Source organism: Miscanthus floridulus, chromosome 8 (genome assembly GCF_019320115.1).
Source record: "Miscanthus floridulus cultivar M001 chromosome 8, ASM1932011v1, whole genome shotgun sequence".
NCBI lineage: Eukaryota > Viridiplantae > Streptophyta > Magnoliopsida > Poales > Poaceae > Miscanthus > Miscanthus floridulus.
The window spans coordinates 96,732,114-96,804,202 of NC_089587.1; the positions used below are offsets into that span (position 1 = coordinate 96,732,114).

The 72,089-nt window shown below is 46.3% G+C and overlaps 2 protein-coding genes and 3 pseudogenes across 2 annotated transcripts; 3 read left to right on the top strand and 2 right to left on the bottom strand.

The window, feature by feature from the left end:
* Positions 1 to 916: 916 nt before the first annotated feature.
* On the top strand, positions 917 to 4,172 carry LOC136469610 (uncharacterized; annotated as a pseudogene).
* A 1,641-nt stretch (positions 4,173 to 5,813) lies between these two features.
* Positions 5,814 to 6,530, top strand: LOC136473016 (uncharacterized). The gene has a single exon (XM_066470713.1). It carries the CDS (start codon positions 5,814 to 5,816, stop codon positions 6,528 to 6,530), a length of 717 nt encoding a protein of 238 aa, XP_066326810.1.
* Positions 6,531 to 32,034: 25,504 nt separating this feature from the next.
* On the top strand, positions 32,035 to 32,337 carry LOC136469611 (uncharacterized). Its single transcript, XM_066467736.1, has one exon. The coding sequence runs from the start codon at positions 32,035 to 32,037 to the stop codon at positions 32,335 to 32,337; it is 303 nt and encodes a 100-aa protein (XP_066323833.1).
* A 19,361-nt stretch (positions 32,338 to 51,698) lies between these two features.
* On the bottom strand, positions 51,699 to 52,400 carry LOC136469612 (uncharacterized; annotated as a pseudogene).
* Positions 52,401 to 63,441: 11,041 nt separating this feature from the next.
* Positions 63,442 to 64,143, bottom strand: LOC136469613 (uncharacterized; annotated as a pseudogene).
* Positions 64,144 to 72,089: the final 7,946 nt, after the last annotated feature.

The following is a 72,089-nucleotide window of genomic DNA, read 5'->3' on the forward strand; positions in this document are numbered from 1 at the left end:
GTAGAGATGGACAGCAAACTCACAAGCAACTGGACTGGCATGATTCTTCTTGTCTGCTGATTCAAGTTTGTTGTGCTTCTACTTCTTTCATTATATATAGAGAGAACCCCAAGGAGAGTAGACACCATTAGAGCACCATTCCTCTCCCCTCCTCTACAAAGAAGACAACACTGCATTTTTCGCTCCAAGCACGGCTTGCCATATAAGATCTGCAAGTGCGCCTTCTAGCCCTCGCTCCAAGGAAACCAGCGTTGAGGATCAGTCGCAGATCATTAAGAAAACCATCCCTTTAGCCACCGCGGCCATTTGAACATTGCTTGATGTTTTGAGGAGGCTTGGAAGTGTGTACAATAACATTTAGGAAAGCAATGGAGGACTAGCTTGAGCGCTCTGTCCTGCTGCTTGATCTCTTTAGTGCCATGCAAGAGAGCGAGCTCGAGCAGGAGGTGCAATTGATTATGAAAGGCGAAATAGCCAAATTCATCCTCAAACTTTCATCCAAAGTTCAAATTGGTCCCTCAACTATCAAAACAGTCACTTTAGTCCTTGAATTTGTAATTTCCGTTCAATCTCGTCCTCTGTCCGACGTCGTTAGCTCACACCGTTAAAATCTGAGACGATATTTCCATTAGGTCGACCAGAGAGAAGCACAACTCAACTTATCCTATTCCATGGCGGCTACACGCGGAGGCTAGGGTTTGAAGCGTGGAGACGACGTCGAGGAGGGTGCGAACGGAGCCGCGCTGCTGGTTGGGTGCTGCTCGTGGACCGGCTGTGAAGGAGAGCAGAGACGGAGTTGGAAGTACAGGTGAGTCCATGTTTGCCCACATGAATCTTTGTCTCCTGTTGGTGGATTTGGTTTTGCTTTGAGGTGGAACCTGACCATGTAGTAGATCTGTAGGGCTGCAGTAAAGTGTCAGATTCTGAGGTATTGGAAGTTAGATTTCATTTCAATGGGGATTTTGTTATTGATGGGTCAAAGGTGAAGTATTGCAATGGGGATTGGGGACTGTCACACATTGATAAGAACAAGCAATCTATCCCAGAACTTGAAGGCCATCTTTTAGATCATACAACTTTCCAAAGATGTATTAGGATGTACTGGTTGCCATTTGGTGCAGAAGTGAGTAGTGAAATGAAGCTATTGGTAGATGATAAGTCATGCCTGGACATGGTTAATGAGCTAGGTGCTGCAAGGGCTGTGGACATATATACTGAGCCCATTGAAATTGATGCCAATGAAGAAATCAAGACACAGTATGAAAATGAAGATGTTTTTGCCTTGTTTAGGGATGATAACATCATGGATTTGGATGCCCCAACCCATCTTGTGGCGAAACCTAATGAACAGATAGGTGAAAAAAATTTGGTAGATACTAAAATCATGTATTTGGAGGCTCCAACCAGTGTTGAGGATGTTCAGAATGAACAAGAGGGAGAGACACATGAAGAATCAGATAGCGCTTGTGATGTGACAGGATTTACATCTGATGAAGATGATGAAATTAGAGAGATAAGAGCCAAGTACGAAGACATTATGTCAAAAATGAAGAAGAGTGTAGAGATTCCAGTGGACACCCCAGCCGAACTTGATGTTCTCCAAAGAACAGAACAGGACGATACTCATTGTCTTCAAATAACCCAAGGTGGATATGACCTTGATTCAGATCAGGATGTGTCATATGATGAGGAGAGTGATGGTCTTCAACTAGAAGAAAGTGCAGATATCAAATATTTGATAGTTGTGTTGAGACTCCTCAGTTTGCTGTGGACATGTGCTTTAGAAGAAAGGATCAATTAAAGGATGCCATAGAAAGGTACGCACTGAAGATGAAGGTAAATCTCAGATATGTCAAGAATGACAAAGAAGGATTAGGGTTGTATATAGGTGGAAAGGTTGTCCTTGGCTTCTGTATGCTTCATACAACTCAAGGTCTGGTTTGGTTTTAGATTATCACATATAATCCCAACCATGCTTGCTGCCCAGAATTGAAAAATAAAAGATTATCAACAAGCAGAATCTGTGACAAGTATGAGAGTACTATCAAGGCTAATCCATCCTAGAAGGCTAGAGCAATGAAGGAGACAATACAAGAAGATATGGGTGTAGATGTATCAATCACAATGATTAAGAGAGTGGAGGCAAAGGTAATGAAGAAGATAATGGATTCTCAGAGTGGTGAATACTCAAAATTATTTGACTATGCTCTTGAGCTGAAGAGAAATAATCCTGGAACTAGTGTACACATTGCTTTTGATCCAGAAGAAGAGGATCATGTTTTCCAGAGAATTTACATATGTTTCGATGCATGTCGAAGGGGTTTCTTAGATATGCAGGAGAGTCCTTGGGCTAGATGGTTGCTTTCTTAAGGGACTTATGAAAGGTGAGTTACTATCAGCAGTTGGAAGGGACGCGAATAATCAGATTTACCCAATAGCATGGGCTGTTGTGGAATATGAGAATAAAGATTCGTGGGGTTGGTTTCTTGGACATCTTCAAAAAGATATCAATATACCTATTGCTGCTGCGGGATGGGTGTTCATTACAGACCAACAAAAAGTAAGGGAACAAATTTATTTATGTAGCTTTTAACATGCATGCATCAGTTAGCTTATAAATTGTGGACTGACATCCACTTCATTTATTTATGTAGGGCCTACTAAGTATTATTCAGCAGCTATTTCCATTTGCTGAGCACAGAATGTGTGCTCGTCATATCTATGCTAATTGGAGGAAAAAGCATAGGCTACAGGAGTATCAAAGAAGGTTTTGGAAGATTGCAAAGGCACCAAATGAGATATTATTTAATCGTTACAGGAACAAGCTTGTCGTGAAAAATCCTACAGGATGGGTAGATTTGGAGAGAACAGACCCTATACATTGGTGTAGAGCTTGATTCAGGCTTGGATCAAACTGTGAATCAGTTGATAACAACATGAGTGAATTATTCAATAGTTGGATTATTGAAGCATGATTTAAACCTATCATAACTATGTTAGATGACATAAGGGTCCTAGTAACTAGAAGAATTCAAGAGAATAGGAGCAATAGTGAGAGGTGGATTTCAACAATATGTCCCAATATCTTAAGAAAGTTCAGAAAGATCAGACATAGGACCCAATTTTGTTATGTGTTATGGAATGGTGAAGTTGGATTTGAAGTGAGAGACAAGAAATGGAGGTTCACTGTGGATCTGAAAAACAAGACATGTTCTTGCAGATTTTGGCAAGTCTCTGGGATTCCATGTCAATATGCTTGTGCTGCTCTATTCAAAATGGCTGAAGAGCCTAACAATTACGTACATTTGTGTTTCTAGATTGAGCAATACAAGAGGACATATCAGCATGTCCTGCAACCCGTGGAGCATGAGTCAGCCTAGCCTGTATCTCCAAATCCAAAGCCATTGCCTCCTAGAGTGAAGAAATGCCAGGGCGCCCACCCAAAAATAGAAAGAAAGATCCTTCAGAAGTGAAATCAGGCACCAAGTCATCGAAATTCAGTACTAAAATTAGATGCAGTCGATGCAAAAATACAGGTCACAACTCCAGGACATGCTCTGTGAAAATGGTGTTTATGTATTTTTGAATTTTTCCTTATTATTGTAATGTATTGTTTCACATGAGATGAATCTAACTTCTACTATATAACAGCAGGAGGACACGGGGTCGCATAATCCATCACAACAAGCTGGCACTGAACCTGAACAATCCAAGCAATAAAAAAGAAAGCGTCTCGCCACATCTTCAACTCAAAGCAAGAGGTCTCATGGTTATGGATTATACTATAATGAAAGGATAGATTCTTCCTTTACCCAGGTTACTAAGCTCTACCAATCATTTCATATTAGTTACATATACTATTACAGCAAAGTAAATTGAAATATCTTTTTCTATTGTAGTCTGGCCAAAACAAAAGGCTGGCTTCTTTTTCAAGATGCAAGTCAACTGCTGAAGCATCAGTAAAGGCATCTGCTGGTGAGAGTGCCTCTGTTGTCATTGAGACAAATGCTGGAAAAGGTGCCGCAAAGGAAACCATCAGTGTAACAAGCGGCCGTGCATCTGCAAACATTCAGTCCACTTCACTTGGACGTGGATCAGCAGCAGGACAACGCAGCTCCTCTCTGAAAAAAATAGGAAAACAACTTGAGGCCTCAAAAAAGAGCATCGTGTAATTTCAGTAGGCATTGACTGTCAGGGTCAATCCTTTATGAACAACATTTTCTATGTCAGCTGATATTAAGACAGGAGACATTTTATTTTCTCGCAAAATCATTTGATTTCAAAAATCCTTACATGATTATCTACGGTCCTACAGCCACTTACAACAACTGTGCTGGCAGAGTATATGGGCTGTGCTGACGGAGTGAGCTACTATAGCAGATGACGTCGGACAGAGGACGAGATTGAACGGAAATTGCAAATTTAAGGACTAAAGTGGCCATTTTGATAGTTGAGGGACCAATTTGAGCTTTGGATGAAAGTTTGAGGACGAATATGGCTATTTTGCCATTATGAAAAGGGGAGACACTGCAGCTAGGCAAGATTCAGTTTCAATCCTATATCTGCATTGCAAAGAAGACGCAGAAGCAGTTCAAGAAGATTAACAATAAGTCTACTTTAGCTAACCAGGAGAGCTGCAGGGTGGTCACGCTGTTGGGTGAAGCCAGATTGCTGTCTCAAGTCTCGAGTCGTTGTCACATTTCCAGTCAAAGCAGATTACAGCATAGGACCCTAGCAAGTGGTCTCTCATCCACAAGACATTCCTAAAGAGAAGAGTTCTATGTGAAGTAGATCAATTACAAGCCTAAAGCCTTGGAGTTGGACCTTGTTTATCTAGAAGGTACATTTGGGACTTTGTTCAAAAAATTGATACAAAGCAGAGTTTCCCTTCTCAACACTCTCAGCTTGTACATAGATGTACCAACTCTGAGACCCTTTGGCATCCGCCTTTTAGATGATCAGATGATCACTGTATATGAGAAGTAATGTACAGAAAAACAGTCACTTGAAAACAGAAACATAATTTGAACTACTTCTTGTTTTACTGTTATAAATCATATGATACAATGACCCAAGTTTGTAGCATCCGTCCAGAAAATTCTTTATTAAGAAAAAATGGTGCTCCAAACATGCTCAATACCAGTGACTGTTATTAAAGTAGTTAGGGCACGTTGTTCAAGTTGATCTTTACATGGCTTTATTATGAGATGGCCACGTTGCTAAGATGCAATATGTTGCCTCAGCAACAAGCAGCAGATCCTTGTCCAATGGATCTTGCTAACTACTACCAAAGCAAGCCAGCTCCAACACACGAGGTAGAGCGTGTAAGCAGCATGAGTTGTGTAGAATAAAATACCTTCTGGCATTTATGACTGCGCAACACCTACATAAGACGTACTTCACCAATAATACTTGGTTAGTTATCACTAAACTAATCTCTCGAGCATGCAATTGGGTCAAGATTGGCCAGTAGAGTAACTAACCTGTTGATTCTTGTTGCCAATAGTTGGAGCATGACAATGTGATCGATCAACGGGAAAGTAGCTGGCGCACTAAAAAACATATAAACACACGTGTGATGAAGGAAACAGATTCCTTATGCTGCTGCCAGATCTCAAACCTTGACAGACAGCATTGAGGAGATTAAATGACAGGATTCTCTTTGTCTACCATTCAAAAGATGCCGCCTCATAACCTCTCTCTATAAAAAGGTCTCCACAGAGACCCGACTCATCAGGCAAAAATTCTCGCTTCTCATTTCTTCCACCTCATTACAATACGGCAAAAATTTCAGCCAGAGACTACAGATCGATATGGCTTGCCATCTTAGGTCAATAAGCTTGCCGTCTAGGCTTCACTCAAGCGAAACTGCAGTGCAACAAGAGTTGTGCATTCTAGAGGCAATCATCTCCTCACCATCCACATGTATCGTCATGATGTGTGACGGTTTGAGGAGGCTTGGAGACATCTACATCAGTGTTGAGGAGATGACTCACTTGCCAAGCAACAAAGTTTGCTCTTCCCAGCAAAGGAAAATGCTTGATGGAGAAATTGAGTCTTCTCTCGAGCTGCTGGATCTCTGCAACACCATGCAAGAGATCTTTGTTGAGTTGAAGGCCATTATGCAAGAGCTGCAAGTGGCTCTAAGAAAAGGAGATGGTGCAACCGTTCAAGCCAAGATCCAGTCATACAGCCGCTTGGTGAAGAAGGCTAAACAGTCTTTCAAGAAGTCAAGCAAGAAGGCCACTTCTGACAAGACAGATTGTGCAATGATCAGGGTACTGACCAAGGCCAGGGAGATCGCCATCTCTCTACTTGAGTCCACGGTGCAGCTCTTGTCAAAGCAAATTGAAGTGCCCAAGCAGTCACTTGTCTCGAAGGCATTTTCCAAGAGAAAAGCAGTTGTCTGCGAGGAGGACCAATTACGGGCGTTAGAGTGCAGCATTGGAGATCTTGAGAGCGGAGCAGGACACCTGTTCAGGATATTGGTCCAGAGCAGGGTTTCTCTCCTAAACATCCTTAGCTCATAGATACTCCTTGTTGCTTTTGACATCCTGTGATTGGCATCCGAGTTTTTGAGGATTAGCTAATCTCGATGCAGTTTTCTAAGATGTATAGAGTATAAATGTACAGAAAAAATCAGAAAGGAAAAAAGGACACAGTTTTGATCCAATTCATGTTTGTTGATGTGATTTTGTGCATTCAGTATGGATTGCTTTGTTTTCAGATCCTTATTTAGTGGATCTTGCCCTGCATACAAGAAGCATGCCAGATCACAGCTACAATGGTTAAGCTGAGATAGCAGAATAAATTAGTCATCCAGATTCCCCCTACCACGTTTGCGCACTATAGCACTGCCATTGTATGGATGTAAATTTCGAATCCACATATTGAAAAAATAATGGCCTCAAGATCCAGATCATTTTGTAAGTATGTTATTGTGTACTCCATGTATGTATTCCTTTCGAGAATACACTCTGGGCTGTGTGCGTTCCATCGTGACAGTTGAGTCTAAATATATATATCTAGATCACTGGATGATTGATAAATTTCGCAAATCCATCAGCCCAGCCCCAAAGATAACCAAAATTATCGAAAAAGTGGTGTGGCTTGCAAACTTGTTTGGGGCCTTTTGGGCTGCAATCTCCAAACAACTATCAACTGAATCATTTCACATCCTAACACAAGCAATTAACTCAATCGGTCAAATTGAATGCAAATCGAAGGTGCGTGTAGCCCTTACGGATCGGTAGAAGCCGTATGGCATGGTCCGTACCAGACGGAGTTGTGCAGGGAGCTTTGGGGTCAGTGACAGACTCCAACTTCCCGTCCCCTGACTTGACTCCGCAGCGGCTTTCGAATTGTAGAACGCTCCTCGCAGTCCTCCCATCCGCTGCAACGCACTTCCTCCATTTCACCCTCCTCCTCATCGTCGGCGACCCCGCCGTCTTGTCGTCCTCGAGGCCACCGACACGGCTACTCAGCATTGCATTGGCGGCGCCGTGGCGGGGTGCAGCGGACTTTGTTTCGGAGCACGGAGCTCTATCTCCTTCCGCCCGAGTTGAGACACGCCGCCGCCGGACGCCCACCGGACAGTCGGACATGATGGTCCAACTCTGAATGAAGGGATTTTCGGAAAATGAGTAGGGCTTCCATGTTCACAGTAGACATGACGAGGGCACTCCTAACCCAGATGAATTCTATGTTCATGGATTAACATATCAACCAAGCAGAAAAGATGATACGGTACTGTAAAAGATGAGAGGAAAGGAAATGATTTTTAAGGCTGGAAATGGTTTTTTAAGGCTAGACTCATTGAGCCAGAGTTTCATTTTTGTATTTAATAATCTACCACATAAACGCTGCTGATGATTTGGCAATATTTTTAAGAAGGGAGAGAATAAGTGATTTTCATGCGTGAAACTCTATTGGCACCGCTCTCTAGAATGAAAACTTTTCATTGAGAATGAGTGTTTTATCTTTTAATTTCATTCTATATGACACGGTGGTTTTAGAAACAACGTCATTAAATTTTTCACCAAGACTGACCTAATAAGAAACCATATCTCCATAGGAACTAAGACATAAAGAGATGTGATAGTGATAGACAGATGAATGAGAGAATTCATATAATTGGACAAAAGATCATTTTAGAAACTATCCATTAGGAGTATAGTTTCTACGCGCAGTGTCTACACAAATTAAATAGACATAGAAACTACAATGTAGTTTCTAGTATTGGACTATCCTCGTGGACCACTCCACTCAACCTGATATAAAAAATAAAAAATAAAAACCCTCTAAACTAGTCTGGTCTGCTGGTGAGTTGGTTAGGTCATGACTTTTTAACATGACACAACCAAATCAAAAAAGATTGGGCTCTAAGCCAAAAAAGTAATAATAATAACCCGCCATTTTTTCTGGCTTCGTCCTACGTAGCGTTTGATTAGGTTTACTTCAAACTTCAAAGGCGTGGATCACGATTAGTTTTTCTTACAGTAAAGCAAATAAACAAAGTTCATAAGATACGCAATACACACAATGGAGAAACCAGCTAACTATACATCATCAACGGGCAAACACAACTAAAAGTATGAAACTCCAAAAGAGCAGCACAGCTTCAACCTTTCGCCAAAGCGTGTTTTTCCTGCTGCAGGCTAGAGGCCGCGGTCCCAAACACGTTCTTAGAGAAGTCTCTCCACCTTCAGATCCTTAGTTTCTTTCGAGAAATCCTTCCATGAATTGAAACCAATATCTAGTAAGTGATTTTGATTTTATTGTTAGTTACTTTTCAATTCCTCTTAATTCCTGAGGACCAAACAGAACCTACGAGAATTTGAGATTTCAGGTCAGTCGTCTCTTTGAGGTATGAATGAACTCTGTGATGTGATCGGATTGTTTTCATAAAACACCCCCAATTGTGGCCCACATCTTTGAAAGTACACTTGATCAAATATCAAGTCGAGTCAGGTTTTAAGGAGCCAGAAAAGACTGTCGCGCCGGATGTCCGGATGATGTTTGGATCCCCGCGCCTACTGTCCGCCCACGCGCCTTACGCGTGTTCCCTCTGCATGCGGCAGGAAACGGCGACGACGACGCACTTCTCTGGATGCATGCGGCCAATGGAGGGACACGTGCACCGCGCCTCTGCCTCCCACTTTGCCTGGGCAAGCCCCACAACGCATGCATGCAACTCCTGCCCCCTCCCCGTCGGCACGCTGCTGCCACACATGTCCACGCGCAGCTGCTGTTGTCGCTGCGCGCCTACTGGCCCGGACTCGACTGCTGTCGCGGTACCCATGCGCCTGTGCGTGCATGTGGGTGCCGGCGTGTCCGAGGGGACCACCTCTGTCTACGCCCACTCCCCGTGCCTGTTCATGCAACACTTGCAGCATAATACATTTGCTTAAACATACGTCCGAAACAGATAAAATATTTACGAACATACGCCTTGCAACATATTTGTATGGCCATGGTAACACATGCAATATCTAGGTAAACAAATTTACAATATACATTTGAAACAACTAAAATATTTGAAACATACATATCGGGTACCATAAAAAGGGGTCTCCTAAGCAAGAGCCGAAAAAATCGCTTAGACCCTTTAAAAATCAAAGCCAAGAAACAACTACTGGCTAACCCCCACCTTGTCCGAGGCTACCGATTCTCCACCCCGCTCGAGGCTTCGCACGTAAAGCCTCGGGCAGGGAACCGATTCTCCGCCTCGCTCGAGGCCCCGCACGTAAGGCCTCAGACGAGGAACCGATTCTCCGTCTCGCTCGAGGCCCCGCCTGGAAGGCCTCGGACGAGTTACCGATTCTCCGCCTCGTTCGAGGCCGGCTCGGCAAACAACCCCGTCGCCTCCGCCTCGACCGATTTCTCTGACAAGACGTCACGTCCAACTAACGTGCCCAACCGCTCCCGCGACATCAGCCGAACGACGGCTCGACACAGTGGAATGGCCGACGCGACGTGGGTCACATCGACGCCATGCCATCTGGGACAGGATGGGGCAGGGGTTACCGACCGCTGTGCTCGGCACTGTGCCCACGACGGACACCCATGCGGCGCTGTGCTACCTAAACCCTGCTCCGAGGACAGCGCAGTGTGGGGAGTCAAGTTTGGGTCCCTGTAGCCTCGGAATCAGTGTACAAGACCAACCGCTCCCTCCGAGCCTCGGCAATCCACTTCAAGGTCTCGGTAGCCTCGGGATTCGCGCCCGCCGAGCCTCCCACGATGGCTCGGCCTCGGCACCAAATGGGCCTCGACTTTTTACACTATCAGCACACAGCGACCGGCACGTCGTCCGCCATACCCTGCTTCAAGCTATCACTGGAGCTCCCACATCGCACAGGATCGAATACGACCAGCGCGTTGCTTCAGCACATCAAGGATAGGACCGCACCGTCGACCATGCCGCCACAGTAGCAAACTATAGGGCTCGGACACGCCACCTCTGCTTACAGGACGCTGCGTAGTGAACACATGTATCACCCATGTCCCCCCCTTCAACTATAAAAGGGAGAGACCGGGGCTGTTTCTAGAGACGACGGGCACAGACGGCTTCAGGCTCACGTTCTCACGAACAGACGAACACAGCCAGACTCACTCACTCACGCAAGCGACACTCTATAACACGCACGCTTCCCCGCTTCCTGAGATCAACATCTCAAGCAAACCACACCACCCCACATAGAGACCTGGGGCTAGCTCCCTCTCTCGCCCAGCTTGTAACCCCCTACTACGAGCACCTCAGTGCAAGTAATACAAGATCAATCTCTCAGACTGGATGTAGGACACCTATTGCATAAACTAGTATAAACCTTGTATCTCTTTGCATCACCATATGAGATTAGGAACATGTAGTACAAAATCACTAGTTGGTTGAGGGCTCGCCGGTCCAAAACACTGACAGTTGGCACGCCAGGTAGGGGGATCTACTGCGTGTCGGCTTCGTCATCCCAACAAGTTCCGGATGGCAGACCCCATACGACCAATGCGTCTCAGCATGGTGATCTGGTTCGGGAGCCTAGAGTTTATGTCTCTAGGATCTGAGTACGACATGGTACTCCTCACATCCCGAGCCCCACCGACCGATGACGACGTCACACACCAGCAGCCCAGGCATAGACGACGCCCGGGCGGCCACTCTCATCACGCTCGCTAAGCATGACATGAGCGGGGCCACCCCAACACCGCTCGAGCTTGGGGCGATGCACCGTGTTCCGCCGGTATCCCATGCCCGGCTATTGGTATGGAGTCCCTGGTTGGGGACCTGTCCAGCTTAAGCCTGGGCAAGGGAAAGGCATTGGTGGCATGCAGCGACGCCCTGTCATCAAGCTCTACCCCACCACCTCCTGAGGTGTCGGCTACGGCGGAGCAAGACCTGGCGATGGCACCATCCCCGTACCCTTTCAGGTTACGTAATGCCGCCGCCGCCTATGCTTCTGCCTACGCTTTCGCTCACGCAGAGCCCTCAGGACGCCACCAACGCTTCACCCTCGACCTCGACGCCACTACCTCAACCCACACCCACGCTGACTCCTCGGTGGAGGATGAGGCATGGGCCGGAGCGAACTTCTCCGGGCTGCGTAACCCTGAAGCCATGCGCCGCTTCCTGGCCACAAGCAACTACTGCTTTGGCTACTGTGACTCTGATGACGAAGGCACTTACGACCCCACTCGCGAGTGTTTCCACATCGAGCTCGGGATGCCAAGAGCGGGCGATGAGGACGAGGGGGTAGGCAACCGTTCCCCGCTTCGCCAGGGAGCAGGCGACGCCACACCTCCATGCGTTATCCCACCGGCAGCGCGGAACGAGAACCTTGCCCCTGGACAACTTCAACGCCCGGACCTAGAGCAGCTCTATGAGCTTCAGGCCAAGGTCGAACAAGACCGACTCCTTCTACAGTAGCTCTGAGACACTCTCGAGCAGGAGCAGCAAGGTCGCGGTGATGGCGGAGGAGCTCGGTGGAGGGCCCATGACGTCCACCACCGCATCAACGACGACGAAGGGGGTGAGCAACTGTGGCAGAACCTCCTAAATTATAGGACCCACATGCACTTGTCACTGTCCAACGACCTTTGACAACTATGCATATGTTCCTGGTAACTTAAGAAGTCTGTCGGGTGTCCTCGGGGAACCCTGAATCATCCATGATTTCTGAGCAGGATCATATTACAGAGTCATTGCAGTATTACAACATTTATTCAAATATATACATCAGAGTAAAATAGCGAAAGTCTTACGATAACTTAGTTTACAAACCAGTTGTTTCAAACCTTATAAACTAAGTTCGATAATTATTACAAACCATAATAGTAGTGGAGTGGCATAATTAACATAAACAAAACACACAAAATAAAACTATCCTGCCCAAGGACCACACATTTACTTCTCATCGTCAGATCGAACAATAGTCATGCAGCATGATCCAAAATAGATCTGCTCATGAGGCTCACCTACAACAAGGGTCAATGAACCCTGAGTACAAAAGTACTCAACAAGACTTAACCGAAATAAGAACTGATAAACTCAGGAATGCAGGCTCAGGGATTCAAGGTATGGCTTTAGCAATAATCAAAGTTATTTTGCGTAAAATCTCTTTAATAAAATTCTTTAATTCGACATTTAAAACTTCATAAAATCATATACAAAGCTGACACGATCCGTATGGAGATCATGAAACTTCATATCCAACACTTTCTCAAACCAGCCTCAAGTTCCAATTATTAATACTACGATGATGAACAGTGAGTTGAGTCTCCATAACCGAGGAGCAACGATGATTCGAACCGATTATAACCCAGCTGGGAATTCTAGACCACACGACATAAGCAGGTCCCCAACCTACATATACCAACCTACCCTCGAATCCTCTAAAACAAGAACGGGTCCGCGCCACCCGAGAATACAGTACTCCACCATTCTAGCCCAATGCCACATGGGTACATGCTATTCTCGCCATCTCTCCACTCCTAGTGCACGAGTAGCCATTCTCGTAATAGAACAGCCGAGTTAAGGCTTACCAGAGTATGTGGTTAGTACTACAAAGTCTCAACTCATATAATTCAACAACGGACGGACCTTAATCGACATAGGTGGAAAGAACCCACTCACAAGACCTTCATGTCCTGTGGCTCTCACACACCGAGTCCGCCCGGTCCAGATTTATTTCTTCCCATGCTCATATCTCATGATAACATAAGTAACCAAAGATCCATTTAAAATTCTCAGGTGACAGGTAATCACCCGGCTAAGCATGACTAAGCATAACTAGTCATTTATGAAATAAATCTGGTAACAAGGTAGATATGGAAAAACAATGTTGGTAATGCACCAATTAGGCTTTTACTTAACTCCTAATCACTTAATGCAATAAAGAAAAGTAAAAGCGAAATTAATTTGTAAAACACAAGGTAGGGTTGTATGCATCCGGGGCATGCCTTCGTTGACGGAAAAGTCCGGTTCCTACGACGTTTCACAAGTATTCAATCCGACCTCAACAGATGGATTAACCTCCTCCGCAACTTGATTAACTACCACGTGTTCACCTTCGTTCACTACACGTAGTAACAATGCCATGTTTAATATGATGCGGAATATGAAACATGATGCTCGATGATGGATGCAAAAATTAACAATTTGAATACAACTTTCCTTCGCGGTACAGTTACAAGTCAAACTAACCAAATCTTTTTCATACTACTTACATCAATTGCCAAAGATCATTACCAAGTAATGACCCAAGGACATCACTCAATTAAAAATTCAATCAAAACTTTAATCATTAAAAGTTACTATTTGCTTTTATGAATTAATTATTTAATTAAGAATTATGAAATAAATCAACTTGTTCCAATTGACCTCAAAATTTTTATAAATGTTCATTACATGATAACTAAGTCGCAAAACAATTTCATAATTTTTTTAATAATTAAATAAGCCTAGAAAAATCATGGAAATCCATTTATTAATTATTTGAGCAATTTTCATCACATTCAAAAAGTACTGAAAAACATTATTTCATATTTTTCTTAAATACTATACATCACAGAGAAGTCACACAAAACTTTTTATAATTTTTGGAGCCCTAAATAAATCTACACAAAAATAACAAAAATAGACACTATTCATTCATTCCTGAAAATAGAAAAATCTATTTATGAACTACACAGTCACTGACAACCCGACCCCACATGTAATCTTCAACCTCAGGCTTTGACCACGGCGGCGACGGCTCTGACCGGCGATAACTCGCCAACGACGAGGTTACCGGCGAAGGCAAATGCACCAACGTGCTCCCCACGACTATGCGCACCTACAGATGTCCTAAGTCACACCGATTACGGCTCTACACTAACTCAACGCCGGCCATGGCGAACGTGGTGGCACGGCTGGGCTATGCCAGCGACAGGAGCCTGGTAGCGATTGAACAAAGTGCACGAGAAGTATCAGCAGCTCACCCCGAACACGTTGGAGCCAAGATCAAGACTGGAGGAGCAACGGAGAGGTGGGTCGACGTGTACAGCACCCACGGCGGCACAAACGACGGTGATGGTGATGCTCCGGTGACTGCAGTGGACAAAAGGACCAATCAATCGGTGATAAAGTATCACGGGCACAAGGTGAAGCTGACGGTACGCTCAGCAATGACAAAGACGCACCGTGAAGCTCCAGCCACGGCGAATCGTGCTCGACGGAGACGCTCCCGGCCACGAGTAAGAAGAGCGTGCACTATGAGTTTCTGGCGAAGACAAGCGACAAAAGTAGGTTGGTCGGGTGCGCAAGTAGCAGGCAGAGCTATGACAAGCTTTGCAGTGGCTGGAGTGCGCTAAAGCGACGATGAGAGCTCGCCGGAGTTATGGCCGTGGCGACGACAAAAGCAAAGGAGAAGAAAGAGCGACGACGACTGCGACTCAGGCTAAATAGCGCGGCTAAGAAGCAAAAGGAAGCTGTGCTGTAGCCTTCACCGTGCCAGCACGATGCCAAAGACGGCCACGACCGCGCCTGGAAGCAAACCGAAGGTCGCTGGCGGTGTAGCAAGAGCGGCGGCCACTGTTCACCTTAATTATAGATTTGCCATTCATTTTAAATTCCAAATTACTCCCAATTTTGTATAACAACTCAAAAATCTCCAAAAATAAAAGTTGTTCAAAATCAAAAGTTCTACAACTTTGCTTTCATAACCACCCCCTAATTCGGTCTATATTTTGAAATGAACTTTTGAATTCAAATAGGGAATATTTAACGATTTACGCCTTTTCGAATTACTTCAAATTTTTCATAACAACTTTGAAAACTCCAAAAACAAACTTTGTATAACTTGACAAGCTCTACACTTTTGCTTTTGGGCTCACCCCCAAAATATGCTTAGATTTTGAAATGAGTTTTCAGGGTAGGATTTAAATGCTGAAAATCAGGGTTTTCTCAAAAATTCAAAATCCAAACAAACTTTGAACTTGAGTCAAACAATACAATTCAACACATACCACATAAATATAAACTTGTTTTAGTGTATGCATCTCAAAGTTTTCACCAAATGCCAAATGCTTTGCAATGCATATGATGACATGTCAGGTTTTAGCATTTAAACACCCGAGGTGTTACAATCCTTCCCCCTAAAAGAAATCTCGCCCCGAGATTCAAAGCCATAGGGTAAGTAATGGAAAAGGAAATGTGTCGCGAGAACACATACAAGATCTGTCCATAAAACAGTTGAGGTCCCTTTACAAAACACAATTTGTATCAACCTAGCTTAACTAACATTATTCTATATTGATGCAAGAAACTCTGGAAATTTTTCTAATAAGTAATCTTCTAATTCCCAAGTAGCTTCTTCTTCTAAATGTTGATTCCATTGTATCTTGTAGAACTTGATTGTCCTTCTTCGAGTAACACGATCTTTCTGATCCAAAACTCGGATAGGATATTCGGAATAAGTCAAATCTGGTTCAAGTTTCACTCCTTCAACCTCAACATTCTGCTCAGGCACTTGGAGACACTTCTTCAATTGAGAAACATGGAACACATCATGCACAGCTGCAAGATTTTCTGGTAATTTCAAGTGATATGCCACTTTTCCATACCTCTCCAAAATTTGATATGGTCCAATATATCAAGGTGTCAACTTGCCTTTAACACCAAAACAGGTAACTCCCTTCATTGGTGATACTTTCAGATATACAAAATCTCCTTTGTTAAATACCAATGGTCTACGTCGTCTATCCGCATAACTCTTTTATCGGGATTGAGCTATCTTCAAATTACTTTGTATTTGCTTAACCTTGTCTTCTGTTTCTTTCACAAGATCAACCCCAAAGAATCTTCTTTCTCCAGGCTCAGACCAACTCAGCGATGTTCTGCACCTATGACCATAGAGTGCTTCAAATGGAGCCATTCTAATGCTTTCCTAATAACTATTGTTGTATGAGAACTTGGCCAAAGGCAGACATTCATCCCACTTTTTGGAATAGTTAAGAACACAATATCTTAACATATCTTCAAGTACTTGATTGATCCTTTCAGTCTGACCATCAGTCTGGGGATGATAAGCTGTACTATATAGAAGTTTGGTACCTAACAAAGCATGTAAGTGTTTCCAAAAGCTAGAGACAAACTGTGTACCCCTATCTAACACTATGGTCTTTGGTACTCCATGTAAGCTCATGATTCTTGCTACATACATCTTGGCATATTGGATCGTAGGATATATAGTCTTGATAGGAAGAAAATGTGCTGACTTAGTGAGTCGATCTACAATAACCCATACTGAGTCAAATCCTTTGGATTTCTTGGGTAGACCAACAATAAAGTCCATACTTATGTCCTCCCACTTCTAAGATGGAATAGGTAATGGTTGTAATTCACCAGCAGACTTCAAATGTATAGCTTTCACCTTTTGACAAGTATCACACTTTGCTATATATCTAGCAATCTCTATTTTCATTTTAGTCCACCAGAATCTTTGCTTCAAGTCATGGTACATCTTGTTGCTTCCTAGATGGATAGATAACCTAGTAGCATGTGCCTCTTCTAGAATTGACTGCTGCAACTCAAGAACTTTTGGTACTACCAGGCGATCCTTGAACCATAGCACACCTTCATCATCTATGCTAAAGCATTCCGCTTTTTCATTCTTGACTCTTTCCTTGATATGGGCTATACCCTTGTTTTCCTTCTGAGCAGCAATGACTTGATCTCAAATAGTGGCTTCAACAATTATGTTGGTCAAACTTCCTTGTTGAATTACTTCTACATTCAACTTTTCCATCTCTTGGCATAAAGTCAATCCTGTTGTCCTTACTATCAGACAGTTGCAATTACTCTTTCGACTGAGAGCATCTGCAACTACATTTGCTTTACCAGGATGGTAATGTACTTCCAAGTCATAATCCTTAATCAGTTCTAACCATCTTCTTTATCGCATGTTCAACTCTGACTGAGTAAAGATATACTTTAAGCTCTTGTAGTCTGTATAAATATGGCACGTATTACCAAGTAGGTAATGCCGCCAAATCTTTAGAGCATAAACCATAGCTGCTAACTCCAGATCATGAGTCAGATAGTGTTCTTCATGTTGCTTAAGTTGCCTGGATGCATAAGTAATGACTCGGCCTTCTTGCATCAACACACATCCAATACCAATACCTGAAGCATCACAATAAACATCAAACAACTTTTTGATATCAGGTTGGGCTAATACTGGTGCAGTAGTCAACAGTCTTTTCAAAATCTGGAAAGCCTCTTCACAATCAGATGACCAGACAAACTTGACTTGGTTCTTCAACAATTCAGTTATGGACTTTGATACTTTAGAGAAATCTGGAATAAACTGACGGTAATACCCTACCAAACCCAGAAAACTCCGAACTTGATGAACTATGGTTGGCGGTTTCCAATCAAGCACATCCTTCACTTTGCTTGGATCAACTACAACTCCTTCAGCTGACAAGACATGTCCAAGAAATTGTACTTCCTTAAGCCAAAAATCACACTTGCTGAACTTGGCATATAGTTGATGTTCTCTCAAGCAGGTCAGAACAATTCTGAGATGTTCCACATGTTCTTTCTTATTCTTGGAATATACTAGGATATCATCAATAAACACCACCACAAACTTGTCTAGCTCAGGCATAAATACTGAATTCATCAGATACATGAAATGAGCTGGAGCATTTGTCAAACCAAAAGACATTACCAAGTATTCATATAATCCATATCTTGTGGTAAATGCTGTTTTGGGAATATCTTCAGGCTTTATCTTGATTTGGTGATATCCTGACCTCAAATCTATCTTGGAGAAAATTTTAGCTCCGGCCAATTGTTCAAAAAGCAAATCTATCCGAGGTAAGGGATACTTATTCTTGATGGTCACTTCATTCAACGAATGATAGTCGACACATAACCTCAGGGTCTCATCTTTCTTTTTCACAAAAATTGCCGGACATCCCCAAGGTGATAAACTAGGTTGAATAAACCCCTTCTCAATCAATTCTTGTAACTGAGTCTTCAACTCGGCCAATTCCTTAGGTGGCATCCTATAAGCTCTCTGAGAAATTGGAGCTGTTTCAGGTTGCAATTCTATGTTAAACTGGACATCCCTATCAGGTGGTAAACCGGGTAAATCTTTAGGAAACACATCTAGAAATTCACACACTACCGGAATATCTCTAATCTCTTTGACAGCAGTTGCACAAACCTTGCCCACTGATCTTCTTAAGGTTGGAAGTTGGATGAGAAGTTGAGAATTACTATCAGGCAAACTCACCCTTAATGTCCTATTCAATGCATCTATAACAACCTTATGCTGATACATCTAATTCATTCCCAAGATTACATCTATATCCTGATCCTTAAGGATAATCATGGTAGTGGAAAAAATATGCCCACCCAAGTTTATGGGTACCTGGTATACCATTTTCTTAGTACATAGACATCCCCCGGGCGACTGTATAAAGAAGCTTTCCTTTGTTGCCCCAATTGAAATTTCATACTTCACGACAAATGTTCTATTGATGAATGAATGCGATGCGCCAGAATAAAAAAGTATAACTGCAGGATGATTGGCAACAGGAAACATACCCATCATCACTGGCTCCCCTTCTGGAATTTCTCCAGCTTGAGTATAGAACACCCGTCCTGTCTTCTTCTCATCTTTGCCCTTCTGAGCATTCTGATTGGGGTTCTTGTTTGGTGCCTGACCCTGTTGTTGATTGGCAGGGGCCTTCTGATAATTTTGATTAGCCTGCCTAGGATATGGATATTCCCTAGAGAAATGACCAGTCCTTCCACAATTGTAATACGGATATTTGTGACCCTAGGATGTTGGAGCATTGCCACCAGGAGCATTGGTCGACTGTTAATTCGGGTAGGTTATAGCAGGATGGACATTTGACTATTGCCCAGCTTGAGACTGCGGCGGACGATAAGGAGGACGATTATGATGTACTGGATGATAAATCACCCTCTGCCTCTTCTGATTTCCCCCAAAAGATCCAGACGGCATACTCTTTTTCTTTTTGAGCTCCTTATGCTGCCGATACTTTGACTCTGAAGCAATTGCAATATTTACTGCCTCATGATAAGTAACATTAGTACAAGTTGTCATCATTATCTGCAGCTTGGTATTCAGACCTCTCATAAACCACCTCTTCTTCTTGGCATTAGTATTGACATGTTCAGATGCATATTGTGATAGGTGATTGAATCTTCCCACATACTGCATCACTGTTTGATCTCCTTGCTTCAAAGCAAGGAATTCATCCAGCTTCATAGCCATAACTCCTTCAGGGATATAATGGGCTCTGAAGGTAGTACAGAACTCAGCCCAAGTTATTGGAATGCCAGCTGGTTGCATAGCCACTAAGTTTGCCCACCAAGCACTTGCTGCTCCTCTAAGTTGCTGAGCAACAAATGCAGGTTTCTGATACTCCGTGCATGAAATAAGATCAAATTTCTGCTCCATGGTTCGAAGCCAGTCATCAGCCTCCAATGGTTCATCTGCCTTGGTGAACACCGATGGTCTTGTGTCTGTAAAATCAACATATGTAGCCTCCTGTCTGTTATGGTGGCAACCACGGTTTCCATGCATCTGATTCTGATTACTCTGAGCTATCTCATGAAGCAAATGAGAATTTTTGGCCATCACATTGACAAGTGTGGTTATAGCATCAGCCAGATTTATTGGAACTAGTGGCGGATCTGGAATACCGTCCTCATCTTGTGAAGTTCCAGGAATATACAAACCCCGCGTACGATGCATCTGCTCATAACAAACCAAACTTTATTACAAGTCTTTATTGAATTGCACCAAAGCTTACTCCAGACACATTACATAGAGTTTACTAATAAACACAAACCCGCAAGTACTAAAACAAGACTACATAACTTAACTAGAACTAACTATTATGCAACTCTACTCCTTTCCTTGATTACTTCAAACTTCAGGCTCGGTATCCATTCCAGAAATATTACCGCCTTCATTATCACTTTCATCGATCATTACTAATTCTTTAGGATCTTCTTCTTCCTCTTCCGATTCATCATCATCGGCAAAGATGACACCGGGGTCCATTACATCAGCTTGGGGTTCATGATTTGGATCTAGGAGATTGCTTCGTCTATGAACTTCCTCATGTAGATAAGTATTATGTTCTTCTAAATCTTCTACATAGAATTCTAGCTCATGAGTTCTAGCTCTAGCTACATTTTCTCTATGCCAGGCTTCATTCCTTACTTCCACCGTATGAACTAACATACGTTCATAGTTCCTATGTGCGGTGGTGAGACGCCTCAATTGATCCTATAGTTCTCCTACTTGGATAGCATCCACAGCCCTATCTCTAGTAGCTTATGCTAAATTTGCATAAATCCTCTGTATCTCTGCCTGGGGATCAGGCCTAGAGCTGCTACTGCTAGCACCATCATTCCTAGGGGCAAGTTGGTGACGAGGAACTCCTTTGGGTCCAGTGGACTTACGGGGCATCATCTTGGTTAGTACTACAAAGTCTCACCTCATGCAATTCAACAATGGATGGACCTTAATCGACATAGGCGGAAAGAACCCGCTCACAAGACCTCCATGTCTTGTGGCTCTCACACACCGAGTCCGCCTGGTCCAGATTTATTTCTTCCCATGCTCATATCTCATGATAACATAAGTAACCAAAGATCCATTTAAAATTCTCAGGTGACAGGCAATCACCCGGCTAAGCATGACTAAGCATAACTAGTCATTTATGAAATAAATCTGGTAACAAGGTAGATATGGAAAAACAATGTTGGTAATGCACCAATTAGGCCTTTACTTAACTCCTAATCACTTAATGCAATAAAGAAAAGCAAAAGCAAAATTAATTTATAAAACACAAGGTAGGGTTGTATGCATCCGGGGCTTGCCTTCGTTGACGGAAAAGTTCGGTTCCTACGACGTTTCACAAGTATTCGATCTGACCTCAACAGATGGATTAACCTCCTCCGCAACTTGATTAACTACCACGTGTTCACCTTCGTTCACTACACGTAGTAACAATGCCATGTTTAATATGATGCGGAATATGAAACATGATGCTCGATGATGGATGCAAAAATTAACAATTTGAATACAACTTTCCTTCGCGGTACAGTTACAAGTCAAACTAACCAAATCTTTTTCGTACTACTTACATCAATTGCCAAAGATCATTACCAAGTAATGACCCAAGGACATCACTCAATTAAAAATTCAATCAAAACTTAAATCATTAAAAGTTACTATTTGCTTTTATTAATTAATTATTTAATTAAGAATTATGAAATAAATCAACTTGTTCCAATTGACCTCAAAATTTTTGTAAATGTTCATTACATGATAAGTAAGTTGCAAAATAATTTTCATAATTTTTTTAATAATTAAATAAGCCTAGAAAAATCATGGAAATCCATTTATTAATTATTTGAGCAATTTTCATCACATTCAAAAAGTACTAAAAAACATTATTTCATATTTTTCTTAAATACTATACATCACAGAGAAGTCACACAAAAATTTTCATAATTTTTGGAGCTCTAAATAAATCTACACAAAAATAACAAAAACAGACACTATTCATTCATTCCTGAAAATAGAAAAATCCATTTATGAACTACAGAGTCACTGACAACCCGACCCCACATGTCATCTTCAACCTCAGGCTTTGACCACGGCGGCGATGGCTCTGACCGGCGATAACTCACCGACGACGAGGTTACCGACGAAGGCAAACGTACCAACGTGCTCCCCACGACTATGCGCACCTATAGACGTCCTAAGTCACACCGATTACGGCTCTACACTAACTCAACCCCGGCCATGGCAGACATGGTGGCATGGCTGGGCTACGCTGGCGATAGGAGCCCGGCAGCGATTGAACAAAGTGCACGAGAAGTATCAGCAGCTCACCCCGAACACGTTGGAGCCAAGATCGAGACTGGAGGAGCAACGAAGAGGTGGGTCGACGTGTACAGCACCCACGACAGCACAAACGACGGTGATGGTGATGCTCCGGCGACTGCAGTGGACAAAAGGACCAATCAACCAGTGATAAAGTATCACGGGCACAAGACGAAGCTAACGGTACGCTCAGCAATGACAAAGACGCACCGTGAAGCTCCAGCCACGACGAATCATGCTCGACAGAGACGCTCCCGGCCGCGAGGAAGAAGAGCGCACACCACGAGTTTCCAGTGAAGACAAGCGACAAAAGCAGGTTGGTTGGGTGTGCAAGTAGCAGGCAGAGCTATGACAAGCTTTGTAGAGGCTAGAGTGCGCTAAAGCGACGGTGAGAGCTCGCCGGAGTTATGGCCGTGGCGACGGCAAAAGCAGAGGAGAAGAAAGAGCGACGGCGATTGTGACTCAGGCTAAATAGCACGGCTAAGAAGCAAAAGGAAGCTGCGCTGTGGCCTTCACCGCACCAGCGCAATGCCAAAGACGGCCACGACTGTGCCTAGAAGCAAACCAAAGGTCGCCGGCGGTGTAGCAAGAGCGGCGGCCATTGTTCACCTTAATTATAGATTTGCCATTCATTTTAAATTCTAAATTACTCCCAATTTTGTATAAGAACTCAAAAATCTCCAAAAACAAAAGTTGTTCAAAATCAAAAGTTCTACAACTTTTCTTTTATAACCACCCCCTAATTCGGTCTATATTTTGAAATGAACTTTTGAATTCAAATAGGGAATATTTAACGATTTACGCCTTTTCGAATTACTTCAAATTTTTCATAACAACTTTGAAAACTCCAAAAAACAAACTTTGGATAACTTGACAAGCTCTACACTTTTGCTTTTGGGCTCAACCCCAAAATATGCTTAGATTTTGAAATGAGTTTTTAGGGTAGGATTTAAATGCTGAAAATCAGGGTTTTCTCGAAAATTCAAAATCCAAACAAACTTTGAACTTGAGTCAAACAATACAATTCAACACATACCACATAAATATAAACTTGTTTTAGTGTATGCATCTCAAAGTTTTCACCAAATGCCAAATGCTTTGCAATGCATATGATGACATGTCAGGTTTTAGTATTTAAACACCCGAGGTGTTACAGCAACCCCCAATCTTCAATCGTGCTAGCCAGAACATCGTGGCAGTAGCAATGCTAGTTCGAACAATGCCTGAGCCCTCTACCATGGAGGGGCGATGGGTCCACGGTGAGCTCTGGGATCTCCTCAAGACCGCCGCGATGCAGCAGGCCGAGAGCTCCGCCTCTCGATGGCGTGGGGGCGCCTCGGAACTACCCATGGCATCACTTCGGCATGATAGAGAGGCCTTGGTTCATCCTAAGCCTACTCAAGCACCAACAACCAATAGGCCCCCCTCAGTGCACGACCGCCTCAGCGGCCGATGCAAGGCGCAAGCCGACCATAATGTGGTCAGCAGGCGACGGCGCCACGACAACGAGGGGCCTGCTCGAGGCTACCACCCGCACCGTGGCGGTCGCTACAACAGTGGGGAGGACCACAGTCCTTCTCCTAGGCCACCTAGCCCTTGGGTCTTCAGCAGAGCCATCCGCAACACTCACTTCCCAGCCCAGTTTCACCAACCGTCCAACCTCACAAAATACAGTGGTGAGACCAACCCCGAGCTGTGGCTGGCCAATTATCGCCTGGCCTATTAGCTAGGCAGTGCGGATGATGACCTACTCATCATCCGCAACCTCCCATTGTTCCTATCAGACTTGGCACGAGCCTGGCTCGAACACCTCCCTCCCTCATAGATCCACGACTGGTGTGACTTGGTAAGGGTCTTCGTCGGGAACTTTCAGGGCACATACATGCACCCTGGGAACTCCTAGGACCTCAAGAGTTGTCGCCAGGGGTCGAACGAGTCTCTCCGAGACTTCATCCGGTGCTTCTCCAAGAAATGCACCGAGTTGCCAAGTGTCGGTGACTTGGAAATTGTCCAAGCTTTCCTTTCCGGCACCACCTGCTGAGACCTGGTCTGAGAGTTGGGCTAGAATGTGCCAACCTCGGTGGCCGCGCTCCTCGACATCGCCACCAACTTTGCCTTGGGTGAAGAGGCTATTGGAGCCATCTTCCCCGACAACGACACCAAGGGGAAGCGAAGGGACGAGGCCCCCGAGGCCTCAGCTCCCCACCTCCCCAAGAAAAAGAAAAAGGGTCACTAGGCGAAACAGGAGGTCCTCGAGGCCAGTCTAGTCATGACCGCAGAGTGCAAGAATCCCTGAGGCCCTAGAGGCCCCAGGCTCTTCGATGACATGCTTAGGAAGCCCTGCCCTGACCACCAGGGCCCGGTGAAGCACACCCTCAAAGAGTGCACCATGCTCCGACGCTACTATGCCAAGCTCGGGCTCCCCTACGACGAGGCCAAAAAGAGGGACGCCGGCGACAGGGATGATGACAAGGACGATGGGTTCCCCAAGGTGCACAACGCCTTCATGATCTTCGGTGGGTCCTCAGCGTGCCTCACGGCGCGCCAGCAAAAGAGGGAATGCCGGGAGGTCTTCTCAGTTAAGGTGGCCACTCCCTGATACCTCGACTAGTCTCGGGAGGCGATCACCTTTGATTGGGATGACCACCCCGATCATGTCCCAAATCCCAGGCAGTACCCACTCGTTGAAGACCCGATCATCGACAACACCCGGCTCACCAAGGTGCTGATGGACGGAGGCCGCTGTAACAACTCGGGTTTTTGGAGAAGCCAAAAATACGAACTTTTTAAAATTTTTCCTGCAATGTGTGAAGCATGTAGATGCTAGGTCAAACAAAGAATAATTTATAAATAAATTGTTGCATACATATAGTGTTGCTTGTAGGAGCTTGCCAGAGTTCCTTATTTGGTTTAGGGTTTTGAGTTGGAGTCCATAGCGAACCCTTTTGACTCCTTCTGGAATCTCTCATGAACCCCTTGACCAAATTCTATAATCAACCAACTATCTTTATCAACCCAATGCCCGTGAATTGCCAACCCTTGACATGGACCCCACTACCCCTAGTTGACCTCTAGTGGACCCCACTAGGAGGTGTACAAGTTGGCGACACATGTATACAATATAGGAGCCTTGGTTTATTTAGAAAATAGGGAAGCCAATCTGGCCCAAGCACATGACTAGCCAGCCCAAGATGCGTGCCCGGCCCAACCCTCCTCCTGGCCCCGCATGTGCCTTCGGCCCAGACGGAGCATAGCAACCTGCTCCGCCTACCTCCCCGAGCTAGCCCAGCTCGCACGCCATCCTCTTCTCCTGGTCGCGTGGCCCAATAGTCAACCGGTCGGCCCAGCATGCGAATGTAGTAGCATAGCCCAGCCTAGCAAGAAGGCCCACAAGCGCCCTGCTGGCCTACCTACAAGCTGCCCCAACCCCAAGCCCTAGCGAGCAGATGCTCCCAATGCCGCTGCCGCTCGCACACTGCTTGACGCGCACGCCAGCGCCCCCTCACCCGTGCCTCATTTGCTCCGCTCCTCGATTTGCGCTGCATGTACCTCCCTAGGCACGGACACCGAGGATGACTGGAGCCTCCTAGAAGCCCTAGCTAGCATGCTATAAATACCCCCAACGCCGCCTCGCTCTGGAGCTCCTCCCAACTGCCGCCGCCTTTGCTGCACCCTCCTTCACCACGGCCTCACCCCAAGCCTCGCCACACTAGAGGCGCACCATGGTAGCGCCACCTCCCTACTCCGCATCATGACCAAGCCACCGGTAGGAGCCCTTCCCTACCTCACTGGAGCCCCTAGCCATGGTGACACCGACCAAGATCCCCTGCTCCTTCCCTGCCTGCGACATGAGCACGTCAATGACCACGTCATCGACACTGTCGTCATCTGCCTCGAGCCTAGCCGTCACCGCACTGCATCGGCCCGCTCTACCTCCAACCATCGGCTTTGGAACACTGCGACATCGTCCGTGGCCACATCTCCATGAGCGCGTCTACGGCAACCACCGTAGGCCAAGCCTGAGGACCCCACAACATCCACGCAGTTGCACCACCTCATCGACATCCACCTCGAGCCTCTGCTCCACGCCTTGTCCTCGGCCATGGCCACGCCAAGCCCCGACCCTATCTTGGCCACGATGAGCCTCTCCACACCGATGTCGTCATGCTCCACTGAGGCTGCACCGACGCCCTCCACTTTGACCCGCACCGACGTCACCATGGCTGAGAGCAGGAGCTGCATCGCCTACTAAGGCTGCAACTTGAATGGCAAGCCTTTGCCTTGATGCACTACCGCAACATGTTCGTCCATGCCCCAAGCACGGTGGTAGCATCTCGACATGCCCCCATTCCAAGACTGCAATGACTCACCTGAACAGACGGTGAGCACCCAAAGCCTAGGACCCAATCTTTTCCCCTCCCTACCGTTACTCATGCTAAGCCCGACCTTCGTGCCACTGTTCCCACTATCGTAGGGAGGAAGCGACCCCGCAACGCCACCATGCCGGAGGACGATAGCACCACCTAGCCATGTCCATCCTTGTGTCCAGCCTTTGTGCCATGAATCCTTGCCTTGTAGGGAGGCTACGCCTCATTTCTCTTGGTGTGGCTACCCTGTCCTGCAACACAGGTGCTCTGTCGTCTCTCGGCCGCCTGCTGCCATGTTTTGGGATGAGCCGCAGTAGCCCTCCACCTCCCTGCTTTCATCAAGGCTGACCCCTCGAACCAAGTCGATGCCATACGCAACATCGGCAAGACCCTTGCCTTTCTTTTCCATGTTCTCTTCATACTTGTTGACTTTGATCATCAATATCATTTATCTACATTGTTACTTGATCTATCAATATCCATTGTCTATACATGATCATGATCTTTATTTATTCAATGCCTGTGCCAACCATTGCCGCCGGTCTACTCCTTTGTTTCCATTTCCCTACATGATGATCTATCTATTACGCGTATCTATCTCTTGTACCTCGAATTCTTTTCCCAAGTGCTTCGATTAGGTGCTACATTTTCATCGCCTGATCACCTAGATGAGCCAAAGCCGTTGGACGACCACAGGTGTGACCAACTACAAGCTCTGCCAAGATCACAATGTCGAGCAACGCAGGTCACATCCTTCCACTTCGATGAACCTCAATGAGCCACCACCGTGCCCCTCTTTCCAACCCTGACTTTGCTTACCGGCCATGGTGTTCCAACCATGGAACGCGTAGACCGAGGCCACCTCTGGCCTTTGGACACACAAGCACACACACACATGACTAACCCAAGCCAAATCGAACCACCGGAGTTCCAAGAACACCGGTATGGTTGCCGACTACCATTGAAGCATTCTCTAAAGCCATGCCTCATCCACCGTGAACCATGCCCGAATGAGTCAAGCCTTGATTGCCGTCTCTGATGTTGCGATGGAGCTCTACCGCTCCTAGACACGCCCGCACTCACTAGCACGAGACCGGACTTAGCCAAATGGATCCACGGCGTAGGAGATGCCGGAAAGGACTTGTCGCTTGTAAAACCCATCGTGGCCAAGCCATGCCGTGGTGAAGAGTTACCATGACCTCATCATGAGCCCTGAAGCCGTAATTGGACCACGTGGTATTGATCACCGCATCATGGACTACATGATTCCCTTTTTCGTTGCCCTGATGGTTCCGTGGAACCCTGTGCTCGTGTTTCACCACTGTTCCGGCTACCTCGAGTCACAAGAACATGCCATCGAGATCTACCGGGACCCGCACTAAAGGCCTTTTGAAGTAGTCACATTGCACAACTCATGGACAAAGCCCTAGTATGCACCACATGACCTAGCACCATGCTGTCGTGGTATTGAGTCTATTCCCGACATTCTGGCTGCCTTGTTAAACGAGGGCGAGCCGTTGAGAAACCATGTGATCCCTAGCATCGTACCGATGACAAGTGGAGTCTTTCCAACGTTCCGATCGCCTTGCCTTGCAAGTGTGTGCCGTTGAGGAGATATCATAACCCCGTCTACTGCGAGCCATAACCTCTGGACCATGAACCCTAGTTGTATGTCTTATCGAGACCATGGAAAGCCCCATCTCGCATCTTTCCGTATACGCATATCTACCTTGTTGGGCCCTATTCTTATGACCTATCTGTCCATGACTGTCTTATAGGATCTATCCATCACCCAGCTATGGAATGTGCTACTCCACCATTTTTGTTGGGTTGTTTGGTCATGTCTTATTGCTGTGTTGTTGCCTATGTGCCGAGCTTTCGAGCCGACTAAGGGATCGTAACTCATTCGGATGTTATGATCGTGGGATTTGTCTTGCCATGGCCATGATGCCAAGTGTAACTCGACCCCTTGCTCTTTAGTTGACTTCATAATACTATGAGTGTTAACTCCTACCTTCGGCCCTAGGACATGGTTGCGATGGATTCGATATCAATATCGATATCGATGCGGATATCACCCACTCACATTGAGCCTTTTGCGACCTAGCCTGTGGGAGATGACTTGGGAAATAACAATCATGGAATGATGGATGCCAACACATGTTGGTATAGCTTGTGGCTGCAAGTCTACCTCACCATGACCATGGAGCTATGCCTCTCTCTTTCATTTGCTTCTTCGTGCCCAAGCCCTTGTGTGTTTGTACCCCATTCGACCATCGCGTTTCATCGATTCTCACAGTGACAACCGCACCGTTATGAATCAGAGAGATGACTTAGTGCCAGTGCACCTAGGTCGGGTACCCTATGGGTGGTTTGTGCACTTGTATTCTTTAGTGAGTTGCTCCTTCCAATGCCCTGTCTTCTGTCGTGGCGTGTGTGCTGGAAGGAGTAGACCTATGTTCTCTATTGTTATTGCCCTATTAGCTGCTCTGTTCGATCCTTCCTTGTCCATGGCGATTGGATCAAAGACCGGACTATCTCTTTTTAGTTAGCAAAGCAATAGTTTATGTCGTACCTCGGACCCATGCATGTTGACCCGATCGACCGTCTAAAACCATCTTTCCTGAAGATGTGTCTGAGAACATAACATGGATGTGCCTAGCTAACCCTTGCTTCTTTTGTTTTGCTGAGCAACTCTCTTCTTGGCTCCCGATGTTATTATGTCATGTGGATCGAGAGGACCCGTTGCTGTCCAATCTCTTTGCGCTACCACATTCTACCATAGCGGACGAGCTAAAGTACATTGGAGCCAAGTCACAATAGTGTTATTCATTCTTGTCTGCTTCTTGTATCCAATGGTGACTTGCGGGATAAGACTATAAGAGCCAAACCCCATCATTCTTCCTTCATTGGGCCTGTCCCCCGATTCCTGTCCTTTCCATGATGCTCGGATCGAAGGATGTGAGCCGTGGTGTTGCTATGGATAAGCTTTGGCTTAAACCATCTATCCTAAAGCCATACTGGCTTGGCCATGACTTAAGCTTGTGCTTAGCCAACCACCGCTTGTGATTCTTTGGCCCGAGGAAATCAGACAACCGCCGAGAGGGCTAAGCCGTGTATCTCTTATTGTCTCGCTAGCATTATTGGATTTCCTACATCTCATCATCTTTTCGAGTGTTGAGTGCTCTCTTGCCTTGCGTGTCGCTTCGCAGAGTAGCTGACGATCGGACCAAGAGAATGTGGATGACGACAAGGACTACAGAATGGAGTCAATGTAGGAAGAGGTGACCCCGCTAATGGAACACCAACGAATGGAGAATTGTACCACTACTACCTTTACATCGTAGGTGTCATGGCAGTACCCTCTTTTAGAGAATCCTATTAGACATTGCATAATATCTAAAACTACTAGCGCTTTATAATTATTCCTTTGATAGTACTTTGATGCATGCTACTACCTAAGCCATTATTACCCTGATGCAACCCACTCTACCACGTCACCCTGCTTTGCGCATTCGCTCACTTATATATGCTTACTTGCCTGCTTGCTTGCATATTACACCACTATACTTATTATTAACTCCACTTCGCATTATATCGGGGATGTGATGCTGGTGGTGAACCCCCTGGGAAGGGTTTGGCTATGGGTGCCAGACTTGGTGGTGTGTGAGCATGCTGCGTGTGTCTTGGGTGCGTGGAGAGTGAGGGTTGTGTCGACCGAGCTAGAATAACGATGAGCCTGGGGCGAGTCTTGCCATGTGGTGCTACCTGGGCACTTGGATATGGAATACCTATGGTGGGTAAATGGTAATTGGAGGTGGTCTTGGGTGTGAACCTCGGAGAGGTGGAGCCCGGGGTAGAGGTGCTGTGGTGGCACGTAAAATGGAAACCCTGATGAAGACATTTTAGCTTGGTCAATCCCTAAGGACTTACTAGTACTCAGACTCACCGGGAATCCTTTACATCCCACTCGCCCTATATGGTGCAGGATGATCGGACTACTTGGTAGAACGATGCCACTACTGCTAGGTGAACATGTGCAAGGAGGTACGGGGCACATGATTTCCCCCACACCCTTCCAAGACTTCAGGAGGCCTTATGGACCTAGCTCATGACATCCGGAGGGCCCTGGCTTTGTCTATGACTCACAGTATCAGCCATTCCAGACTAGACTGGGGATGTTCCAGGGCTGAGAGGTAGGGTGGCATCGTTTTAGGCTAGCAAGCAACTAGAATTCTACCTAGGAGATACATGGCTTTGAGGATGGCTAATCTTGTGGGTATGTAAAACCTCTGCAGAGTGTTTGGTTGATCGATCGATACATATGCCGACTTGTCAGCTATGGACCTTTCATGGGTTTCGCTTAAACTAGATAGGAGATGAGTCCTTCTTTCCTCCCTCTAGGGTTGGGGTATTTTCCGGTCGTGAGCCTTGGGGGCTACGAGCCGTTGAGACAAGGCTGAGAGGGAGTTGGCCTATCGACCTGAGTGTGTGAGATGAGATGTGGTGTGGTGGTGTGGAGATGGTTTGGGATGGATGGTTGGTGGACGGATATAGATGGTGTGGTGGTGAATGTGTTAAAAATTGGATATTATTATTATTATTATATTACTAATGTTATTTACTTCTCATGCGCTAAGGATGCAAACCACAGCCAAATATTAGGATCGCCAGATCCCTTATTTATGTTTTCCACTAAAGCTTATCGGTGCTGACCATGGCCTACACACATCTGGTGGTGTGCAGATTTCCTGCTTCTCAGAGATGCTGACTTTAGAAGGATTAGAAGATCTCGTGCCTACGCTCAAGTTTGGTTCGCTAGATTAACTCTATAATAGGTGTGTTCCCCAGTGATGTAATATCTTGTATTCTTGTAATCTTACGATGTATGACTGTAACATCGACTGAAAATATGATAATATGATGGAATCAGTTCTTGGTTTTATCATATTAAAATTCATTCTGTGGATTTTCCCTTCAAGGAAAATTGAGGATGTTTCAGCAGCGGCCTCAACATCCTCTACGCCAACACCCTGGAGCTCCTGGAGCTCGACCGATCGTAGCTTTGGGGCGATGCCACGCCTTTCCATGGCATCGTGCCGAGAAAACACACGTGACCCCTCGGGCGCATCGACTTGCCCATTTGCTTTGACACCCCCTCCAACTACCATAAGGAGGTCCTCACCTTTGAGGTGGTTGGGTTCAAGGGGACCTACCACGCCATCCTAGGGTGCCCATGCTATGCCAAGTTCATGGTGGTCCCCAACTACACCTACCTCAAGCTCAAGATGCCGGGTCCCAACAGCGTCATCACGATCGTGTCCACATACGAGCATGCATACGACTATGACGTCGAATGCATCGAGTACGCCGAGGCTCTCGTGGAGGCCGAGACCCTCATCGTCAACCTTGGTCGACTTGGTAGCAAGCTGCCCGAGCCTAAGCATCATGCCAGGACTTTTGAGCCCGCAGAGGCCATCAAGCTTGTCTCGGTCGACCCCACCGGCCTCGACGATCGGGCGCTGAGGATCAGCGCCATCCTCGACATCAAATAGGAAGCTGTGCTCATCGACTTTCTTTGCGTGAATGCCGATGTATTCGTGTGGAGTCCCTCGGACATGTCAGGCATACCAAGGGAAGTCATCGAGCATGCCTTGGACATCTGGGCTGGCTCTAGACCGGTGAAGCAGCGCCTACGCCGATTCGATGAGGAAAAGCGCAGGACCATCGGCGAGGATGTGCAAAAGCTTTTGGCGACCGGATTCATCAAGGAAGTGTCCCATCTGGAGTGGTTAGCTAATCCTGTATTAGTCAAAAAGAAAAATGGGAAGTGGAGGATGTGTGTACACTACACCGGTTTGAATAAAGCCTGTCCAAAAGTCCCTTTCCCATTACCTCAAATTGACCAAATCATTGACTCCACTGCGGGATGCGAAATCCTATCTTTCCTTGATGCTTATTCCAGTTACCATCAAATCAAGATGAAAGAATCCAACCAGCTCGTGACTTCTTTTATCACACCATTTGGCATGTACTGCTATGTGACTATGCCTTTCGACCTTAGAAACATAGGGGCCACATACCAGCGGTGCATGACCCAGGTCTTTGGTGAGCACATCGGGCGAACCATCGAGGCCTACGTGGACGACATCGTGGTCAAGTCTAGAAAGGCTAGGAATCTCGTCGATGACCTGGAGATAGCCTTCAAATGCCTCAGAGAGAAGGGCATCAAGCTCAAGCCTGAGAAGTGCGTCTTCGGGGTTACCCGAGGCATGCTCTTGGGATTCATAGTATCGGAACGTGGCATCGAGGCCAACCTAGAGAAGGTCTCGGCCGTAACCAACATGGGACCAATCCAAGACCTCAAGGGAGTACAGAGGGTTTTGGGATGCCTTGCGGCCCAGAGCCGCTTCATCTCACACCTTGGTGAAAAAGGCTTGCCTCTGTACCACCTCTTGAGGAAATCCAAACGCTTTTCTTGGACCCCCGAGGCCAAAGAAGCCCTCGCCAAGCTCAAGGCACTGCTCACCAATCCTCCTGTCCTAGTACCGCCGGCCAAGGACAAGGCCCTCTTACTCTATGTCACCGCAATGACCCAAGTGGTTAGCGCGGCCGTAGTGGTCGAGAGGCAGGAAGAGGGGCATGCTCTACCCATCCAACGACCTATTTACTTCATCAGCGAAGTGCTCTCTAAGACCAAAACACGCTACCCCCACATCTAGAAACTGATCTACACTGTAGTCTTGGCTCGACGCAAGCTGCGTCACTACTTTGAGTCCCACCTGGTGACCGTGGTGTCGTCTTTCCCCCTGGGAGAGATAATCCATAACTGGGAGGCCTCAGGTAGGATAGCCAAGTGGGCCGTCAAACTCATGGGGGAAGCCCTATCTTTTGTGCCTCGGAAAGTGATCAAGTCTCAGGTCTTGGCTGATTTTGTGGCTGAGTGGACCGACACCCAACTGCCACCTGCTCAAGTCCAAGCGAAGTGCTGGACCATGTACTTCGGTGGGTACCTGATGAAGACCGAGGCAGGCGCAGGTCTGCTCTTCATCTTGCCCCTCAGAGCACACATGCGCTACATAATTCGGCTCCATTTTGCTGCCTCCAACAACGCAGCTGAGTATGAGGCCCTCATCAATGGTTTGTAGATCACTATCGAACTTGGAGTGCGGCATCTCGATGTACAGGGCGATTTATAGCTCATCATCGATCAAGTAATGAAGGAGTCGAATTGCTACGACCCCAAAATGGAGGCGTACTACAAGTTGGTACATCGCCTAGAAGACAAGTTCGACGGTCTCGAACTCAACCATATCACGCGGAAATTCAACGAGGCCACAGACAAACTAGCAAAGATGGCATCGGCATGGGCCCCGATCCCCCCGAACATCTTCGCCAGAGACCTCCACAAGCCTTCCATTGACTACACCTCGGTGATGGAAGAGGGCCCACCGGTAGAGCCCACCGTAGGGCCCAAGGCCCCCTCTGTCACCGAGACCTCTTTAGCTGAGCTTGAAGTCATGGAAGTCAACACAGAGCCTCCCGAGGCCAACCAGGACATGGACTGGCGAGTCCCATTCATTGATTGCCATGCTCGAGGAGAGCTTCCTGCAGATAGGACCAAAGCCCGATAGCTTGCACGATGAGCCAAAACTTATGTCCTCAGCAACGACGAGTTGTACAGGCGAAGCCTATTTGGCATGCTCCAACGATGCATCACCACCAAGGCATGCCAAGCCCTACTTTGGGACTTGCATGCGGGGGCCTGTGGGCACCATGCAGTGCCTCGGACACTCATGGGAAATGCCTTCCACCAAGGGTTCTACTGGCCAACGGCAGTTGCTGATGCCACCAAGCTTGTACGCTCCTGCAAGGGATGCCAGTACTATGCGTGGCAGACACACCTCTCGGCCCAAGCCCTCCAAACCATCCCCATTACATGGCCGTTCGCCGTGTGGGGGCTCGACATGGTTGGGCCTCTACAGAAGGCCCCCGGAGGCTACACCCATATACTGGTAGCGATCAATAAGTTCTCCAAATGGATCGAGGCTCGTCTGATCAATTGAATCAAATCTAAGCAAGCGGTGCTGTTCTTCACTTACATCATCCATAGGTTTGGGGTTCTGAACACCATCATCACCGATAATGGGACACAATTCACCGGCCAAAAATTCCTAATGTTCTGCGACAACCACCACATCTACGTGGCCTGGTCGGCCGTAGGACACCCTAGGACAAACGGCCAAGTAGAACATGCCAACGGCATGATCCTACAAGGCCTCAAGCTAAGAATATACAACCGGTTGAAGAAGTTTGGCAAGAAATGGCTTGCCGAACTCCCATCGGTCATCTGGACCCTGAGGAACACTCTGAGCCGATCCATGGGGTTCACACCATTCTTCCTGGTCTATGGAGGCAAGGCCATCCTCCCCACTGACTTAGAATATGGTTCTCCGAGGCTACAGGCCTACAACGAGCAAAGCAACCGCACTGCCCGTGAAGACGCCCTCGACCAACTGGAGGAAGCCCGAGACATTGTGTTGCTACATTCGGCCAAGTATCAGCAAGCCCTACGATGCTATCAAGCCTGGCGCATTCAAAGCCGAGACCTAAAGGTGGGTGACCTGGTGCTAAGACTAAGGTAGAGCAACAAGGGCCGCCACAAGCTGACCCCACCATGGGAAGGACCATACATCGTCGCCCAAGTGCTGAAGCCCGGGACCTACAAGCTAGCCAATGAGAAGGGCGAAATCCTCACCAACACTTGGAACATAGAACAACTACGTCGGTTTTACCCTTAAATTTCCAAGCATTGTATATATTGTTTCTTGAAATACAATTAAGAAGCGTTCTTTAGTTGTTCTAATTTTTCAAGAAACCCTCTGAGCCCATCGTCGGGCTCAGCATTATGATAACACTATAAGGGAGACTCGGCTATGCCTTTGCAGAACCGAGCCTCCCTCGGGGGCTAGAAGGGGTGACTCCCCCCCTAAGTCCCACGCACCATTTTTTAGTAGTTTTTTGAAAAAAAAAATTCTACACCTAACTCTCTAGCGCGCTCTGACAAATCGGTTGTAAAAAACCTAAGGACCGAAAGTCTATCTCATGGCCAAAGGGCCGGTCGAGTCACGAGACGGCCTATGCCTCTGGGCTACGGCACTCCCTCACCACCTTTTGCCCAAGGGGCAGCTTAGGCTCCGAGGAAGTTTTTTGCAAGAGATATGTTCAGAGGCGAGACAGAGGGCAGAGGCTCAGAAATATAATAAAAAACAATTAAGAAGCGTAAACGCAAAAGTACTTTAAAAAAGGCCTCGACAGGCCACAAGCGTTATGGTACAATAATAATCCTAATCTATTTACATGGCCTCTTGGGCCCAGGTCAAGGCTCAGGGTCTCTAGCATTGGTGGACGGCGTGGGAGGGACCATCTCCTCTTCGAACAGCTTGGCCAGCGTCGTGCCGGGGCCCTTAGCCGCCTCCATCAGCTTCATGACCTCCTCATCAGCCTCCTCGTCATCCTCGGCCAAGACGTAGATATCCCTGATGGCCTCGAGGTCGACGCCAGTGTAGTGCGAGGCGACGATGGCTAGGGCATGCTTGACGCCCGTGTGCAGCGCCCCTCGGAGTCGCTCACGCACTTGGCCACTCAACGCGACCAAGCGGCTCTTAAGGGAGCTGCCCGACTGGGCCCCCTCAACCTCCAGGGCCTCGCACATGGTACGAGCGGCGCTCTGCAGCGCGTTGTGCTCCCCGATCTTGGCCTCAAGCACCGCCTGCACTGCGACAGAGGCCTCGGCTGCCCGGGAGACCTCCTTCTCCAACCCTGCGCCAAAATAGGCAGGATGGGGTTAAGTGCAAAGGAAAGCAAGCCAAACAAGGGTGGAGGCCTATAGGACTCACCCTCGGCTTTCTCTTCCTAGCGCTGGGCCTCGACCCGAGAGGCCTCGGCTTTCTCTTTCTAGCGCTGGACCTCAACCTGAGAGGCCTCGGCCGCCCTGGAAGCCTCCTTCTCCAGCTCTGCATCACATCAGGGGGTTAGGGGTCGAACGCAAGAAAAACAAATAAAACAAGGGGCGCGGCTCAATGGGACTCACCCTCAGCCTTCTCCTTTAGTGCTGGGGCCTCAACCCAGGAGGCCTCGGCCACCTTGAGGGCCTTCGCCAGGGCGCCTTTCGTTAGTAGGTGTGCACCCTGCTCCATCCCCAGCTGCCCAGCGATGGCCTTGGCAGAGGCCTTCGCTTCTTCAGCCTAGGACCTAAAGGTGTCCCGCTTGCCGACCAATTGGGTTAGCTCCTCCTCTAGCTCCTTGACTCGCGCCATCAAAGGGGTGGCCTGCTCCCAAGCCATGGCCACCTCGGCCTTCATATCAGCATAGCAAAGGTGGAGGTCCTCCACCTTCACGCTCCGCACCGACAAAAGCTCGTTAGCACCGGCAAGCAAGTCCTTCTGCTGTTAGAGCTGGTCCCAGATGTCCCTCTCCCACAGGAGGAACAATGATTTCCCAAGGGACCGAGCCTCGAGCTCCTAGATAGGCAAAACAGACATCAAGCACCGCAAGAAAAATTCAGGAAAAAGACGACACCACACGAGAAAAGAAGGTGCGTACCTGGGCAATGCTGGGCAGATCGTCAGCCATGACAGATAGCATTATCCATAGCGACTGCTCCACCAGCTAGCGGTATTGCTCAAAAGTGCTCCAGTGCCCCCCCCCCTCGGCCGCGTCCTCAAGGGCGAACAGCGGCTCCCCCTTAGTGTCGTCCCGGCTCTGCCACAAGACACGCGGGTGATCCCACCTGCGGGGCTCGGGTCATACCCACACGAGGGCCGAGCTTCCCTCTCCAGAGATCAAAACTGGCTGCTCCACAGTGCTGGCCACCTCAGCGTCTGCCACCTCCTGCCCTCGGGAAGTATCATCGGAGGAGATTGAATGGACCTCCACTTCCCAGGCGCTCTCCTACAACGGCGGTGGGCCTAGGACCAGGGGCAGTGTTGAAGCTTGCCCCACCTCCATCTCTACTTCCTGGGCCACTAGCTTGGCCGCGCTCATGCCAATCTCCACCACCTCGGCCTCGGTGGTCCTGGGGGCTCTAGCCTCCGCCACCTCAACCTCGATGGTCTCAGGGGCTCCGGCCTCCACCATTTTGGCCTCGATGGTCCCAGGGGCTCCGGCCTCTGCCACCTCGGCCTCCATTGCCTCGGCCATGGGAATCTAGGGGCCCTCAGCCTCACCCTCGGTGGCCTCGGCGATTGAGGATGCCTCGACCCCATCTAACTCGTGGGCCTCGGCCTCGCGGGGCATAGGCTCCTCCCCCTTCTTTTGCTCCATGGTGGCTTGCGCCTCTACCACCCAATGGGCAATGGAGCTAGCGCTCACCTTTAGCGCCTTACATGGCGCCAAGGCGGGCACCTCTGCATGATGCTTCTGGCTGAAGGCAAAACACCAACAAGGTTAGCATACGACCGAGGTACGAATGGGAGATGCTGCCAACTCCACCGAAAAACACTCACCTCGAACGGGGACACAACCGCTTCGGCACTGCGACCCTCCTCTGCAACGGTGGTGGTGGCGGCAGTGGCACAGCCTCTGTATCCGCTGGTGCCAGCCGGCCCTCGCTGGACTCTGGCACCCCCTCGATCCTCTACGGGGGTAGTTGCGTCGCCCCTACCGCCACCTGCTCCACCTCTGTCGTCGAGCCCACCGGGCTGACGGCGCGCTTCCCTAACACCCGTGCCTCGGGCGAGTCAGCCTCGGCCCTGGGGAGGGCAATCGCGGCCTCGGGGCATCCTCTCCTCCTCCCCCTAGAAGCGCCGGGCTGCTCGCCAATGCCCTGAGTGCTATCCCCCCGATGTCGGGGAGATGGTCTAGGGGACCCCGCCCCACCTCGCTCTCGTCATCTTCGCTCGAAGAGTCCATCGACAGCGACAGCGACGGAGACGCCTCCACTGGGAGACCATCCTGCCTCTACTGTCGATGATGCTTCTCTAGCTCCTCGTGCTCAAGGATCTTCCTATTGCGCTTTGCCTCCTCGGTGTCCTTCCACTTCTTCTGCGCCTCAGCATGCGGCCAGTTCATCGCCCGCCGCTCTGCATCCTTAGGAATAGGCGTCGGGGAGGCTTGCACGTCTCTCATCCCCTGTAGGAATGACGAACACAAATAAGGGAACATGAAGCAATGAGGAACGAGGAGGCCTCGGGGGCCACAGCAGCGTGTGCCTTACCAGAGAGAGGTACCCCCGCGATGGGCGCATCACAAATGGGGTCAGACCACCGATCCTCAGCCACCCCTCCACTGTCTCTCTCACCCGACGTAGAATCTCCTTGTTAGAGAGGGCATCGGCAGACATCCAGATGCCCTTGATCAGCTCATCCGGTCTCATGTCGAATAGGCGCCGCCACTGAGCCATCAGCGGCAGCACCCTCCGGTAGTGGAAGGCCACCACGACCATAGTCGCCGTAAGGCTGCGGCTGCATAGCCTCTCTAGCCCCTCTAGGAGTGGCTGCAACTTGGGCTGATCCTCCTTTGGGACACCATACCTCCACTTCTCCGACTGGCTCTCCAAGACCCGCCCGGTGTAGGGGGGAAGTCCGCCATCGTCATTGCGGAGGTAGAACCAGCTGGTGTACCAGTGGTGATTGGATGATGAGAGCTAGGCTGGGATGTAAAGGTGCTACCGGTCTTGGCACACTTGGAGAGTGCAGCCGCCGGCCCTCACCGCCTTCCTCGTGCCCATCGTGCCCATCGGCTTGGTGGTATGCCCCGCCCAGAAGAGGTGGAGCCACAGCTCCCAATGGGGGGCAATCCCTAGGTACCCCTCGCAGACGGCGACGAAGATGGCCACCTGTGCGATGGAGTTGGGGTTGAAGTTGTGGAGCTCCATGCCATAGTAGTGTGGGAGCGCCCGCATGAACCAGTCCACCGGTAGGCCAAGACCACGCTCGTGGAAGGACACGAAGCTCACAATGTAGCCATCGCGTGGCCTCAGCTCTGGCTCGCCCCCTGGAGCAATCCACTCTGGTCTGCTAGGGTCGATAATCGGATGGAGGAGGCCATCATCGACGAGCGACTGCAGCATCTCCACAGATACGTTGGACCGACCCCAAGGATCTGCCAGAATGACAACAATAGTGCCAACCATGAGTGTGGTGGAGAATGTGACTGTGGCAGTAAGGCTCGCTCTCTCCCTCTCTTCCTCCCCCTTCTCCCTTCTTCTCCCCGACGCTCTCTGTTCTTAGCAATGGCTCGAGGGCAGCAAAGGTGAATGCAGGTAAGGTAAGGAGGGGAGGGGTGAGGCTTGTCACATATTTATGCAGGAAAGGGGCGAAACGAGCGGGTGACATAACCGGGGAAGTTTCTCTTAGATCTGGCACAGTTAATCTAGATCTGATTTTACCACCGACGCGCCCACCTTTTCCTTATTAATTGCACGCACAGTTATGTCCCATCCGCTAACACCACATCGCATCCGACCGCAGCAGCGGCAGGCGCCATTCCACCTCCCCAAGAAAACTGCCTCAAAAGGCGCACCTGCCGTGGTCAGCCGATGGGAGGGGAATATGCCCCACCCGATTCATTTCAGACAAAGGAACTAGGAATCGAGCCCGTTACGGTCCAAGGGTTCGAAGGCTGGGCCCCCGAGGGTTTTGACAGCCGCCCCAGGACAACAGAGTCAGGGATGACTATGGGCAAGCCCATACGTGGCTGAGGCCTAAGCAAGCGAAACGCTTGGGACGCCCTAAGTCATGTCCGAGACCGGTAGGGAGGTCTCCGAATGGGATCCCACTGTAGGGAGGCATCAAGCCCCCAGGGCCAATCGAACGGCCCTAGGACCCACTAGAGAAGCCCTCTGGTACTTTTGGAGTGCGTCTCTAGACCGCTAGCTGACCCCTATTGAATGGGGCATGGGCCTCCACTCGAACTTACTCGATAATAGCTCACCAGAAGTGTCACCGCTCATGCCCACCGAGGGTAGCCTGACATATTCCACCCCTCCTTCTGAGTGAAAAGGATGCACGAGGGTCGCACAAAAAGCCAGGGGAACTCTTGATCGCCATCTCGCTCCGTGTAGAGGCTCGGGGGCTCTTCCTGCAATCTTGCCGAGACGCAGCGACCTAGGCTCACACCCGAGGGGTCTCGGCAAACAACCCATCCTTCCAAACAAAAAGGATGTGCGAGGGTCGCACAAAAAGCCAGGGGAACTCTTGATCGCCCTCTCACTCCGTGTAGAGGCTTGGGGGCTCTTCCTTGCACTCGAGGGGGCTCGACAAACAACCCCTCCTTTTGAACGAAAAGGATGCGCGAGGGTCGCACAAAAAGCTAGGGGAACTCCTAATCGCCCTCTTGCTCCATGCAGAGGCTCGGGGGCTCTTCCTACAACCTTGCTGAGACCCAGTGACCCAGGCTCGCACTCGAGGGGGCTCGGCAAACAACCCCTCCATCCGAATGAAAAGGATGTGTGAGGGTCACACGAAAAGCCAGGGGAACTCCTGATCGCCCTCTCACTCCATGTAGAGGCTCGGGGGCTCTTCCTACAACCAGGTCGAAGACAAGCAACCCGAACTCGCAGGGAAAAACGTGATAAAGGGCATCGAGCCCGTTACAGTCTAAGGGTTTGAAGGCTGGGCCCCCAAGGGTTTCAACAGCCGCCCTAGGGCAACAGAGTCAGGGACAACTATGGGCGAGCCCATACATGGTCGAGGCCCGAGCAAGCAATCACTCAGGATGCCCTAAGTCATGTCCGAGACCGGTAGGGAGGTCTCCAAATGGGATCCCACCGTTGGGAGGCATCAAGCCCCCAGGGCCAATTGAACGGCCCTGGGACCCACTAGAGAAGCCCTCTGGTACTTTTGGAGTGCGCCTCTGGACTGCTAGCTGACCCCTATCGAATGGGGCATGGGCCTCCACTCAGACATACCCGATAACAGCTCACCGGAGGTGTCACTGCTCGTGCCCACCGAGCATAGCATGGCCTCCTCCACCCCTCCTTCTGAATGAAAAGGATGTGTGAGGGCCGCATGAAAAAGACAGGAAAACTCTTGATCACCCTCTTGCTCCAAGCAGAGGCCTGGGGGCTCTTCCTGCAACCAAACCGAGGCCTAGTGACCCGAACTCGCACTCATGGGCTCGACAAAATGCAATAAAACCCCTCGCACGACATGAGAAAAGCTCCTGGGGGAATAAATCCACTCCTCCAGGGCCTTGGGGGCTACACCCGACGGGTGCGCTCGTGCGCACCCACCGAGGCCTCGAGTACAAAGCACCATCTTGCCAGGAGCTACCGCAAGCCGAGTCTCCTCAAAACCTCAGGGAGAGTGCTCACACTCTCCCTGAGGCTCGGGGACTACTGTCGAGTACCATAAAAAGGGGTCCCCTAAGCAAGAGCCAAAAAAATCGCTTAGACCCTTTAAAAATCAAAGTCAAGAAACAACTACTAGCTAACCCCCACCTTGTCCGAGGCTACCGATTCTCCGCCCCGCTCGAGGCCTCACACGTAAAGCCTTGGGCAGGGAACCGATTCTTCGCCTCGCTCGAGGCCCCGCACATAAGGCCTCGGACGAGGAACCGATTCTCCATCTCGCTCGAGGCCCCGCCCGGAAGGCCTCGGATGAGTTACCGATTCTCTGCCTCGTTCGAGGCCGGCTCGACAAACAACCCCATTGCCTCTGCCTCGACTGATTTCTCTGACAAGACATCACGTCCAACTAACGTGCCCAACCACTCCCGCGACATTAGCCAAATGATGGCTCGACACAGCGGAATGGCCGACGCGACGTGGGTCACATCGACGCCATGCCATCTAGGATAGGACGGGGCAGGGGTTACCGACCGCTGTGCTCGGCACTATGCCCACGATGGACACCCATGCGGCGCTATGCTACCTAAACCCTGCTCCGAGGATAGTGCAGTGTGGGGAGTCAAGTTTGGGTCCCTATAGCCTCAGAATCAGTGTATAGGACCAACCGCTCCCTCCGAGCCTTGGCAATCCACTTCAGGGTCTCGGCAACCTCAGGATTCATGCCCGCCGAGCCTCCCACGATGGCTCGGCCTTGGCACCAACTTGGCCTTGGCTTTTTACACTATCAGCACACAGCGACCGGCACGTCATCCACCATGCCCTGCATCAAGCTATCCCTAGAGCTCCCATGTCGCATAGGATCAGATGCGACTGGTGCGTTGCTTCAGCACATCAAGGATAGGACCGCCCCGTCGACCATGCCGCCATAGTAGCAAACTATAGGGCTCGGACATGCCACCTCCTCTTATAGGACGCTGCATAGCGAACACATGTATCACCCCTATCCCCCCCCCTTCAACTATAAAAGGGAGAGACCAGAGCTGTTTCTAGAGACGACGGGCACAGACGGCTTCAGGCTCACATTCTCATAAACAGACAAACACAAACAGACTCACTCACTCACGCAAGCGACACTCTGTAACACGCACGCTTCCCCACTGCCTGAGATCAACATCTCAAGCAAACCACACCACCCCACGTAGAGACCTAGGGCTAGCTCCCTCTCTCGCCCAGCTTGTAACCCCCTACTACGAGCACCTCGGTGCAAGGAATACAAGATCGATCTCTCAGACTGGACATAGGGCACCTATTGCCTGAAGCAGTATAAACCTTGTGTCTCTTTGCATCACCATCCGGGATTAGGAACACGCAGTACAAATTCACTAGTTGGTTGAGGGCTCGCCGGTCTAAAACACCAACAATACACTTACAACATAAGTGTATAGCTAGTGTAGCTTATGCAACATCTATATAAAACACTTGCAACATATGTTGAAACAGCTAAAACATTTGATATATACACTTGCAACATATATGTATAGCCATTGCAACATATGCAACATCGAGATAAAACCCTTGCAACATATGTTTGAAAATATTTGAAACCTACACTTGTAACATACGTGTATAGCCATCGCAACATATGTATCAGTTGATCTACTTTTGAAACATTGAGAAGAAACATATGCAACATACATCATAAACACATGAAACATATGGTTACAACATGGTTCATCTACTTGCTACCCTCCAATGGAGGCTCGTTGACGTGGAGCTCACCATCGATGTCGAGCTTGAGGTTGCCTATGTTCGACAGACAGATGGATCACAACCACGATGGGAGGCGCGAGGCGAGGGGGAGCAGTGTGCGAGGCGTGGGTGGGGTCACATGACGCGAGGAGCAAGGTGCGGATGGCACATAGCGCAATGCATGGGCGCAGCTGGGTCGGTCCAGTCGGGACTTTGAATTCAAAATTGGAATTGCTAACTCCGAATGTTGTTGCTTGGATGTCATGGAATTTTGAATTAGAAATGAAACTCAATACCAACCGGTATTGGCCCTACTCTCACCTCTTCACCCTTGATACCGAGCCGAGCCCCTTCGTATTCACTGGAATCACATCGCCCCTGTCCCCCCATGTCTCTCTCTCACCCCCTTCGTCTTCGACACGAGAAGTTGCGCCACCGCTACCTGCCTCCCTGACATCACCGTCGCTCCCTGCCTCCCTCACTGGTGGGCCACGCTGCCCCTCCCTACCTCCATCATTGATGGGTCATGCCACCCCTCTCTGCCTCCATTGCTAGTAGGTCGTGCCACCCCTCCCTGCCTCCATCACTGGCGGTGTCACCATTGTTCCCTGCCTCCTTCACTGGTGGGCCGCCCCACCCGTCCCTGCCTCCATCGCCAGCGGGCCTTGCCGCCGCTCCCTGCCTCCATTATTGGTGGGCCACGTCGCCCTTCCCTATCTCCATCACTGATGGGCCACACCATCGCTCCCTGCCTCCCTCGTAGCCGGGCTGGGCCCCCTTCCCTACCTTCCTCACCATCGGGCCGGCCATTGCTCTCTGTGTTCCTCTACTGGTGGGCTATGCTCCACTGGCGGTAGAGGGAGGAGATCCTTGGCAAGGATGAGCTTGGTCCCTTCGTTGTGATAGAACTACCCAATTTAAATAAGACCAAGTACAACTATCCCCGTTAAACACGTTGACACACGCATACTCTCACTTATATAAACTCGGTAGTCCACCAAGTGTCACAAAGGACCTTGGTAAATCAACTTCACAACCAAGATAACGTGATTAAGCAAATACACATCATATACACAAAGTTGCAGCAGAAATAATATTACAAATGGGTTCACAAATAATAGTACAAGTTTGGGTTTCAAAACCGGTTAAGGAAAACAACATAGCTTTCAATGATTACATTAATATAAGTTCCAAATACATTGCTAGCATAAGTGACATCCTCTGATAAAAGCATATAGATGAGAAATAAATATAGAGTCACCGAGCCCATCGGTGGTTAGCCACCATCTTTAGTAGGCTGAAACTTCACCTACAACATGGGATAAACCCTAAGTACTTGAATATACTCAGCTAGACTTACCCGTCATAAACCAAAAATAAAGTGACATCAAGGATCATGCAAGGCTTTATAAGTGGAGCTAGCTTGACAACATTTTGCATAAAAACCACTAATTCAACTATACATTTTATAATTCGGTCATCAAGTTAATTATAGCTATTCATCTCTAGATTAGCAACTAACATGTGTCAAGTATGTGGTATATCATTTAGTAGCATAACAATAGTAACCATAGCCGGTGTAATAATTCCATGTTCATCATCACCATCATATTCCATAATCCAGTTACTACGATGTTGGGACTAGCCAAGTTTCTCACTATCTAGGATAGATGACGATTTGAATTGATTTCAACCAGCTAGGAATTTATTTCTAACATAAACCTAGGTCTACCAGCCATGGTAGCCTTATGTCACCTTTGGTACAACTTAGGTCCACATTTCATGGGTTCGACCAGCGCCGCACAATCAGGGACAACTAGCTACCAGGATGTTCAGGCTCGGCCTGCCCTTGGGCTCATGTCTAGCTCCCCGCACATCCTTATTACCATCTAGAGTGCACACTCTAATAGAACAGGGCCCAGTCTTAGTTGAGCTACTTGACTTCATGGTCGAAATGAGTTATCCGGCCAGCTAAGTGAGGGGCATGTATTCAATCTTGGCAAAAGCGCCAACAATGGTATGGTCCTTAATCGGCATAGACAGATTCACATGAGTCAACCTACATATAGACTCTGCCTAGCCTCTAGTTACATTACCCCATGGTTCTGTTCCACGATAGCAAATATAGTCAATCGTGCTTCGGTATCCACCTATATCTCGCAGGCGACAGAAAATCACCTGACTTCTACCGGTCTAAGCATGGCTAAGCATATATTTGATCCTGGACCTATACAGGGTTAAAGGTATATATATCTAGAAAAGGTAGTTATATGCATCAAGTGTTTCCAATTCAACTCTTATAACCTAATGCATCAAACATAAAAGGACTCAAGTGAGATTTTGTAAAACATAGGAGACTTAGAATGCTTCGGGGCTTGCCTGGGATCCAACACTAGGTTAGTATTTGTTAGATGGCACTCGCTTGGTGAGCATCTCCCATCTCAGCACTTGCTTAGTCCTTTCATCTTCTAGATGGATTCACCAAACTCCATCTTCGGGTTCGGCTCCAACATCATGTCCTTCACATGGTGCATCTAGCATACTTAGATGAGATGCAACAATGCAAATGTATGAATGCATGGAGTGCCATAGGCGATGCATTACAAGAAAGCAAGCAAGACAAGCACAAGGTCAAGATAGCATGGCACACAAGTTTAACTTAAGTCAAGCTATCGTAGGCATGCAAGTAATATCAAGGTTAAGCAATCAATTCAAAGTACATGCACAAAATCTGGACAGCAGCATAGAAGGCAATTGTTTTAGTCATAAACAGATATCGCGACATCCAATAAAGGTGATCCTAGACTTTATGAAAAGCTAAAGAAATTGTCTACAACTTTATTGTTTACACTTAGATCAGATTTAAAGGTTAACAAGGTTGAAAAATACTAACAAGCAGATCTACACAAACTAGGACAGAAATCTGACAGTAACTTCATAAATGTATATCTGAAGTTCTAGACATCCAGTAAGTATGATTCTTAACTTTATAGAAATATTATTAAGTTATATACAAATTTATTATTATCATATTAAGATGATTCTACAGATAACAAGGATAAACAACATCAAGAAGGCATCTCTGTCTAGATTTAGAAAGAATTTCTCATTCCACTTTGAATAGCAATAACTAGAATTCTAGACCACCAAAAGCAATGATATTAGACATTTTAGAAAGATTAGGAAAAGCACTACAACTCTCCTAATATCACCAATACATGATTACATGTTTAAATAAGCCAAACAATACAATCATTCAGATCTATCTAGAGGACATGCAAACCTGACAGCAAACTTGTAGAATCTATAACTCCTAAACCATCTTGCCTAAAATCATGAAATTCTAGGACAACGAAGATAAGTAATTTATCTACAACTTTGGAATTCAACAAATTCACATAAAACATCATTTGCATCATGAAATTAATTGCTTAACCAAAACTATACATGTAGCCCAAACAGCAGAGGCATACTGCATTCATCTATCATTTAGTTGTTACAAACTAACATGTTCTTGACATATATGCTACCCCAAACATCTTAGAATCATATTCAAACAATCATAGAATGTAGGAATAGCTACTAGAAGCATCACATGACAATAAATACATGTATATGCTCACAACGTTCATCATCTACTTTAATATGCAACATATGTAGTATTTTTAGTACTACATGAGAACAACTAGTTTGGGGCTGAGATTTTTATGAGTGGTATACGAAATCAAAGCATGGCTACTGCATAAATTTTACATGCTCAAGTTTTATAATTTAATTACTACAAAAAAGACAAATTGCTATTGCAAGAAAACATGTAAAAGCAAGATAAATCTAAAGATCATCATTTTCTATAAATATATAGCCATATTATGGTTTCTCAGGTCACAATATCACCATTCAAGGGCAAAGGAACCACATTTCAAATTCTTGCATTTATAAATTATTTATAAACCATTTAAAACCATTTATCAAGCATTAATCAAGTTAAATTCATAACTCAACCATACTATATCCAATGACAATGAAATTTTTACCACACCACACACATAGAATCAGTATCCTACCATAAAAATTTTACAACAATTGGAGTACCATAACTTTAGATATGAATTTATCCCTAGAAAATCCTAATTAACATAGATAAATAAAAATAGCAAAAAACCTTCTACTGACACATGTCATATTATGGTTCCACTGCATATATCTACTCTCAAGTATTCCAAAAAGTATTCATTTGCTATTTTATGATTTTTCTAAGATTTATTATGATTTTCCAAAGTTTTAACCAAATAAATGCAATAAAGGAAAACATAATTGCATCAAGGCCCCTGAACTTCCACGAAAATAAATTCCAATGAATAGGTACTTCTCTGTACTATTCCCCTAAGTCATGGTTGTTCACTTCACCCCCTGTCTTTTCTTCTATTGTTGCGTGAGGTCCTTCGCCTTCTCTTCTTCACGAGAATGGAGCAAAGCACGGCTTGGGGCCAGCCAGCCTCGGCTAGCGGGAGCTGGTAGCGGCGGGGAGGGGCTGGCTAGGCTTGGCCATGGCCGCTCCTAGCCCATGGCATGGCCTGCTGTAGTCCATGGCCCAACTAGCCATGGCACAGGAGCCCACGGCGGATGCGGCTCTGGTGGCTACTCTAGTGGAGTGGAGTAGCGGCGGTGAATGGAGCTGACGGGGCAGGGGCGGCAGTGCAAAATAGGGAAAGTAAAGGTATTGCTGGCCTAAGCAGAGGAAGGCCAGAGGCAAGGGAACAGCGGCGGTGGGAGCTCAAGCTACCGGCGTCCATGGCAGCTGCTGCTGCGCGAGCACAGAGCGAGGAAGGGGTGAGGAAGGGAACCAAGAGGAGCGTGTGGTTGAGAAGAATGGAGAGCAGGTGAGCGCTCTGGCGTTCCACTACACTGACGTGAAAGAGGAGGCCAGGGCACGAGTCCAGCCATGGTAGGGTGTGCAACGAAGTGGGCAAGGTGGAAGCCGAATTGGGCCAGCTATGTGCCAATTTGGACTTGGGCCCAAAGCAAAGTTGAAGCCCATGAACTGCTCTACAATTTCTATTAACGGTGTCCAGCCATTAGAGCTCTCCATTAGCGATTAATTAAGCCCCAAGTTGATAGTGTCAACGCATTAACAGCGATTAGCAAAAATCTGAATTGATGGTCAAAATCAAGTCAAATTGGTGCCATCTTTTTTCATGCTCTTCCCCAAAACATATAGTCCAATTTTTATATTTGTCTCAACTTGAGTTGCTTAACAAAAATCCAAGAATGCGAGATGCCAATCATCATTGCCACTGAAATTCTAGACTTGGCCAATTTTTCAAGATCCAAAACAGCACTGGGTTCAGTTTTGAGTCCCCAGTTTGACTAAGTTAGGGACAAAACTAGCTCATGACCCTTAAACAAAGTTTGTTGTGCACCTCTTAGTCTGCAACTTTTCTTAAAGAATCATGGACTGTTTCAGCTTGGTTAGGAAGATAAAATTTGCCAATGTGGGGTACACAAAACTAAAACCGAGATTTAGTTAACTCCTGGAAATAGTTAGTCTTTGCTGATTTTGAAACTAACTTCAAAGATCTAGATGAACTTCAAACTTGATGAGACGCGCTTCATTGTTTCCAGCACAAAGTGTACTTCAACTAATATTAAGAAACCCAGTTGAGTTACCATATAAATTTGGAAGATAAAAATGTCACAACATGTCAACTCGCTGTTGTCAATCAGGGATAGAAATATTTTAGAGGGGCCAAAACAACACTGTATTCAAACTTGAGGCCACTATTTGAGCCACTTAGGAGTTGAACCAGGGCTTGGTCCAAGAATAAAGTTTGTTGTACTCCATTCAAACTTCAACTTTTATTTAAGGTACAACTCCATGAAAGCACTCCAAATAGTTGGTCAACATAGGTCAAAACCATATCATGAAAAAGATAATTTTAGCTATTCCCACACTTAGAAGCATTTTCTTGACATTTGCTCAACACGAACCCTTCATGACTTTTGTTCATGAGTTGAATTAGAGTTGTTTGAGCAAGGTTGCAAGGTTTGGTCAACATCCCATGTTTCCATTTGCTAAATGAAGCAATTTAAGCAAAAATGTAACTTATTATTTTATGTGACTTTTTGGCTCCAAACTTCATGAAACTTTTCCAATAGTCAATGCAGATGGAAATGGATGTGAGGCACATGAAAGGGGCACCTTCATCAATATTTCTAGATTATGAACTAGAGATCATAATCATTGCTTGACATATCCTACTTAAGTCCAATTTTGCTGCTTAACTCGTGACTAATACCCGGGGTGTTACATTCGTCTCCCACCTCTGCTCGACTGCTCCTCTCCATGGGTGGTAGCAGGTGCCCTCCGTGGTGCTCCCATCTGTCATAGAGAAGTGGAGTCAAAGGGGATGAGATGTTGTCTATCAATTCCAATTTGATGCTATGGATATCCAAACATGAATTAGTATTTGCCACTCAGTTGAATTCTATCTAGAAATTTCATCTGCATCCAAATAATACCTTTGGTATTGTATCCATTTCCAAAACTAGTCTAATTTGGTATTCAACCCAATTCAATTCCAAGCCCTCCAATATCTACATCCAAACGAAGCCTGAGGGTATCATTATCAGAAAAAAGACGTGTCAAAGCTTTTAGCCTAAGTTTAACCTAAAGCGCTTTTGGATCATACTGCTCGGGTTTTCTACTCTGAATCGAGTTGGATCGGATCATGAGTTGGACATTATGAGCTATAATCCTATGAGTAATCATCAGGTCTACTCTAAGGAGGAGGGAAGCCCTACTCATCATTTTCTAAAAATATGTTCATTTCAAGTTGGACCCTCGGGCGGTCGGCGGTCGGTGTTCGGTGGGCTAAACTCAGGCGGAAGGAGATGGAACTCCATGAGTTGGACCCTTAGATGGTCGGCATCCGCTGCACCCCACCACCAATGCATTGCTGAGTAGTCAGGTCCATGGCCTTGAGGTGGAGAAGTGCCTTGCAGTGGATGGGAGGACTGTGAGGAGCTCTACAATTCAAAGGCCACGATAGGGTCAAGTCAGGGGACCGAAAGCTCCCTGCACAACCCTGTCTAGTATGGACCATGCCATCCGGCCCCTCCCGATCACACGCACCTTCGATTTGCATTCATTTTGGCCGATTGAGCCGGTCTAGAGGTCTAGAGCACTTGAAATTGCTTCGATTCGGATGTGAAATGATTCAGTTGATAGTTGTTTGGAAGATTGTAGTCCAATGCCCCAAAAAAGTTTGCATGACATAGTGCCACACCACTTTTTTGATAGTTTTGGTTATCTTTGGGGCTTAGGGATTTGCAAAATTTATTAATCATCTTAACATCTATATGTATATTTAGTCTCAACTCTCACGATGGAACAGACATAGCCCAGGTGTACTCTTAAAAGGAATGCCTACATGGAATACATAGTAACATACTCACAAAATGATCCGACAGTTAAGGCCATTAGTTTTTTCAATACATGGTTAGGAATCAACATCCATTGCAAAAATAAGAATTGTTCAATGGCAGTGCTATACTACACAAATGTGGTAGGGGGAATCTGGATGACTAATTTATTTTGCTATCTTAGCTTAACCATTGTAGCTATGGTCTAGCATGCTTCTTGTATGTAGGGCAAGTTCCACTAAATAAGGACCCAAAAACAAAGCAATCCATACTGAATGCACAAAATCACATCAACAAACATGAATTGGATCAAAATTGTGTCCTTTTTCCTTTCTAAAATTTTCTATACATTTATACTCTATACATCCTAGAAAACTGCATCGAGCTTAGCTAATCCTCAAATACATGGATGCCAATCATAGGATGTCAAAAGCAACAAGGAGTATCTATGAGCTAAGGATGTTTAGGAGAGAAACCCTGCTCTGGACCAATATCGTGTCCTGCTCAGCTCTCAAGATCTCCAATGCTACACTCTAACGCCTGTAGTTGGTCCTCCTCGCAAACAACTACTTTTCTCTTGGAAAATGCCTTCGAGACAAGTGACTGCTTGGGCACTTCAAGTTGCTTTGACAGGAGCTGCACTGTGGACTCAAGTAGAGAGATGGCAATCTCCCTGGCCTTGGTCAGTGGCTTGATCATTACATAGTCTGTCTTTTCAGAAGTGGCCTTCTCGCTTGCCTTCTTGAAAGACTGTTTAGCCTTCTTCACCAAGTGGCTGTAAGACTAGATCTTGGCTTGAATGGTTGCACCATCTCCTTTTCTTAGAGCCACTTGCTGCTCTTGGATAATGGCCTTCAACTCAACAAAGATCTCTTGCATGGTGTTGGAGAGATCTAGTAGCTCGAGAGAAGACTCCATTTCTCCATCAAGCATTTTCGTTTGCTCAGAACAGCAAACTTGGTTGCTTGGCAAGTGAGTCATCTCCTCAACACTATTGTAGATGTCTCCAAGCCTCCTCAAACCATCACACATCGTGACAATACATGTGGATGGTGAGGAGATGATTGCCTCTAGAATACACAACTCTTGTTGGACTGTAGCTTCGCTGGAGTAACGCCTAGATGGCAAGCTTATCGACCTAAGATGGCAAGCCATATCGATCTATAGTCTATGGCTAAAACTTTTTGTGTATTGAAATGAGGTGGAAGAAATGAGAAGGTAAAATTTTTGCCTAATGATTCAAGTCTCTGCCTAGACCTATTTATAGAGAGAGGGTATGAGGCAACATCTTTTGAATGGTAGACAAAGATAATCCTACCATTTCATCTCCTCAATGTTGTCTATCAAGGTTTGAGATCTGGCCGCAACATAAGGAACCTATTGCCTTCATCACACCATGTGTGTTTGCCAATTTTTTAGTGCGCCAGCTATTCTCCCAGTGATCTGTCACATTGTCATGCTCCAACTATTGGCAACATGTGGCAGAACCTCTTAAGTCATAGGGCCCACATGCACCTGTCACTGTCCGACGACCTTTGACATTTGTGCATATGTTTCCAATAACTTAAAAAGACTGTCAGGTGTCCTCGGGGAACCCCGAATCATCCATAATTTCCGAGCAGGATCATGTTATAGAGTCATTGCAGTATTACAACATTTATTCAAATATCAAAACCAGAGTAAAAACAGCGGAAGTCTTACAATAACATAGTTTACAAACTAGTTGTTTCAAACCTTACAAACTAAGTTCCATAATTATTACAAACCATAGTAGTAGTGGAGTGGCATAATTAACATATACTTAACACACAAAATAAACATCCTGCCCAAGGATCACACATTTAATTCTCATCGTCAGAACGAACGATAGTCATGCAGCACGATCCAAAACAGATCTGCTCATGAGGCTCACCTGCAACAAGGGGTCAACGAACCCTGAGTACAAAGGTACTCAACAAGACTTATCCAAAATCTTAACTGATAAACTCAGTAATGCAGGCTCAAGGATTCAAGGTATAGCTTTAACAATGATCAAAGTTCTTTTGCGTAAAAGCTCTTTTAACAACATTCTTTATATAGAAAACTTCTCTAGAATTATATACAAAGCTGACACGATCCACACTGAGATCATGAAACTTCATATCCAACATCTTCACAAGCCTTATTTAAGTTATGGTTATTAATTCTACGATGATGAACAGTGAGTTGAGTCTCCATAACCGAGGAGCAACGACGATTCGAACCGATTAAAACCCAGCTGGGGATTCCAGACCACACGACATATGCAGGTCCCCGACCTACATATACCAACCTACCCTCGGATCCTCTAAAACAAGAATGGGTCCGCGCCACCCGAGAACACAGTACTCCACCATTCCAGCCCATGGCCACGTGGGTACACGCTATTCCCGCCATCTCTCCACTCCCAGTGCGCGAGTAGCCATTCTCGTAATAGAATTGCCAAGTTTAGGCTTACCAGAGTATGTGGTTAGTACTACAATTTCTCACCTCATGCAATTCAACAACGGACGTGTCTTAATCGACACAGGCGGAAAGAACCCGCTCACAAGACCTCCATGTCTTGTGGCTCACACTCACCGAGTCCGCCCGGTCTAGATTTATTACTCCACATTCCCATATCACATGTTAACATAGTTAACCAGTGTTCCATTTGTAACTTGCGGGTGGCAGGTAGTCACCCGACTTTCATCGTTCTACGCATAGCTAAGCAAGACTAGGCATATACGAGTTCAAAACTGGTAATATGGTAAATATGGAATAACAAGGGTGGTAATGCAACAATTAGGCTTTTACTTAACTCCTAATCACTTAATGCAGTAATGGAAAGCAAAAGCGAAATTAATTTATAAAACACAAGGTAGGGTTGTATGCATCCGGGGCTTGCCTTCGTTGACGGAAAAGTCCGATTCCTGCGACGTTACACAAGTATTTGACCCGACCTCAACAGACGGATTAACCTCTTCAATAGCTTGATTAACTACCACGTTTTCACCTTCGTTCACTATATGTAATAACAATGCCATATTTAATATGATGCAGAATTCGAAACATGATGCTCGATGAGGGATGAAAAATTAATAATTTGAATACAACTTTCCTTCGTGGTACAGTTGCAAGTCAAACAAACTAATTCTTTTTCGTAAACACATACATCAACTGCCAAGGATCATTAACAACAAATGACCCAAGGTCATCACTCAATCCAAAATTTCAAACAAAACCTAAATCACTAAAGGTTACTATTTGCTTTTATGAATTAATTATTTAGTTCAAAATTATGAAATAAATCAACTTATTCTAACTTGGCACCAACTTGGCCTTGGCTTTTTACACTATCAGCACACAGCGACCGGCACGTCATCCACCATGCCCTGCATCAAGCTATCCCTAGAGCTCCCATGTCGCATAGGATCAGATGCGACTGGTGCGTTGCTTCAGCACATCAAGGATAGGACCGCCCCGTCGACCATGCCGCCATAGTAGCAAACTATAGGGCTCGGACATGCCACCTCCTCTTATAGGACGCTGCATAGCGAACACATGTATCACCCCTATCCCCCCCCCTTCAACTATAAAAGGGAGAGACCAGAGCTGTTTCTAGAGACGACGGGCACAGACGGCTTCAGGCTCACATTCTCATAAACAGACAAACACAAACAGACTCACTCACTCACGCAAGCGACACTCTGTAACACGCACGCTTCCCCACTGCCTGAGATCAACATCTCAAGCAAACCACACCACCCCACGTAGAGACCTAGGGCTAGCTCCCTCTCTCGCCCAGCTTGTAACCCCCTACTACGAGCACCTCGGTGCAAGGAATACAAGATCGATCTCTCAGACTGGACATAGGGCACCTATTGCCTGAAGCAGTATAAACCTTGTGTCTCTTTGCATCACCATCCGGGATTAGGAACACGCAGTACAAATTCACTAGTTGGTTGAGGGCTCGCCGGTCTAAAACACCAACAATACACTTACAACATAAGTGTATAGCTAGTGTAGCTTATGCAACATCTATATAAAACACTTGCAACATATGTTGAAACAGCTAAAACATTTGATATATACACTTGCAACATATATGTATAGCCATTGCAACATATGCAACATCGAGATAAAACCCTTGCAACATATGTTTGAAAATATTTGAAACCTACACTTGTAACATACGTGTATAGCCATCGCAACATATGTATCAGTTGATCTACTTTTGAAACATTGAGAAGAAACATATGCAACATACATCATAAACACATGAAACATATGGTTACAACATGGTTCATCTACTTGCTACCCTCCAATGGAGGCTCGTTGACGTGGAGCTCACCATCGATGTCGAGCTTGAGGTTGCCTATGTTCGACAGACAGATGGATCACAACCACGATGGGAGGCGCGAGGCGAGGGGGAGCAGTGTGCGAGGCGTGGGTGGGGTCACATGACGCGAGGAGCAAGGTGCGGATGGCACATAGCGCAATGCATGGGCGCAGCTGGGTCGGTCCAGTCGGGACTTTGAATTCAAAATTGGAATTGCTAACTCCGAATGTTGTTGCTTGGATGTCATGGAATTTTGAATTAGAAATGAAACTCAATACCAACCGGTATTGGCCCTACTCTCACCTCTTCACCCTTGATACCGAGCCGAGCCCCTTCGTATTCACTGGAATCACATCGCCCCTGTCCCCCCATGTCTCTCTCTCACCCCCTTCGTCTTCGACACGAGAAGTTGCGCCACCGCTACCTGCCTCCCTGACATCACCGTCGCTCCCTGCCTCCCTCACTGGTGGGCCACGCTGCCCCTCCCTACCTCCATCATTGATGGGTCATGCCACCCCTCTCTGCCTCCATTGCTAGTAGGTCGTGCCACCCCTCCCTGCCTCCATCACTGGCGGTGTCACCATTGTTCCCTGCCTCCTTCACTGGTGGGCCGCCCCACCCGTCCCTGCCTCCATCGCCAGCGGGCCTTGCCGCCGCTCCCTGCCTCCATTATTGGTGGGCCACGTCGCCCTTCCCTATCTCCATCACTGATGGGCCACACCATCGCTCCCTGCCTCCCTCGTAGCCGGGCTGGGCCCCCTTCCCTACCTTCCTCACCATCGGGCCGGCCATTGCTCTCTGTGTTCCTCTACTGGTGGGCTATGCTCCACTGGCGGTAGAGGGAGGAGATCCTTGGCAAGGATGAGCTTGGTCCCTTCGTTGTGATAGAACTACCCAATTTAAATAAGACCAAGTACAACTATCCCCGTTAAACACGTTGACACACGCATACTCTCACTTATATAAACTCGGTAGTCCACCAAGTGTCACAAAGGACCTTGGTAAATCAACTTCACAACCAAGATAACGTGATTAAGCAAATACACATCATATACACAAAGTTGCAGCAGAAATAATATTACAAATGGGTTCACAAATAATAGTACAAGTTTGGGTTTCAAAACCGGTTAAGGAAAACAACATAGCTTTCAATGATTACATTAATATAAGTTCCAAATACATTGCTAGCATAAGTGACATCCTCTGATAAAAGCATATAGATGAGAAATAAATATAGAGTCACCGAGCCCATCGGTGGTTAGCCACCATCTTTAGTAGGCTGAAACTTCACCTACAACATGGGATAAACCCTAAGTACTTGAATATACTCAGCTAGACTTACCCGTCATAAACCAAAAATAAAGTGACATCAAGGATCATGCAAGGCTTTATAAGTGGAGCTAGCTTGACAACATTTTGCATAAAAACCACTAATTCAACTATACATTTTATAATTCGGTCATCAAGTTAATTATAGCTATTCATCTCTAGATTAGCAACTAACATGTGTCAAGTATGTGGTATATCATTTAGTAGCATAACAATAGTAACCATAGCCGGTGTAATAATTCCATGTTCATCATCACCATCATATTCCATAATCCAGTTACTACGATGTTGGGACTAGCCAAGTTTCTCACTATCTAGGATAGATGACGATTTGAATTGATTTCAACCAGCTAGGAATTTATTTCTAACATAAACCTAGGTCTACCAGCCATGGTAGCCTTATGTCACCTTTGGTACAACTTAGGTCCACATTTCATGGGTTCGACCAGCGCCGCACAATCAGGGACAACTAGCTACCAGGATGTTCAGGCTCGGCCTGCCCTTGGGCTCATGTCTAGCTCCCCGCACATCCTTATTACCATCTAGAGTGCACACTCTAATAGAACAGGGCCCAGTCTTAGTTGAGCTACTTGACTTCATGGTCGAAATGAGTTATCCGGCCAGCTAAGTGAGGGGCATGTATTCAATCTTGGCAAAAGCGCCAACAATGGTATGGTCCTTAATCGGCATAGACAGATTCACATGAGTCAACCTACATATAGACTCTGCCTAGCCTCTAGTTACATTACCCCATGGTTCTGTTCCACGATAGCAAATATAGTCAATCGTGCTTCGGTATCCACCTATATCTCGCAGGCGACAGAAAATCACCTGACTTCTACCGGTCTAAGCATGGCTAAGCATATATTTGATCCTGGACCTATACAGGGTTAAAGGTATATATATCTAGAAAAGGTAGTTATATGCATCAAGTGTTTCCAATTCAACTCTTATAACCTAATGCATCAAACATAAAAGGACTCAAGTGAGATTTTGTAAAACATAGGAGACTTAGAATGCTTCGGGGCTTGCCTGGGATCCAACACTAGGTTAGTATTTGTTAGATGGCACTCGCTTGGTGAGCATCTCCCATCTCAGCACTTGCTTAGTCCTTTCATCTTCTAGATGGATTCACCAAACTCCATCTTCGGGTTCGGCTCCAACATCATGTCCTTCACATGGTGCATCTAGCATACTTAGATGAGATGCAACAATGCAAATGTATGAATGCATGGAGTGCCATAGGCGATGCATTACAAGAAAGCAAGCAAGACAAGCACAAGGTCAAGATAGCATGGCACACAAGTTTAACTTAAGTCAAGCTATCGTAGGCATGCAAGTAATATCAAGGTTAAGCAATCAATTCAAAGTACATGCACAAAATCTGGACAGCAGCATAGAAGGCAATTGTTTTAGTCATAAACAGATATCGCGACATCCAATAAAGGTGATCCTAGACTTTATGAAAAGCTAAAGAAATTGTCTACAACTTTATTGTTTACACTTAGATCAGATTTAAAGGTTAACAAGGTTGAAAAATACTAACAAGCAGATCTACACAAACTAGGACAGAAATCTGACAGTAACTTCATAAATGTATATCTGAAGTTCTAGACATCCAGTAAGTATGATTCTTAACTTTATAGAAATATTATTAAGTTATATACAAATTTATTATTATCATATTAAGATGATTCTACAGATAACAAGGATAAACAACATCAAGAAGGCATCTCTGTCTAGATTTAGAAAGAATTTCTCATTCCACTTTGAATAGCAATAACTAGAATTCTAGACCACCAAAAGCAATGATATTAGACATTTTAGAAAGATTAGGAAAAGCACTACAACTCTCCTAATATCACCAATACATGATTACATGTTTAAATAAGCCAAACAATACAATCATTCAGATCTATCTAGAGGACATGCAAACCTGACAGCAAACTTGTAGAATCTATAACTCCTAAACCATCTTGCCTAAAATCATGAAATTCTAGGACAACGAAGATAAGTAATTTATCTACAACTTTGGAATTCAACAAATTCACATAAAACATCATTTGCATCATGAAATTAATTGCTTAACCAAAACTATACATGTAGCCCAAACAGCAGAGGCATACTGCATTCATCTATCATTTAGTTGTTACAAACTAACATGTTCTTGACATATATGCTACCCCAAACATCTTAGAATCATATTCAAACAATCATAGAATGTAGGAATAGCTACTAGAAGCATCACATGACAATAAATACATGTATATGCTCACAACGTTCATCATCTACTTTAATATGCAACATATGTAGTATTTTTAGTACTACATGAGAACAACTAGTTTGGGGCTGAGATTTTTATGAGTGGTATACGAAATCAAAGCATGGCTACTGCATAAATTTTACATGCTCAAGTTTTATAATTTAATTACTACAAAAAAGACAAATTGCTATTGCAAGAAAACATGTAAAAGCAAGATAAATCTAAAGATCATCATTTTCTATAAATATATAGCCATATTATGGTTTCTCAGGTCACAATATCACCATTCAAGGGCAAAGGAACCACATTTCAAATTCTTGCATTTATAAATTATTTATAAACCATTTAAAACCATTTATCAAGCATTAATCAAGTTAAATTCATAACTCAACCATACTATATCCAATGACAATGAAATTTTTACCACACCACACACATAGAATCAGTATCCTACCATAAAAATTTTACAACAATTGGAGTACCATAACTTTAGATATGAATTTATCCCTAGAAAATCCTAATTAACATAGATAAATAAAAATAGCAAAAAACCTTCTACTGACACATGTCATATTATGGTTCCACTGCATATATCTACTCTCAAGTATTCCAAAAAGTATTCATTTGCTATTTTATGATTTTTCTAAGATTTATTATGATTTTCCAAAGTTTTAACCAAATAAATGCAATAAAGGAAAACATAATTGCATCAAGGCCCCTGAACTTCCACGAAAATAAATTCCAATGAATAGGTACTTCTCTGTACTATTCCCCTAAGTCATGGTTGTTCACTTCACCCCCTGTCTTTTCTTCTATTGTTGCGTGAGGTCCTTCGCCTTCTCTTCTTCACGAGAATGGAGCAAAGCACGGCTTGGGGCCAGCCAGCCTCGGCTAGCGGGAGCTGGTAGCGGCGGGGAGGGGCTGGCTAGGCTTGGCCATGGCCGCTCCTAGCCCATGGCATGGCCTGCTGTAGTCCATGGCCCAACTAGCCATGGCACAGGAGCCCACGGCGGATGCGGCTCTGGTGGCTACTCTAGTGGAGTGGAGTAGCGGCGGTGAATGGAGCTGACGGGGCAGGGGCGGCAGTGCAAAATAGGGAAAGTAAAGGTATTGCTGGCCTAAGCAGAGGAAGGCCAGAGGCAAGGGAACAGCGGCGGTGGGAGCTCAAGCTACCGGCGTCCATGGCAGCTGCTGCTGCGCGAGCACAGAGCGAGGAAGGGGTGAGGAAGGGAACCAAGAGGAGCGTGTGGTTGAGAAGAATGGAGAGCAGGTGAGCGCTCTGGCGTTCCACTACACTGACGTGAAAGAGGAGGCCAGGGCACGAGTCCAGCCATGGTAGGGTGTGCAACGAAGTGGGCAAGGTGGAAGCCGAATTGGGCCAGCTATGTGCCAATTTGGACTTGGGCCCAAAGCAAAGTTGAAGCCCATGAACTGCTCTACAATTTCTATTAACGGTGTCCAGCCATTAGAGCTCTCCATTAGCGATTAATTAAGCCCCAAGTTGATAGTGTCAACGCATTAACAGCGATTAGCAAAAATCTGAATTGATGGTCAAAATCAAGTCAAATTGGTGCCATCTTTTTTCATGCTCTTCCCCAAAACATATAGTCCAATTTTTATATTTGTCTCAACTTGAGTTGCTTAACAAAAATCCAAGAATGCGAGATGCCAATCATCATTGCCACTGAAATTCTAGACTTGGCCAATTTTTCAAGATCCAAAACAGCACTGGGTTCAGTTTTGAGTCCCCAGTTTGACTAAGTTAGGGACAAAACTAGCTCATGACCCTTAAACAAAGTTTGTTGTGCACCTCTTAGTCTGCAACTTTTCTTAAAGAATCATGGACTGTTTCAGCTTGGTTAGGAAGATAAAATTTGCCAATGTGGGGTACACAAAACTAAAACCGAGATTTAGTTAACTCCTGGAAATAGTTAGTCTTTGCTGATTTTGAAACTAACTTCAAAGATCTAGATGAACTTCAAACTTGATGAGACGCGCTTCATTGTTTCCAGCACAAAGTGTACTTCAACTAATATTAAGAAACCCAGTTGAGTTACCATATAAATTTGGAAGATAAAAATGTCACAACATGTCAACTCGCTGTTGTCAATCAGGGATAGAAATATTTTAGAGGGGCCAAAACAACACTGTATTCAAACTTGAGGCCACTATTTGAGCCACTTAGGAGTTGAACCAGGGCTTGGTCCAAGAATAAAGTTTGTTGTACTCCATTCAAACTTCAACTTTTATTTAAGGTACAACTCCATGAAAGCACTCCAAATAGTTGGTCAACATAGGTCAAAACCATATCATGAAAAAGATAATTTTAGCTATTCCCACACTTAGAAGCATTTTCTTGACATTTGCTCAACACGAACCCTTCATGACTTTTGTTCATGAGTTGAATTAGAGTTGTTTGAGCAAGGTTGCAAGGTTTGGTCAACATCCCATGTTTCCATTTGCTAAATGAAGCAATTTAAGCAAAAATGTAACTTATTATTTTATGTGACTTTTTGGCTCCAAACTTCATGAAACTTTTCCAATAGTCAATGCAGATGGAAATGGATGTGAGGCACATGAAAGGGGCACCTTCATCAATATTTCTAGATTATGAACTAGAGATCATAATCATTGCTTGACATATCCTACTTAAGTCCAATTTTGCTGCTTAACTCGTGACTAATACCCGGGGTGTTACATTCGTCTCCCACCTCTGCTCGACTGCTCCTCTCCATGGGTGGTAGCAGGTGCCCTCCGTGGTGCTCCCATCTGTCATAGAGAAGTGGAGTCAAAGGGGATGAGATGTTGTCTATCAATTCCAATTTGATGCTATGGATATCCAAACATGAATTAGTATTTGCCACTCAGTTGAATTCTATCTAGAAATTTCATCTGCATCCAAATAATACCTTTGGTATTGTATCCATTTCCAAAACTAGTCTAATTTGGTATTCAACCCAATTCAATTCCAAGCCCTCCAATATCTACATCCAAACGAAGCCTGAGGGTATCATTATCAGAAAAAAGACGTGTCAAAGCTTTTAGCCTAAGTTTAACCTAAAGCGCTTTTGGATCATACTGCTCGGGTTTTCTACTCTGAATCGAGTTGGATCGGATCATGAGTTGGACATTATGAGCTATAATCCTATGAGTAATCATCAGGTCTACTCTAAGGAGGAGGGAAGCCCTACTCATCATTTTCTAAAAATATGTTCATTTCAAGTTGGACCCTCGGGCGGTCGGCGGTCGGTGTTCGGTGGGCTAAACTCAGGCGGAAGGAGATGGAACTCCATGAGTTGGACCCTTAGATGGTCGGCATCCGCTGCACCCCACCACCAATGCATTGCTGAGTAGTCAGGTCCATGGCCTTGAGGTGGAGAAGTGCCTTGCAGTGGATGGGAGGACTGTGAGGAGCTCTACAATTCAAAGGCCACGATAGGGTCAAGTCAGGGGACCGAAAGCTCCCTGCACAACCCTGTCTAGTATGGACCATGCCATCCGGCCCCTCCCGATCACACGCACCTTCGATTTGCATTCATTTTGGCCGATTGAGCCGGTCTAGAGGTCTAGAGCACTTGAAATTGCTTCGATTCGGATGTGAAATGATTCAGTTGATAGTTGTTTGGAAGATTGTAGTCCAATGCCCCAAAAAAGTTTGCATGACATAGTGCCACACCACTTTTTTGATAGTTTTGGTTATCTTTGGGGCTTAGGGATTTGCAAAATTTATTAATCATCTTAACATCTATATGTATATTTAGTCTCAACTCTCACGATGGAACAGACATAGCCCAGGTGTACTCTTAAAAGGAATGCCTACATGGAATACATAGTAACATACTCACAAAATGATCCGACAGTTAAGGCCATTAGTTTTTTCAATACATGGTTAGGAATCAACATCCATTGCAAAAATAAGAATTGTTCAATGGCAGTGCTATACTACACAAATGTGGTAGGGGGAATCTGGATGACTAATTTATTTTGCTATCTTAGCTTAACCATTGTAGCTATGGTCTAGCATGCTTCTTGTATGTAGGGCAAGTTCCACTAAATAAGGACCCAAAAACAAAGCAATCCATACTGAATGCACAAAATCACATCAACAAACATGAATTGGATCAAAATTGTGTCCTTTTTCCTTTCTAAAATTTTCTATACATTTATACTCTATACATCCTAGAAAACTGCATCGAGCTTAGCTAATCCTCAAATACATGGATGCCAATCATAGGATGTCAAAAGCAACAAGGAGTATCTATGAGCTAAGGATGTTTAGGAGAGAAACCCTGCTCTGGACCAATATCGTGTCCTGCTCAGCTCTCAAGATCTCCAATGCTACACTCTAACGCCTGTAGTTGGTCCTCCTCGCAAACAACTACTTTTCTCTTGGAAAATGCCTTCGAGACAAGTGACTGCTTGGGCACTTCAAGTTGCTTTGACAGGAGCTGCACTGTGGACTCAAGTAGAGAGATGGCAATCTCCCTGGCCTTGGTCAGTGGCTTGATCATTACATAGTCTGTCTTTTCAGAAGTGGCCTTCTCGCTTGCCTTCTTGAAAGACTGTTTAGCCTTCTTCACCAAGTGGCTGTAAGACTAGATCTTGGCTTGAATGGTTGCACCATCTCCTTTTCTTAGAGCCACTTGCTGCTCTTGGATAATGGCCTTCAACTCAACAAAGATCTCTTGCATGGTGTTGGAGAGATCTAGTAGCTCGAGAGAAGACTCCATTTCTCCATCAAGCATTTTCGTTTGCTCAGAACAGCAAACTTGGTTGCTTGGCAAGTGAGTCATCTCCTCAACACTATTGTAGATGTCTCCAAGCCTCCTCAAACCATCACACATCGTGACAATACATGTGGATGGTGAGGAGATGATTGCCTCTAGAATACACAACTCTTGTTGGACTGTAGCTTCGCTGGAGTAACGCCTAGATGGCAAGCTTATCGACCTAAGATGGCAAGCCATATCGATCTATAGTCTATGGCTAAAACTTTTTGTGTATTGAAATGAGGTGGAAGAAATGAGAAGGTAAAATTTTTGCCTAATGATTCAAGTCTCTGCCTAGACCTATTTATAGAGAGAGGGTATGAGGCAACATCTTTTGAATGGTAGACAAAGATAATCCTACCATTTCATCTCCTCAATGTTGTCTATCAAGGTTTGAGATCTGGCCGCAACATAAGGAACCTATTGCCTTCATCACACCATGTGTGTTTGCCAATTTTTTAGTGCGCCAGCTATTCTCCCAGTGATCTGTCACATTGTCATGCTCCAACTATTGGCAACATGTGGCAGAACCTCTTAAGTCATAGGGCCCACATGCACCTGTCACTGTCCGACGACCTTTGACATTTGTGCATATGTTTCCAATAACTTAAAAAGACTGTCAGGTGTCCTCGGGGAACCCCGAATCATCCATAATTTCCGAGCAGGATCATGTTATAGAGTCATTGCAGTATTACAACATTTATTCAAATATCAAAACCAGAGTAAAAACAGCGGAAGTCTTACAATAACATAGTTTACAAACTAGTTGTTTCAAACCTTACAAACTAAGTTCCATAATTATTACAAACCATAGTAGTAGTGGAGTGGCATAATTAACATATACTTAACACACAAAATAAACATCCTGCCCAAGGATCACACATTTAATTCTCATCGTCAGAACGAACGATAGTCATGCAGCACGATCCAAAACAGATCTGCTCATGAGGCTCACCTGCAACAAGGGGTCAACGAACCCTGAGTACAAAGGTACTCAACAAGACTTATCCAAAATCTTAACTGATAAACTCAGTAATGCAGGCTCAAGGATTCAAGGTATAGCTTTAACAATGATCAAAGTTCTTTTGCGTAAAAGCTCTTTTAACAACATTCTTTATATAGAAAACTTCTCTAGAATTATATACAAAGCTGACACGATCCACACTGAGATCATGAAACTTCATATCCAACATCTTCACAAGCCTTATTTAAGTTATGGTTATTAATTCTACGATGATGAACAGTGAGTTGAGTCTCCATAACCGAGGAGCAACGACGATTCGAACCGATTAAAACCCAGCTGGGGATTCCAGACCACACGACATATGCAGGTCCCCGACCTACATATACCAACCTACCCTCGGATCCTCTAAAACAAGAATGGGTCCGCGCCACCCGAGAACACAGTACTCCACCATTCCAGCCCATGGCCACGTGGGTACACGCTATTCCCGCCATCTCTCCACTCCCAGTGCGCGAGTAGCCATTCTCGTAATAGAATTGCCAAGTTTAGGCTTACCAGAGTATGTGGTTAGTACTACAATTTCTCACCTCATGCAATTCAACAACGGACGTGTCTTAATCGACACAGGCGGAAAGAACCCGCTCACAAGACCTCCATGTCTTGTGGCTCACACTCACCGAGTCCGCCCGGTCTAGATTTATTACTCCACATTCCCATATCACATGTTAACATAGTTAACCAGTGTTCCATTTGTAACTTGCGGGTGGCAGGTAGTCACCCGACTTTCATCGTTCTACGCATAGCTAAGCAAGACTAGGCATATACGAGTTCAAAACTGGTAATATGGTAAATATGGAATAACAAGGGTGGTAATGCAACAATTAGGCTTTTACTTAACTCCTAATCACTTAATGCAGTAATGGAAAGCAAAAGCGAAATTAATTTATAAAACACAAGGTAGGGTTGTATGCATCCGGGGCTTGCCTTCGTTGACGGAAAAGTCCGATTCCTGCGACGTTACACAAGTATTTGACCCGACCTCAACAGACGGATTAACCTCTTCAATAGCTTGATTAACTACCACGTTTTCACCTTCGTTCACTATATGTAATAACAATGCCATATTTAATATGATGCAGAATTCGAAACATGATGCTCGATGAGGGATGAAAAATTAATAATTTGAATACAACTTTCCTTCGTGGTACAGTTGCAAGTCAAACAAACTAATTCTTTTTCGTAAACACATACATCAACTGCCAAGGATCATTAACAACAAATGACCCAAGGTCATCACTCAATCCAAAATTTCAAACAAAACCTAAATCACTAAAGGTTACTATTTGCTTTTATGAATTAATTATTTAGTTCAAAATTATGAAATAAATCAACTTATTCTAATTGAGCCCAAAATTTTAGTACATGTTCATTACATGTTAACTAAGTGGCAAAACAAATTTCATAATTTTTGGATAAATCAATAAGCCTAGAAAAATCCTGGAAATCCATTTATGAATAAATTGAGCAATTTTTATCACATTTAAAACTTACTGAAAAACATTATTTCATATTTTTCTTAAATACTATACATCTCAGAGAAGTCACACAAAAATTTTCATAATTTTTGGAGCTCTAAATAAATCTATACAAAAATAACAAAAACATACACTATTCATTCAAATCTGAAAATAGAAAAATCCATTTGAACGCTGAGTCACTGACATCGGACCCCACCTGTCATCTTCTACCTCCCGCGTGTTGACTACGACTGACGACTGGTGCTGACCGGTGCAAACTCACCGACTGGTGAGCCCAAAGGCGACGGTCAAGGTACCAAAATGACCACATCATCACGGCGCATCGACTGAAGGCACTAGCTAGACGAATTACTACGAGTTACGAGCTTGGCGTCGGCCATGGCGGATGCGGTGGCTCGGCGACGTTACTGCCGGTGAAATGAAGCTGAAAACGGGGAAACAGAGGGCATGGGAAGGTCCAGTAGCTCACCACGAACACGTTCAAGCAAGAATTAAGGCCGGAGAAGTAACGTAGACACGGGTCCACGTGAACAGCAACGGCGGCGGAGCAAGGATCGTCGGTGACGGTGTGCCGGCGACTGCAGTGGATAAAACGGCCAAACAATAGTGAAATGAGCACTACGGCATCGAGACTGAAGCTAAAGGGACATCAATCAAGGGCAATGGCTCACCGATGGACTCTGGCCACGAAGATGCGCATGCGACTGGTGAGGTTACCGGCCGCGAGGAAGAAGGCGATGAAACTCGAGTTCCCGGTGAAGACAAGCCAAATTGGTGGGTCAGATGGACGCGCAAGGTTCAGGCGGAGCTAGGACTAGCTTAACAGCGACGGTGGAGCACGACAACGACGGCACGGGCTCGCTGGAGATGGAGCAGCGGCGAACGGGAAAAAATGAGAGCGAAGAAAGAAGAACGACGGCGGCTCCAGAGCTTTATAGGGCAGCCAAGGAAGCGCAAGGAAGCCACGACGCAGCCTTCAGCGTGCCAACGCGACGCCCAGACGGCCACGCGCGCGACTGGAAGCAAGCCGAAGATCGCCGCCGGTGTAGCCTGAGCGGTGAGTACTGTTCATAGAAATTACAAGTTTGCCATTCGCCAAATTTCACAAATTACTCTCAAATTTTCATAACAACTCAAAAATCTCCAAAAATAAAAGTTGTTCAAAATCAAAAGTTCTACAACTTTGCTTTTATAACCATCTCCTAATTCGGTCTAGATTTTGAAATGAACTTTTGAATTTGAATAGGGAAATTTACCGAATTACGCCTTTTTGATTTACTCAAAAATTTTCTAAACAACTTGAAAAACTCCAAAAACAAACTTTGTATAACTTGCCAAGCTCTACACTTTTGCTTTTGGGCCCAACCCCAAAATATGCTTAGATTTTGAAATGGATTTTCAGGGTAGGGTTTACATGTTGAAACGCGGGGTTTTCTCGAAAAATTCAAAACCCAGTCAAACTTTGAACTTGAGTCAAACAATACAATTCAATACTCATTACACAAATGTAAACTTGTTTTAGTAAATGCACATCAAAGTTTTCACCAAATGCCAAATGCTTTGCAATGCATATGATGACATGTCAGATTTTAACATTTAAACACCCGAGGTGTTACACAACATGAATCAATAGGTTAGTTACTCTACTACCCAATCTTGACCCAATTGCATGCTCTAGAGATTAGTTTAGTGATCACTAACCAAGTATTATTGGTGAAGTATGTGTTATGTAGTTGTTGCCCATGTTAGCCCCTAGATCTCTAGCACGGAGATATCCGACCACTCACTAATGTTGCCGAGCACTCACTAGCGATGCCGACAATGAACTATCATTGGCTACCACCCACTATGGCTAGAGGTAGAAGAAGGGAGGGAGAACAGAGCACACACACACACAACACAAGCACAAATGTTGGTCGAAGCTCTGCTAAGGAGATGGCAAACTAAATTCGCTCTCTTTACCGAGTTGCAGTGGCAAACTATATATACAACTATACCCATCTAATCCTAATACATAGGTATGTCAGACTGCCATGTTACTATAGTGACTAGATGTGATAGCAGGGCTGACTTTGGTGCTTGCCCCTGCTGTGGCTATAGTGCGGCAGGAGAGCCATTCGGTGCCTGCCCCTGTAGCTGCTACAGTGCAACAGTAGGGAGCCCTTTTCGGTGCCGCCTTCCCCTGCTACATGTTCACACAAGGGAGCAGCAGATTACTTAACAATTCTTCCCCTAATCTTGTTGCTATCCCTTGAACCCCCTCCATGCTGATCATCTTCTTTAGCTCCGTGAGTCGAAGATGTTCGAGCGGCTTGGTGAGGACGTCCGCGAGTTGCCAACCAGTTTTGATGAACTCGATGATGATCTACCCTCCATCGACATAGTCCCTAAGGAAGTGGAACTTGACATCGATGTGCTTACTCTGGTCATGGAAAACCAGATTCTTCGCGAGGGCAATGGTGGGCTGGTTGTCCACTATCAGTGCTAGTGGGTGAGCTTCCTCACCGGTTAGCTCACCCAGCAGCAGGCGTAGCCATATAGCTTGTGTGCCGCTGTGGCTGCTGCCACGTACTTTGCCTCACATGTGGATAGTGCCACCATCTTTTGTTTCAGCAACAATCATGAGATAGGAGCCGACCCAAGGAAGACAAGCATGCCAAAGGTGCTCCGCCATCCGTCGACATCCCCCGCCTTGTCTTCATCACTGAACATAGTGAGCTACAACCTACTTCCACCGGTCTTGGGGAAGACAATCCCATGATCTATCGTCCCCTTGATGTAGCACAATAGCTGCTTTACTATAGCTCAGTGATCATCTCTAGGATCCTCCATGAAGTAGCTAACATAGCCCATGGCAAACACAATGTCTGGACTCATGTGGACTAGGTAGCGTAGTCCGCTGATGATGCTCTAGTAGAGTGTTGCATCTACCTTCGCCACGGTACTAGCCTTCGTTAGCTTCAGCTGCTCCTCCATTGGAGTCATGCACGGCTTACACTCAGCCATGCCACTCAACTCCAATAGCTTCTTAGTGTACATGCTCTGACCAAGCTTGAGTGCCTCCTTCCCCTATCTCACCTCGATGCTAAGGTAGTAGGAGAGCGCATCGAGATTGCTCATTCAAAAATGAGTCACCATCTCGCGCTTGAAGCTATCAATGTCCTCTGCACACTCATCGGTGAGATCAAGTCATCCACATACACGCCAACGACGAGCTCCTCCTTCCTCTGTCGCCACGTGTAGAGCGTGTGCTTGGCTGCGCATCATGTGAACCCAAGTTCGCCCAGCATGGCGTCAAGCTTGGTGTTCCACGCTCTCGGGGCCTGCCATAGCCCATAGAGCACCTTGCGTAGTTGGAGCACCATGTGCTTAGCTCCCTTGATGGCGAAACCCGGAGGTTGCCTGACAAAGATCATCTCCGCCAGCTCACCGTTGAGGAAGGCCAATTTTATATTCAGGTGATGGACACGCCGATCCTTTGCTGCTGCCAAAGCCAAAAGTAGTCAGACAGACTCCATGCGCGCTACCAGCACAAAGATTTCCTCGAAGTCGATGCCCTCACACTAGACAAAGCCTCTAGCAATGAGGCATGCCTTGTGCTTTATAATGGCTCCGTGCTCGTCCCGCTTGACCTTGTACACCCACTTTAGGCTAATTAGGCGGCATCCTGGAGGTGGATCGATGAGCTTCCAAGTCTTGTTTTCCTTAATCGCCTTCATCTCCTCTAGCATTGCCCATCACCAAATTCTATCACGCTCGGCTAGCGTGAATGTGGGTGGTTCCTCTACACTGATGAGAAGCAGCTCTGGGTCATTAAGCAGCCTACCTGCCAGGCCTAAGGGCCCTGTGCCGCCGCCGATGTCATCCAGCCTATGGAACCACACCTCCTCACTATCGTGGAAGGCATCCATGAACTCAGTGATATCGCTTGGAGGTGAGGCAAACTCAATCGGCATCGATGGAGTTCCCTGTTCTACTAGAGTGCTCGGCGTAGCACCTAGAGTGCTTGGCACATTAGCTGTAGTGCTCGGCACTACTCCTGGATCACTCGTCACCACTCTTGGAGTGGTCTGCACCACTGTAGGAGTGCTTAGCCCTAGTCTTGGAGTGGTTGGCACCACTGCAAGACCTCTTGGCTCCGCTATGAGAGTGTTCGGCACCCGTCCTGAAGTGGTCGACACCACTATAGGACCTCTCAGCATCACTCCTAGAGTACTTGGCACCACCCTAGGAGTGCTTGGCTCTGTTGCTAGAATGATCGGCACCTCCTCTCTAGCATCTCCACCACCATGGATAGCTCGATGATGAAGGTGCTGGTAAAGCCGCTAGCTTCCCCCGTGCCCAGACTATTCTAGTCCTAGGCCACCTTCTCATCGAACACAACGTCGTGCGAGACAAGTACCTTGCCTCCGTGTGGATCATAGAGCCAGTACGCCTTGGTACCTTCTACATAGCCTAGGAACACCATCGGTGTGCTCCTGTCCTCTAGCTTGGTAAGGACCAGCTTCGTCTTCCTGACATGGCTGATGTAGCTGAATGTTTGAAGGAAGCACATGCTCGGCTTGCACCCATACCAAGCTTCAAACGATGTCTTGCTCTTTAGGGCCTTGGTGGGCATGCGGTTGAGGATGAACACCACCATGGTCACCGCCTCACCCCAAAACCTTATCGGCATGCTCTTTGTCTTCATCATGGATCGAGCCATGCCGACCACCATCTAGTTCTACCACTCCACCACACCATTCCGCTATGGTGAGTATGGCATAGTGTGGTGTCGCACCACACCCTGATCCATGCAGTACGCAGCGAACTCCACTAAAGGGAATTCGCCACCGCGATCAGTCCTCAGCACGCGCAGCTTCTTGCCAATCTCAGCCTTCACACGCACTTTGAACTTCTTGATGGCCGCTGCCACCTCATCCTTGCTCGTCAGGAGTTACAATGACATATAGTGACTATAATCATCCATGAGCAGAAGGAAGTACCATCGACCACCATTTGTGGCTAGCGTGATTGGCCCGCAGAGATCGCTGTGGATGAGCTCGAGAGCATCCACCACGTGATACTTGGCCACCTTTGGGAATGATAGCCTCCTATGGTTCCTAGCCAGGCAGCTGTCACATAGCTCGCCTTTGTGCTCGATGTGAGGCAGCCCTCGGACCATCTTCTCTAGCCGACCAAGCGCGTCGAAGCTAAGATGGTCGAACCGGGCATGCCATAGCCACTGCTCCTTAGTGTGCCATGCTGATAGGCACAACGGCTGCTCCACCTTCAAGTTGAGCAGGTATAGTCGGTTCTAGGACCTCTTCACCTTGGCAAGAAGGCGTTGTTCCCAGTTCCTGATCCTAAGGACTCCATCCTTGATTAGTACCTTGCTACAACGCTCATCTAGCTAGCCAATGCTGATGATGCTTGAACATAGCTATGGGATGTAATATACATCCATTAGCATGCAGTGCTTACCATTCTGGCACCTAAATATGATGGTGCCACGCCCTCAGATCACCACCCGTGAGCCATCACTAAACTTCACCGTGTCGGTCACGTCGTCGTCAAGCTCGGAGAAGGTTTCCTTAGAGCCCATCATGTGGTTACTGGCATAGGAGTCTAGGTACCACCACTACTCCTATCCGCCACCCACA

Excerpts from the sequence above, each read along its gene's own strand:
- LOC136473016 (XM_066470713.1), top strand. The coding sequence starts at position 5,814 with ATGGCTTGCCATCTTAGGTCAATAAGCTTGCCGTCTAGGCTTCACTCA.
- LOC136469611 (XM_066467736.1), top strand. The coding sequence starts at position 32,035 with ATGGTGGTCCCCAACTACACCTACCTCAAGCTCAAGATGCCGGGTCCC.